Source organism: Oncorhynchus gorbuscha, linkage group LG16 (assembly GCF_021184085.1).
Source record: "Oncorhynchus gorbuscha isolate QuinsamMale2020 ecotype Even-year linkage group LG16, OgorEven_v1.0, whole genome shotgun sequence".
Lineage (NCBI taxonomy): Eukaryota > Metazoa > Chordata > Actinopteri > Salmoniformes > Salmonidae > Oncorhynchus > Oncorhynchus gorbuscha.
The window spans coordinates 81,717,823-81,789,911 of NC_060188.1; the positions used below are offsets into that span (position 1 = coordinate 81,717,823).

The 72,089-nt window shown below is 46.4% G+C and overlaps 1 protein-coding gene across 1 annotated transcript; it reads right to left on the bottom strand.

Moving 5' to 3' along the window:
• Positions 1–4,163: 4,163 nt before the first annotated feature.
• On the bottom strand, positions 4,164–23,432 carry LOC124000732 (LIM/homeobox protein Lhx5-like). The gene is made up of 5 exons (XM_046307313.1): positions 22,776–23,432; positions 20,136–20,359; positions 17,852–18,129; positions 8,240–8,405; positions 4,164–5,152 (listed from the first exon to the last, which is right to left on the bottom strand). Exons 1-5 carry the CDS (start codon positions 22,946–22,948, stop codon positions 4,809–4,811), a joined length of 1,185 nt encoding a protein of 394 aa, XP_046163269.1. The 5' UTR covers positions 22,949–23,432; the 3' UTR covers positions 4,164–4,808.
• Positions 23,433–72,089: the final 48,657 nt, after the last annotated feature.

Below are 72,089 nucleotides of genomic sequence, written 5' to 3' on the forward strand. Positions count from 1 at the left end.
CTGGGTTAACTATCTAATGTTAGCTAAATGTATACATTAATAAATCGGCTACATTCTGCAAACTGTCTTGTGCAAGTTTTACATTGCCACAATAACTGTTATCAAAGGTGTCAGCTAGAGATGACGTGCAGGAGTTTGCAGGAATTTCAAAATCAAATCAAATGTATTTGTCACATACACATGGTTAGCAGATGTTAATGCAAGTGTAGCGAAATGCTTGTGCTTCTAGTTCCGACAATGCAGTAATAACCAAAAACCAAAAAACTGCATAGTTTCCTAGGAACGCGAAGCGAAGCGAAGCGAGGTGGCCATCTCTGTCGGCGCCTGAAGTTATAATTTCTATTTTTGCATGATGTCTACTTTATTTACATGGTTCTGAAAATGCCATGCCAGGCTGAGCCTGTACGAAACACAGACCTTATTTTAAGTGTTTCTAAAAATGGAAAAATTAATTGTGGAAAAACTATTGGAACCGTTTCCTTGTTTGACCGCTAGGTTTTATGGGTATTATGGCACCTCCACTGTGTGGCTCTTTGGCTTGTCTCAGATCTATGCAACGTACAGAATAATAGGAAATGCTCTGAGACCATGTTGCAGCATCTGTAGGTAGCAGGTACAGTTAAAACGGTTCATTGAAGTATATACGGAAGTAGTTTGGTGCTCCATGTATGAATCTGTTATTCAATGTGTTTCTATGGGCTAATAGCAGTAAGGCCAAGTTAAATGTTTCATCAAATCATTTTTTAGGTGTATTTTTTTAAACATACCTAAAATGGGTCTTAAAATTCCAAATCAAATACCCCCCCCCACCAGGCTTAGACTCTTAATGTGTCTTCTTCATAGGGTGAATCGATTTCCCCGCCCCAGCCAGCAATGACGAGGGGGAGTAGGATAGGGGTACATCCATCAGTATGTGATGAAGGGAGGGGGGTTAGGGCCTGGGAACCAACAAAAGGCTGGTGCAGAGGTGGCTTGTGGGAGGAGCTGTAGGAGGAGGGGCTCATTGTAATGGCTGGAATGGAATATTTGGAAAGTTATCAAACACATCAGACATATGGAAACCACATGTTTGACTCATCTATTCCATTCCAGCCATTACAATGAGCCTGTCCTCATGTAGCTCCTCCCACCAGCCTCCACTAGAATGGGGATGGGTGGGATGGAAAGTTGGGGGGGAACAAGCAGGTGATTTATTGCAGTTCCACGAGGGCTCCTCCTCTACTCTGCTCTCTCCCAGAACAGCAAGGAAGCACAGCGCACATGGTAAACAAGAGATGTTTTGGTGAAAAGAAGTTGAAAACTATTTGAGGTGTTTGTTGCCACGCAGCAGCAGGTCAGTCGCTGAGCCCCCGGCCTGTGTGTGTTTATATACAGCACTGTTTGTGTTGGTGCTCCTATAGTATCAGCTGCTTCCTTCTCTTCTTGCTCTCTCTCTCTCTCTCTCTCTCTCTCTCTCTCTCTCTCTCTCTCTCTCTCTCTCTCTCTCTCTCTCTCTCTCTCTCTCTCTCTCTCTCTCTTCTCTAGTTCTCTCTTGCTCTCTCACTCTTTCTCTACCTGACTCTCTCTGAGAGATGGAGTGATACAGGCCTCTGTTCTGGGCGGAGGAGAGGAGAAGCTCAGGGGAGTAAACAGGAGTGAAGGAGGAATAAATAAAGGGGACGGAGGGATGCTGGTAATGACCCAGCGGTGGGTGAGGACCACGTCACCGCTGTGGTGTGTGTGTGCGTGTGCAGACTGCGGCTTGCTCCAGACTCCCGCAGGGGAGGGTGTGTGTGTGCGTGTGCAGACTGCGGCTTGCTCCAGACTCCCGCAGGGGGGAGGTGTGCGTCTGCGTGTGTGCGGAGCCGGTCTCCTCTCACATTACCCCTTACATTAAAACCAGTCGGGGGGAAAATTACTGCAGACCTAAGCCACCCTGAGTCCACCTGGGCCCACGGAGAGAAGGATGCAGCCGGAGGAGGGGATGAAGGGGTAAAAGAGAGGGAGGAGGATAAGGCTGGTGCCCCACTAGGAGAGGGATGGAATAGCCTCTAGATGTTGATGTTAAGTCAAGTTTCTTGTTTTCCCTGTTATGGTTCAGGTTAGGGTAAGCTGATCCAAGACCTGTACCTTAGGGACAAATTCTACCCTGAGCAGGTGGAAGAAACTACCCCCTAGCCCCTACCCCCTAGGCACTAGTGTTGATCTGAAATTATTGGCTAGGTGGTAGTAATAAAGGAAAAGGTTGAACTTTTATTATTGCTATTATTCCTATCAAACATAGGTTTGAGAAAGCCAGACCTAATGTAGAGGAGATGTTTTGTTATCAGTACTATTTACACTGAAACAATACCCCCCATTCTCCTTCAGCTTCTCGAATGCACGAACACACACACACACACACACACACACACACACACACACACACACACACACACACACACACACACACACACACACACACACACACACACACACACACACACACACACACACACACACACACACACACACACACACACACACTCTTTCTCGTTCTCTTTCTCTCTCATTTACATTGTGGAGATATACCTCAATAAATGTGGGCACTGTACTCCTCGTTTTGATCCCATAAAGAGACCAACGATATCATTATTTCAATAATAGGATAGAAATAATAACTCATAGGGAACAGATAGTATGCATGACATTGTTTGAAATCCAAATGCTGTGTATGCAGTTGGAATTTTCTTTGTCGCTTGCCCAGACAGTGTACTTGTCATTTTGTAGCTAATTTGTCATCCTTCACTTTGGATGTGTGTGTGTGTTGTCTGTGTGTGACTGTGTGTGTCCCTGCATTCCTAAATATTCGTCCCTGAAGCCTAGTCCTAAGTCACATACACATCACACACACTCCTTGACTAACCTGTACCCCCGCACATTGACTCAATACCGGTACCCAATTTGTAAGTCGCTCTGGATAAGAGCGTCTGCTAAATGACTTAAATGTAATGTAATGTACCCCCTGTATATAGCCTAATTATTGATATTTTATTGTAGTGCTTTCTTTATTTCTTACGTTTTACTTTAGTTTATTTTGAAAATATTTTTTATACTCTATTTTCTTAAAACTGCAATGTTAGGTAAGGACTTGTAAGCAAGCATTTCCCTGTAAGGTGTACCTGTTGTATTCGGCGCATGTGACAAATACAATTTGATTTGATTTGACACTCGGCTGATGGAAAGCCTTCTCTTTAGTTGTCTTATCTAACCACTAGGTGGCGATAGTTACCAGGCTGCCAGGCAGACAGACGGGCAGCAAGTCACAGATGTTGTCTGGCTCCTCCTTTAGTTTTCTGTCTATTGAAGAAGGAGACCTCAGCTGCTGAAGGACGTTCTCCATTATGGCTTCAATGTTCTTTTGAAAATCATTTCCATTAAAACATGCTTTTTTAAAGGGACACTAACAAAGGGAAGATCAGGAGAAGTGGAGAAGGAGAGGAAAAGAGAGGGACTGACAGGGGTGCCTGGATGGGCATGAGGGATATGTTTGTGGAGGGGACCTTGATTAGAGAGGGGTGTGTGTGTGTGTGTGTGTGTGTGTGTGTGTGTGTGTGTGTGTGTGTGTGTGTGTGTGTGTGTGTGTGTGTGTGTGTGTGTGTGTGTGTGTGTGTGTGTGTGTGTGTGTGTGTGTGTGTGTGTGTGTGTGTGTGTGTGTGTGTGTGTGTGTGTGTGTGTGTGTGTGCGCGGCTTATGCATGTGTGTGTTCTGAATAACCATATAGAGATACCTATACGAGACCAGTGAGACCATCTATCAGGAACACATCACTAGAATTGATGGCCAAAATGGTGAGGAATGTATGTGCGTGTATATTGTATAGAATTCCAGAATAATTCATGTATGTCACTATGGGCCTTTATGAAAGCTGCAGTAGAGTTGTTCAAAAGTTATAAAAGGGATCACATGAGTGTTGTCAATGAGAATGTCTTTGGTATCTAACATGTTTATCTGACTACCGCAAATGACTCTCCTGCCTTCACACTAAACTGACTATTGTCATCTCTGTCATCAAGCAGATATCTGCTCTGCACTACAGCCCCTGAAGGGTTTATCTCGTTGGTGTTGAAGCTAAAATCAAAGGTGGTTGTGCTTAGAAACAGTTAAAACACTGAACAAGTGTATTTGTCTGTATTTGAGCATTGTATTGGAAGCAATATTACAATAGGAGACTGATGTACCAGTAAAACATCTGTTATGCAGAAGAGGAACTGACCAGTTAGACCTACAACACTGTGCCTTTAAGAAACAGTAGGCTAGAATAAAAAACCAAGACAGTTTTGAAACCAAAAAATAAAATACATAAAGCGTTCCTTTTGGCTTGTATTCTTTCTTTATCTCTCTGTAATATCACGTGTCCTTAGTGGGGGGGTGATACTGGGGCAAGAGGAACCGCTGTCTTTCTTTCTCCAATCCCAGTTCATTTTTCACAGAGGTGGGTGGGAGTGTATTTCTACTAACGGGTCCGAATAGGGCAGCGAATAGTACAACAAAGTTCAGATATGTCCAGCAAAGCCACCCCATCTTCCATCCTCAGTCCTTCACGTGAAGGATAAGAGTCAGGGGGAACAACTCCATTTCAACTCCATCAATTCAGCAAGTCAATTCAAAAATACGTGAATCCGTGAATAGAAAAATCCCCATTAACAAATACATAAATGCATTTTTAATTCATAACTACTTATTCATAATGTCTTCAAATTCATCTCCCGTGTAGATTGAATCGAAAATGGGAAGTTCACCCTCCCCCCAACGAAACCCTCATCCCTTTCCCAGACCCAGGCTCTAGTCTACCAGACGGTGGTCTCTCCCATCTCCTGTCCAGGGTGGGACATGGGGGCGCTGTAGCTGGAGTTACTAGCCAGGGAGAATGGTGGGCTGGGCCCCCCTCCGTATGCCTCACCAGGGACAGGATGCAGGGAGCTGGGCAGGCCGGGCTCTGGGCTGGGGGTATCTGCGTGGGAGATCATGTCCGTGAACCTCTGGTCGTCAGAGGGGTGGTGGGCTGACACAGAGCCCTCCATGGCCCCTCCATGGATGTAGGGGGATTCTGCTGGAGACTGAGCCTGAGAGGAGGGAGGGCCGTGGGGGAAGAATTCATAGTTGCCCCCTCCGTAGTAGTCGCCCTGGTACTCTGTAAGGGGAGAGACGATTTGATTAGAAAACAAATCATCTAATGAGGAAATTAATTGTGCAGCACACAGATGAATTAGTTGATATAGCAACATTCAAAATCACTGACATTGAATCTAACAGCCTTCTAAAAATGGACCTACATCAAGATTCAAGATTTTGTAAATAATTGCATTATTTAGTAGCTTAAGTTACATTATAACAAGGAGGGGAAGGGACTGGTATAGCTGAAAAGAAAAAGTGCAAAACATGTCTAAACTTCTTAAATTCACCCCGGTACTAGGTGAAGGGACGAAATGGGTTAGGGAATGGTTTGGTTCACTCTTTCTGTTAAAGTGAAAACACACTTTAAAAAATGTATTTTTATCTCCTATATTTCCAAGATTTTGAGTGCTTCCACTCATCCTTTTGTGAGTTGACTTTAGAATTTTTCTTACTTTATTATTCAAAGCGACTAAACATTAAATAGGAAATTAAAATCACACGCTCTACATTTCAGTTAGGCACCATACTCCTTATATTTTAGTGGGTATTCTTTATGTCAGTATTACAGAGGGAAGGAGCTCAAATAATTAACCAAAACACATCAAATATATGAACATCTTGTTTAATGTACTGTATAGTATATGATGTTGATTTTACTACCTAATCCAACTTAAATCATCAATCTAGCACACACACACACGTTATGTCAAGATCAGTTAAATGTAGTCAGCATTTCATTATGCTTTGTTTCTAACAAGACAGAGAAATGTTTCTCCTTTACATTATGACATCAGCAACACACCTTATGTTACAAACTGTGATAATGAGGGGAAGAATAAATCCACTAGCAATGCAATGATGACCCTGTTTTTCTGCTCCAAACTGAATAAACAAGCTAATTATTGAGTCCCACAAACAGAACCCTGCTAGCTACGTCAGACCTTGAGAATCAACCTGAACCTGGAGCAGCCGTGGGAAGAAAGGGGGAGGGGCAGAGAGAGAGAGAGAGGTGTTAGAATAACACACACACACACATACGGACGCACGCACACACACACACACACGGACGCACGCACGCACGCACGCACCCACACACACACACACACACGCAGCAGCAGTAGAAGACCGGGGGGATGGAGGGAGTAGTGCTGCTAATACAGATGCCACTGCTCCACCAAGGCACAAAAGGGCGTGAAAAGCGGAATGCTGAGAATGGAGGGAGCTAGGAGAGGGGGATAAAGGTTTTGTCTCCTTCCCTTCCTCCCATCTCCCTTCCCTCCCTTCATGTTCCATCCTTCAAGGTTCCCTTGTAATTACAGTGGACGGACGCTGCTCTGTTCCAGTTTAGCAGTGGTTCCCCAACTGTGGGGGCGTGAGAGGTCGGCAGGGGGAGTGCGGGTTTCCCCCAAATTATTATTATTATATACAATATATATAGATATTTAGATATACTATATATATACTCTATATACAGTGCCTTGCAAAAGTATTCGCCCCCCTTGAACTTTGCGACCTTTTGCCACATTTCAGGCTTCAAACATAAAGATATAAAACTGTATTTTTTTGTGAAGAATCAACAACAAGTGGGACACAATCATGAAGTGGAACGACATTTATTGGATATTTCAAACTTTTTTAACAAATCAAAAACTGAAAAATTGGGCGTGCAAAATTATTCAGCCCCCTTAAGTTAATACTTTGTAGCGCCACCTTTTGCTGCGTTTACAGCTGTAAGTCGCTTGGGGTATGTCTCTATCAGTTTTGCACATCAAGAGACTGAAATTTTTTCCCATTCCTCCTTGCAAAACAGCTCGAGCTCAGTGAGGTTGGATGGAGAGCATTTGTGAACAGTAGTTTTCAGTTCTTTCCACAGTTTCTCGATTGGATTCAGGTCTGGACTTTGACTTGGCCATTCTAACACCTGGATATGTTTATTTTTGAACCATTCCATTGTAGATTTTGCTTTATGTTTTGGATCATTGTCTTGTTGGAAGACAAATCTCCGTCCCAGTCTCAGGTCTTTTGCAGACTCCATCAGGTTTTCTTCCAGAATGGTCCTGTATTTGGCTCCATCCATCTTCCCATCAATTTTAACCATCTTCCCTGTCCCCGCTGAAGAAAAGCAGGCCCAAACCATGATGCTGCGGCCACCATGTTTGACAGTGGGGATGGTAGGGTTCAGGGTGATGAGCTGTGTTGCTTTTACGCCAAACATAACGTTTTGCATTGTTGCCAAAAAGTTCAATTTTGGTTTCATCTGACCAGAGCACCACATGTTTGGTGTGTCTCCCAGGTGACTTGTGGCAAACTTTAAACGACACTTTTTATGGATATCTTTAAGAAATGGCTTTCTTCTTGCCACTCTTCCATAAAGGCCAGATTTGTGCAATATACGACTGATTGTTGTCCTATGGACAGAGTCTCCCACCTCAGCTGTAGTTCTCTGCAGTTCATCCAGAGTGATCATGGGCCTCTTGGCTGCATCTCTGATCAGTCTTCTCCTTGTATGAGCTGAAAGTTTAGAGGGACGGCCAGGTCTTGGTAGATTTGCAGTGGTCTGATACTCCTTCCATTTCAATATTATCGCTTGCACGGTGCTCCTTGGGATGTTTAAAGCTTGGGAAATCTTTTTGTATCCAAATCCGGCTTTAAACTTCTTCACAACAGTATCTCGGATCTGCCTGGTGTGTTCCTTGTTCTTCATGATGCTCTCTGCGCTTTTAACGGACCTCTGAGACTATCACAGTGTTATGCCTTAATTTTAACATTCCTTTTCACTTCTAGATTTCAGAATCCTCTACATTGTTCCAGCAGGTCACTTGATGAGCATTCAACACACTTGTCACCCCACAGTTTAGCCAGAGCTGGACAGCACAGAGGTGGGCAATGGCATTCCTGACGAAAACCATGTTGGGGGTAATGTGTGTTGTGTATCACTAAAATCTTCACCAAGGATCACTTGTAAGCTAACAATGAGCATTGTCTTCGAACAGGTGGTACCATTCTTACTCAACGCGCATACCAAACCGACAAAATCGTAATATCTGATGTAATACAATGAACAGTGAGTGTTTTTACCACTCAAACAGGGAGTGTATTTTACCTGTGTAGTATCCGTAGGCCCCAGGCCCCAGTATGTCTGGGTCCTCCAGTCGTCCCCCCATGGACCTCATCCTCCTGGGCCCTCTGAAGAAGGCGTGCCGCCGGGCCCCCAGAGCACTCAGCTGCTTCATTCTCCGCTCCTTAGACCGACGGTTCTGGAACCACACCTAGAGTATGGAGTGGATGAGGTAGTGAGTTATCAAATGACATCACACCTAGAATATGGAGTGGAAGAGGTCGTGAGTTATCAAATGACATCACACCTAGAGTATGGAGTGGAAGAGGTAGTGAGTTATAAAATTACATCACACCTAGAATATGGAGTGGATGAGGTAGTGAGTTATAAAATGACATCACACCTAGAATATGGAGTGGAAGAGGTAGTGAGTTATAAAATGACATCACACCTAGAGTATGGAGTGGAAGAGGTAGTGAATTATAAAATGACATCACACCTAGAATATGGAGTGGAAGAGGTTGTGAGTTATCAAATGACATCACACCTAGAGTATGGAGTGGAAGAGGTAGTGAGTTATAAAATGACATCACACCTAGAATATGGAGTGGAAGAGGTCGTGAGTTATCAAATGACATCACACCTAGAGTATGGAGTGGAAGAGGTAGTGAGTTATAAAATGACATCACACCTAGAGCATGGAGTGGAAGAGGTAGTGAGTTATAAAATGACATCACACCTAGAGCATGGAGTGGAAGAGGTAGTGAGTTATAAAATGACATCACACCTAGAGTATGGAGTGGAAGAGGTAGTGAGTTATCAAATGATATCACACCTAGAGTATGGAGTGGAAGAGGTAGTGAGTTATAAAATGACATCACACCTAGAGCATGGTGTGGAAGAGGTAGTGAGTTATCAAATGACATCACACCTAGAGTATGGAGTGGAAGAGGTAGTGAGTTATCAAATGACATCACAACTATGAGGACTGAGAGGAAGAGACAGTGAGTTATCAAATTACATCACAACTATGAGGACGGAGAGGAAGAGACAGTGAGTTATCAAATGACATCACAACTATGAGGACTGAGAGGAAGAGACAGTGAGTTATCAAATTACATCACAACTATGAGGACGAAGAGGAAGAGACAGTGAGTTATCAAATGATAGCACAACTATGAGGACGAAGAGGAAGAGACAGTGAGTTATCAAATGACAGCACAACTATGAGGACTGAGAGGAAGAGACAGTGAGTTATGAAATGACAGCACAACTATGAGGATGGAGAGGAAGAGACAGTGAGTTATCAAATGACAGCACAACTATGAGGACGAAGAGGAAGAGACAGTGAGTTATCAAATGACATCACAACTATGAGGACGGAGAGGAAAGAGTTACACAACTAGGACCAAGAAAAAGATCAAAGATTGTTATCAGATCAAATTAAGTTAAACTATTTTTCTTTGAGTTTAGATCATTTTCACGGAATGAACAAACTTGATTTATACTGCATTTTAGACAAGCGTGTCAAGCACACAGAATGTCGTAATCAAAGTTGAATCAAATCTAACTTTATTTCTAGTCCATTACTTCACCAGATGTATTCATAATCCCTTTCACATTAGCGTTACAACATACTTTGCAGAGAATTAAAAACTACATACAAGGTAGTTAAAATGACAAGGAAGTTAAAATGACAAGGCCCACTCCTATCATCATCAAATAAAATCACCATCAAATTAAATCCACCTTAATTTCAGACGTTTGTTATTTTGTCCATTTGTACATGGTCCCTTCCACAGACTTGGAGTGCTATTTAACTATGCTTGCTATTCTCACACAGGAATTCTAGTTCTGTAGCATTGCTCATTTTATGTACATTCTGCAATGATCGTTTTTTGTTTTGTTTGCTGTCTTGAGACCAGTGTCAACACAGCAAATAGATTCAAATCCAGAAAATAGCTTTTCTCAGGCACATCACCTATAGAAGTAAAGGGCTCCACTTAGATATAAGTTAGATTACTGGAGAAATGGGAGGAATCGGGACAAAGTGGGATGGAGGCGGTGGAGGTAAACTAACAAACATGGACACTGTCCAACCCAGACACAAGATGAAAATGTGTCTTCTCCAACACTCCTTCCGTGGCCTCCAACTGCTCTTAAATGCTAGTAAAATGAAATGCATGCTCTTTAACCCATCGCTGCCCGCACCCACCCGTCTAGCATCACTACTTTGGACGGTTCTGACTTAGAATATGTGGACAACTATAAATACCTAGGTGTCTGGTTAGACTGTAAACTCTCCTTACAGAGTCATATTAAGCATCTCCAATCAAAAATTAAATCTAGAATCGGCTTCCTATTTCGCAACAAAGCATCCTTCACTCATGCTGCCAAACATACCCTCGTAAAACTGACTTTCCTACCGATCCATGACTTCAGCGATGTCATTTACAAAATAGCCTCAAACACTCTACTCAGCAAATCAGATGCAGTCTATCACAGTGCCATCCGTTTTGTCACCAAAGCCGCATATACTACCCATCACTGCGACCTGTAAGCTCTCGTTGGCTGCTCCTCGCTTCATACTCGTCGCCAAACCCACTGGCTCCAGGTCATCTATAAGTCTTTGCTAGGTGAAGCTCCGCCTTATCTCAGCTCACTGGTCACCAGAGCAACACCCACCTGTAGCATGCGCTCCAGCAGGTATATTTTACTGGTCATCCCCAAATCCAACACCTGCTTTGGTCGCCTTCACTTCCAGTTCTCCGATGCCAATGACTGGAACGAATTGCAAAAATCACTGAAGTTGGAGACTTATATCTCCCTCACTAACTTTAAGCATCAGCTGTCAGAGCAGCTTACCGATCGCTGCAGCTGTACACAGCCCATCTGTAAATAGCCCATCCAACCAAACAACCAACTACCTATCTCATCCCCATATTTGTTTTTGTTTTTCTGCTCTTTTGCACACCAGTATTTCCTCTTGCACCTCCTCATCTGCACATCTATCACTCCAGTGTTAATTGCTGAATTGTAATTACTTCGCCACTATGGCTCATTTATTGACTTACCTCCTTACTTCATCTGCACACACTGTATACTGATTTTTCTATTGTGTTATTGACTGTATGTTTGTTTATCTCAGGTGTAACTCTGTGTTGTTGTTTTTGTCGCACTGCTTTGCTTTTTCTTGGCCAGGTCGCAGTTGTAAATGAGAACTTGTTCTCAACTGGCCTACCTGATTAAATAAGGTGAAATAAATAAATACCATTTTAAAAAGTGCCTAAAAGAAAAATGTTCAGCCTCTCCTCGTTAGGGAATATGGATGTGAGTGAGAAGCAGAGTGTAGGTTCAGTTCCAACAAGGATGCAGGTGTTAAAGAGCCACAGCCACACAGCCACAACACCCAGAAATCACACTGGAGCTGTTTAGTAATCAGTGATATGGCGGTCAGTATATTTTTTAATCATCCAATAAAATCAATGAATCAGTCAATAACACAATGAAACACAACACACACGCTATTTTCTATAGGTTCTCTCCATGTGCCTCAGCAGGTCACTGTACAACAACACAACTCACTGGGCCTCAATACAACACAATTCAGCAGGCCTCAATACAAAAACACAACTCAGCAGGCCTCAATGAAACACAACACAGCAGTCCTCAATCAAACAACACAACTCAGCAGGCCTTAATACAACACAACTCCACCGGCTTCAATACAACAACACAACTCAGCAGGCCTAAATACAACACAACTCAGCAGGCCTCAATGCAACAACACAACTCAGCAGACCTCAATACAACAACACAACTCCACCGGCTTCAATACAACAACACAACTCAGCAGGCCTAAATACAACACAACTCAGCAGGCCTCAATACAACAACACAACTCAGCAGGCCTCAATACAACAACACAACTCCACCGGCTTCAATACAACAACACAACTCAGCAGGCCCCAGTACAACAACACAACTCAGCAGGCCTCAATACAACAACACAACTCCACCGGCTTCAATACAACAACACAACTTAGCAGGACTAAATACAACACAACTCAGCAGGCCTCAATACAACAACACAACTCTGCGGGCCTCAATACAACAACACAACTCAGCAGGCCTCAATACAACAACACAACTCCACCGGCTTCAATACAACAACACAACTCAGCAGGCCTAAATACAACACAACTCAGCAGGCCTCAATGCAACAACACAACTCAGCAGACCTCAATACAACAACACAACTCCACCGGCTTCAATACAACAACACAACTCAGCAGGCCCCAGTACAACAACACAACTCAGCAGGCCTCAATACAACAACACAACTCCACCGGCTTCAATACAACAACACAACTTAGCAGGACTAAATAAAACACAACTCAGCAGGCTTCAATACAACAACACAACTCAGCAGGCCTCAATACAACAACACAACTCAGCAGGCCTCAATACAACAACACAACTCCACCGGCTTCAATACAACGACACAATTTAGCAGGCCTAAATACAACAACACAACTTAGCAGGCCTAAATACAACACAACTCAGCAGGCCTCATTGCAACAACACAACTCAGCAGGCCTCAATACAACACAACTCAGCAGGCCTCAATGCAACAACACAACTCAGCAGACTTCAATACAACAACACAACTCAGCAGGCCTCAGTACAACATCACAACTCAGCAGGCCTCAATGCAACAACATCTCCACCGGCTTCAATACAACAACACAACTTGGCAGGCCTCAATACAACACAATTCAGCAGGCATCAATACAACAACACAACTCAGAAGGCCTCAATACAACAACACAACTCCACCAGCTTCAATACAACAACACAATTTAGCAGGCCTAAATACAACTCAGCAGTCCTCAATACAACAGCACAAATTTGCAGACCTCAATGCAGCGTAGCCCAGTGGTTAGAGCGTTGGACTAGTAACCGGAAGGTTGCGAGTTCAAACCCCCGAGCTGACAAGGTACAAATCTGTCGTTCTGCCCCTGAACAGGCAGTTAACCCACTGTTCCCAGGCCGTTATTGAAAATAAGAATATGTTCTTAACTGACTTGCCTGGTTAAATAAAGGTACAATTTTTAAAAAAATGCAACACCACAACTCAGCAGACCTCAATGCAACAACACAACTCAGCAGGCCTAAATACAACTCAGCAGTCCTCAATACAACAGCACAACTCAGCAGACCTCAATGCAACACCACAACTCAGCAGACCTCAATGCAACAACACAACTCAGCAGGCCTCAATACAACAACACAACTCAGCAGACCTCAATGCAACACCACAACTCAGCAGACCTCAATGCAACAACACAACTCAGCAGGCCTCAATACAACTCAGCAGGCCTCAATACAACAACACAACTCAGCAGGCCTCAATACAACTCAGCAGGCCTCAATACAACAACACAACTCAGCAGGCCTCAATGCAACAACACAACTCAGCAGGCCTCAATACAACTCAGCAGGCCTCAATACAACAACACAACTCAGCAGGCCTCAATACAACAACACAACTCCACCGGCTTCAATACAACAACACAACTCAGCAGGCCTCAATGCAACAACACAACTCAGCAGGCCAAAATACAACAACACAACTTAGCAGGCCTAAATACAACACAACTAAGCAGGCCTCAATACAACAACACAACTCAGCAGGGCTCAGTACAACAACACAACTCAGCAGGCCTCAATGCAACAACACATCTCCACCGGCTTCAATACAACAACACAACTCAGCAGGCCTCAGTACAACAACACAACTCTACCGGCTTAAATACAACAACACAACTGAGCAGGCCTCAATACAACAACACAACTCAGCAGGCCTCAATGCAACAACACAACTCCACCGGCTTCAATACAATAACACAACTCAGCCGGCCAAAATACAACAACACAACTTAGCAGGCCTCAATACAACAACACAACTCAGCAGGCCTCAATGCAACAACACAACTCCACCGGCTTCAATGCAACAACACAACTCAGCAGGCCAAAATACAACAACACAACTTAGCAGGCCTTAATACAACAACACAACTCAGCAGGCCTCAATACAACAACACAACTCAGCAGGGCTCAGTACAACAACACAACTCAGCAGGCCTCAATGCAACAACACAACTCCACCGGCTTCAATACAACAACACAACTCAGCAGGCCTCAGTACAACAACACAACTCTACCGGCTTAAATACAACAACACAACTGAGCAGGCCTCAATACAACAGCACAACTCTACCGGCTTCAATACAACAACACAACTGAGCAGGCCTCAATACAACAGCACAACTCTACCGGCTTCAATACAACAACACAACTGAGCAGGCCTCAATACAACAGCACAACTCCACCGGCTTCAATACAACAACACAGCTCAGCAGGCCTCAATACAACAACACAACTCAGCAGGCCTCAATACAACACAACTCAGCAGGCCATATTACAACAACTCAGCAGGACTCATTACAACAACACAACTCAGCAGGCCTCAATACAACAACACAACTCAGCAGGCCTTATTACAACACAACTCAGCAGGCCTTATTACAACAACACAACTCAGCAGGCCTTATTACAATAACACAACTCAGCAGGCCTAAATACAACAACTCAGCAGGCCTTATTAAAACACAACTCAGCAGGCCTTATTACAACAACACAACTCAGCAGGCCTTATTAAAACACAACTCAGCAGGCCTTATTACAACACAACTCAGCAGGCCTTATTACAACAACACAACTCAGCAGGCCTCAATACAACACAACTCAGCAGGCCTCAACCCAACACAACTCAGCAGGCCTTATTAAAACACAACTCAGCAGGCCTTATTACAACAACACAACTCAGAAGGCCTTATTACAACAACACAACTCAGCAGGCCTTATTTCAACAACACAACTCAGCAGGCCTTATTACAACAACACAACTCAGCAGGCCTCAACCCAACACAACTCAGCAGGCCTTATTACAACACAACTCAGCAGGCCTCAACCCAATACAACTTAGGAAGCAGAGGAATGAAAACAGTCATGAATGGAGTCAAATAAAGTATTTGTACAGGAACAATGGAGAATAGAAAAATGTAAAAATGTCCAACATATGGAGCTTCGCATTCTAAAAACATGACCCATTTCTTGTTGTGCCACTGCATCGGCACGGAATAATAATGCATGTTAACACCAGCTAGGCTACACCAAAGGCACAATCCCACTGTGTTGGAGATTAACAAATAAAACACACACAAAAACACCTAAAACCACTTAGGCATTCCTCTCCATGTTTTTCCCAGCAAAGACGACACCTGCCTACAGAGAACAATTGTCTAACTGTAGGGTACATTTTTATGGAAATGATTTCACTCCCCTTGAGAGAGCATTTCTTAGGGATTACCACACACACACACACACACACACACACACACACACACACACACACACACACACACACACACACACACACACACACACACACACACACACACACACACACACACACACACACACACACACACACACACACACACACACACACACACACACACACACACACAAACACAAACACAAACACACACACACACACCAGAGGGCTCCCTGATCAGGGTGCATCGGCAGTTACTACACAGCAAACGAGGGGGGAGATGATGGCCATGAAACTGGCCACCATCTTGGTTTTATATATCACAGTGCATTATGTTGTTGCTAATCAGAGATGAATGGGATGGATTCAGTGTTGTGGAGACATGAAAGTGGGAAGGTGCTACACTACACTACGCATGGCCTGGTCTAAGAGGAGAGGAGAAGAGAGGAGACTGTCTGGCAGTAAATGAGTGAGGACAGAGAGGAGCGAGGGAGGTGTACGATATGTAAATCTGGGAAATCAGTGATAATTACTGTAAGCGCACAAAAAGCCACATCTCAGCTGGCAGAGACGGTGCTAATCACCCTAACACAGTCTGAACCCAGACACTGACAGAGAGAGAGAGAGAGAGAGAGAGAGAGAGAGAGAGTGTGTGTGAGTGTGTGACCGTGCGTGCGTGTGTGCGTGCGTGCTTGAGAGTGTGTCTGTGCATGAGTTTGTTCATGTGTGTGCGTATGTGTGTCACAAAGAGCAGAGAATTATAGAGGTTAAGACTAAAATCCTGGAGACCTGAGTGTGTTGGGCAGCAGAGATGATAAGTTCCACATTTCCACTTCCAGGACGTAAACAGTAATGTTATGTCCCTCTCACTCACAGTGATCATGATCTCACATCAGCTCTCCCTAACAGAGGTCAATTCAGTTTTCATTTCAGTCAATTCAGGAAGTGAAAAATCCTTATTGAAAATAAAGGAGTATTTTCACTTCCTTGACTGAACTGAACTACTGCTCCCTAAAACGTCTCCATTGTCTTGGTTGGGATGTTAATGAACTGTTTTACTATACCTCTATAACACCTTCCTGCATCACCTGTTCACAATATTTCTGTGCAGTGCTGTGGGCTTTTTTTGTAATGACACTGTTGTTAAATTATTGGCTGTTAAAACCATTAACAGTGCATGATATTTCCAACATTTAAATGCCTATGGCTACAGATACATATTTAAATATGTACATATTGGATTGCCTATGTCTTTTATACAAAGCCTCTTTTCCCACGTTTGACAGTGCATGCTATCTAGTTATTATACTTTCTTTAAGAATAAATAAGAAATCAACAGAAAATAGAATATTCCTGTCATATTATTAAAAAACAAACGTCTTCCATCTTTCATTCATATTAATCCAATCGTAATTGCTGTGTTGTTTTAAAGAACCAAAACTATCAAACAGGAGTCAATATACAATAGAAGATAAATAGCCTAGCCAATTGCCAATGTGTGATTACTAAAAACGTATTTTAAAGAAATAGCAATCTCAATGATGTTATTTTATCGCATGATAGTGTAGCTAAATATTACAAAAATATCACAAAAGCTATAAACATCTCGAATGAATATTGTGGTTTCTAGACCCCATTACTATTTCCCGGGGAGGGATGTTCAATAACTCTGGAGTTGATCTTATGACGATCCTATGGATTTGTCAATCAGCATTTCATTTGAATGTGTCTTGTTTTCAACGTTTTCATTAAAAGGTATTTTTCTCATATTTTATTCCAAATGCGTTTTCCCTCCATAGAAAGGTAGGTCAGTTGTAGGCCTATTTCATTTTACACATAGTTATGGGGATCTGGACTAGATAATAACCTCATAGTAACCTGTTGTGACATTTCTTCTTCTCACTCTCACTTTGTCAATTATGTCTTCAATTAAATCTCGCTCTAATTTCAGGGAAAATTAAAATCCAATCTATTCTAATTCATCAAGAATGTCGAAGACAGCAGACAGGCCCACGTTGCTTACAACACCAGTAGTCTATCAAAACCTAGCGGTGCTCATCAAACACAAATTGAAAAAAACACAAGGTGTTTTCCACTGGACCTGGGAAATCAACAGATCCACCCAGAGCATCCATTCTATTCGATTGTATTCTACAACATATGGGAGTAGAAATTATAACTTGGCCAAATAAAAACCAGCCTCTTTATTAACCAAACATGTATCGTCTCAAGTGAAGTATATAATACCATTCTACCTGTATAACCCGCATGTTGAGTCCCGTCTCCTGGGCCAACTGTTCTCGGATGTGTCGGGTGGGTTTCGGCGTGGCCACGAAGGCAGCCTTCAGCGTTTCCAGCTGCTTGGCTTTGATGGTGGTCCGCGGGCCTCGCCGCTTCGTACCCGAACTCTGCTCCTCATTCTCGTTATTGTTCGTGTCCTTATCTGAGCATGTGGAATTGTCCGTCTCTTTTGTGTCGTCCTGCATCGGGTCCTGGAGGTCCGGCGATAAACTTCTGTCTGTGCATGATGACACTGGGGAACGAGAGAGAATGGAAAGGTCTCAATCGGAGATATCACGAGGCCTTCTGTGTGCTGCTAGATTAATTATGTAGTCTGTCTAATCAGAAATAAACCAGAATACATGGAACAATGACGCCTCACAAAATACAAATAGCCTATGGAAGCCCTTTGAGTGCCTTTTACATGAAAAAATACACTTTACCAAGTCCATATGAAACAGTCTAAATGTCTGGATTTACCCGTTTAAATCTAGTCACAAATAAAACAGGTGTAACCAACTTAACTCAACCGTGCCCGCGTGTGACCTGAAGCGGATCGACGTATGGAAATAGAAATTATGCATGTAACGTGAAACAAAAAAAAATGGAGCTAGGCTGCCTATACAGCGGATCCCCAAGGACCCGCTGCGTCGCGCGATAACAGCATGTCATTGTCCGAGGGGATGGCTGTTTGAGAAATGTATCAAACAGGAAATTATAGCATTGATAAGCCTTAGCTATATGGTCAGATGCATTCAGCGACGCGGAGATGCTTTGTTGGGGAACATCATCAAACACTAGGCTACACATGCTCTATATGCGGCCCATTGAGCCAGCAAGAATGTCAGTCGTCATATGTTGTTCATATTTGAAGCAACAGACACGCAACGAGGGGTTAAAATCAGTGTCACGTCTTTCGATGATACACATGTTATCCGTCACCTTGTTGATCTAAAGACAAAATCGAGTGCCAGTGATGGGAGCCTGACAACTCCTCGAACACAATACGATTTTCCGACAGTTGTTGTTGTTGAGGCCTATCAATTTGGGTTCCAAACACCCAACATATCGGCGTAATCTCTTATCAATATCAACGTCTTTAAATAATTACATTTTAGAGATATTTGTTTTGAGATAATTAGAGGAGAAGTAATTTGCAGACGAATTCTCCATATAGGCCTACACATGTTTGACAATGTGACGTTAGGGTGCTATACGACACTGCAGCTAAAATATGAAAGTAGAGAATAGAATCAAACAGAATAGAATAAAAAATATGTATCCATATATAAGACTACTTCAACAGCGGTGAGATTGGACGCAGGCGACAGCCTACCCCGAATCACGCAGAGCCAGAGCTAACGCTCAGACACCCACCCTGTCCATGGTTCTGAATTTCCTGACGGTAGGGTGTAGACTCAACCTGGCTACCGCGGCCGGTGGCTATATAGGTTATGCCTCTGGATACTTTTCTTTTTTTAAATTTTCGAATTCATACATTTTAGTTTGCAGTGGGATTTGTAAATATGTGATATAGGCTATCCCATTTCAGGATGCCAACAAATACATCCAAGCAGTAGTGGCGTTTCATATCATCAACAAGTCGTTTCATTTCCCACCATAAGCAGTCTATGGTTTGGGTTTGGTTGGATGTGTACCAGTGTATGGTAACGTGAGATCCCACGTTGAAACAATCAGTAAATCAACAAAGAAAAACGGTCCCTTATTTTCAGACATCAGTGGGCCTATAGACATTTTCCAAGACCAACAGAACACTGATATGTTTGTATCCATGTAGTAATATAAGAAGACTCACTTTTGAAACCCTTAAATGTCAAATGCAGCCGTTTTTATCTCAAAATCAAATCATCTCTGGGTAACAAGTACTGTGATTATTGTCAAATAAAATGGTAAAAAAAGAAACAAAAATAGCTTCTTAGCTATTCTTCTCAAGCAGGAATTTTGTTAGGAATGTCTGAGAGTGGTCTGAGTGGGGAGGAGACGATTGAAATAGCTGTTATTGGCAGAGAGGTTTAGAACTCTCTTTCTTATTGGTCTATTAACTCATTTACCACCTGGTGATGTCACCAGGCAGTCCAAAACTCCATCCCACCAAAACAGGCTGAAATGTATTTTCAAACAGCTCTTCCACTAAATGGGCATTATAATCTTTTTCACAAGTTCATAGTATTCCAACTGTATAGTGTGGAACACAGGAAATTACGTTTTTGACTGCACTGGGCCTTTAACAATAATTACCTGAATTCAAGTTGACTTCCTTGATCGCCCCTGAGCTCAGGTAGTCTTCTTTACAAACAAATTTATTTTCGTCGATAACATAGAGTTCCTCGCCCGTGGACAGCTGCTTGTTGCACACCATGCACGTGAAGCAGTTGAGATGGAACACCTTGCTACGCGCCTTGCGCACCAGATCACTGGGAGAGATGCCTTGGAGGCATCCTGCGCACTTCGTCCCAAACCTCCTGAAAAGAAAGCGAGAGGACAGAGACAACAAGCATGTTGATGTAAAATCACTCTGAGACTAAAATAGTTAACAACATCCTGAATTTGAGCGGGAAATTGTACAGTTTTAACTGGAAATAAAGTAGGCGGCGTTCAACCAGCGTGAGTCTTAATAAAGAAAGGACAATTATAGGCCTATAGTGAATTATGCAACTCTGGGCAATGCAGATGTTTTTGTGAATAGCCTGAATTTATAATTGCAACCACGAAATGTAACTAAATCTCTCGTAAAGAGGTTTTACATAACAAGATAAAAGGCCTGTTTCAACAATGACAACAGATAGCCTTTAATAATAATAATATGCCTAATAATAACAATAGTAGTAACAATAACATCACCTTAATAAATCATAAATAACATACTTCATATATTTGTTTTATAGCAGGCTATTACATCTTTGCCATAATTGAAGAAAGGGTAGCCTATTTCGAACAAATTTTCGTTCAAATCTAACATCCTACTTGATACGAAATAGCCTACAATGTGCGCTAGACAGATTTTCAACATTGAATAGAAAAACATGAATTTTTACATTTTTTTATGGAGCTGTTATATTAATAAACCCACGTTAACGCATTAGTGACAGTCAGCACAATGTGACCACGGAGATATCCGAGGATTAAACCGAATAGGACGTTTTTACCGTGAAAATCTCTGTTAATCCACATTCACCCTCTTCACATGCAAAAACCTTGGTGGATAGACTTGTATTATTTAGATAGACAGACGAATACAATAGCATAATTCAACGTCTCAACATTTCCAGGGATAACTCGAGAAGGTAAATGGTTGAAAATGCCTGTGTTGCATTGGAAGAAAAGGTATGCTAATGCGGGCCTACATAAAGTGATGGAGAATTATTTTGTGTTTCTCTCTCGGATGTGAAATAAATAGGTCTAATCCAACTCATCACGAGCCAGAAACCTCGTCATGCGCCTCATGCTGATTTGGTCATCTCTCTCTCATCAATATGGAGTCTCCTCCAGGACGAAAATACATGCAGAAATTGAAAATATTTCAATTATAATACGAGTATTGGAGATAATGTGTGATTGAGGGTGTGAGTGGGGGGGCTGTTGTTTTGGATTTGGGGAAGCGGTTGCACGAGGGCACGACTGAACGAGCGGTTCAGACAAGCCCCCTTTATTTGAACACTAATGTAGTCTACGGAATCTCTCTCGATCCATTTGCAATAGTATCGCTCCACTGTAGCCTTTTACACGCACCGCCCGGGCCAGCCTCCTCCGGTGCGGCGAGTGCAGGCCACCGCTCTACTTACACAACAAATGGCCACGTTAGGGTGATTACTGTTTCTCCTGGCTAATGGTTGGGCCATTTAAATCCACTGCTTGATGGGAGCTGGCTAATATGATGGTCAAGGTCGTTTGGGGGCAACAATGCCGTCACAAAGGCTTAAACACTGGGCCTTACATGTCATTAAACAATTTGTTTGGGGAGACGGGAAAAAGCTGACACAAATAATTGCTATGATGCTACAAACAAGGTCCTATACTTATCACTGAATTACATGGAACTCTTTGAAGAACTGAGCTGATGGTGTAGGCCTAATGAGGAGGTTTTAAAATATATTGGAACAAACAAAAGTGGAAGCAGAGAGTACGAGTTTGAGGAAAATGTAGCTGATTTATAAATAGATTTAAATATATTGAATATTCAAGCCCACATAATATTCAGAATATTCCCATAATATGAATTTATAAATACAAGTGATATTATTTGTGTCATAATAACAATTATTAACTAAGTTAATGCTTCGTATTGTCAGAAAACACACTTTGTTTCTTTAAGAACACACACGTCATGCGGACAAAGAGTGGCCATATTAGGCAATTATTATATGGTTCTTTCAAAATGCTAAATATTATTGTGGTACTCAAAGTGAACCTATAACTATGATGAATTTATTGGCCTAATAATTATATGATTTTTGTTGCAAAACCAATGTGACACTAAATGCCAAGATGCCAATGTGCCATGACTGCAATATTACTTCTATTGACTATAAATAGTATTATTTTGAAGTGACATTCTTAAACATTTCAAGTAACTTAATATAAATATATCCTGTGAAATAGGCCTTGGTAAACCATATACATTTCCACAAAACAATGTGTAGCCCTGCATAATAATATCTGGTTAATTATGTGAGGGACGCTTAAAACGAGAGCTATTTTTAGCATTGTGACATGAAATCCCATTTCAGCATTTGATTTTAAACAAATCCACTGACGAACAAAAAACAAGAAAACATAATCCAGAATGACAATCTTCAGAAGCAGGATGATTATAATTCTCCTTACTGAGTTTTTGGCAAGCCCCGCTTTTACGCCTGAATCCCCAATCTGAATCCTTACCTGAAAAAGTCCATTTTACAATAGAGCTTCCCATCCCGGGAGAAGCACTTCTCTGTCAGATTACAGTTGCACTCGCAGCACTGGACGCATTTGGCGTGCCAGGCTTGGTCCAACACGTTAAGCAGGAACCGGTCCAGGATGGGCCTGTCGCACCCGGCGCAGTGGACCATCATCCCGCCTGTCTGGAGGACACCGAGGACCGACCTTCCCACGCGGGCTCCGGTGCTGGGTCTGGGGCCACACGGCTCTCTGCGCAGCAACGTCTTGGCTCCGGGGTTTGGGACAAAGCAGACGCGAATGTTCCGTCAGGTGGGTGGGCGGTGAGAAGACCCTATCCCCTACCGTTTAAAGGCAGGCTATAGGTGAACACTCCCGAAGTTCCTTTTCGGTACTACTGGTTCTGGACGGCCCTGTCCTGTCCTGGCACTTGTCACAATCCAGAATCCAGAAGATAGAAAGGTGAATTTAAAAAGCACCTATTCCTCTTCATTGAGGGGCTGCGTAAAAATGGTCACCTGAAAAGCCTGTTCTTCCACGCTGTAGAGAATACGTTGCATGGGGCTGTAGCAAAGTTATTATTTTGTTGTTGTTGTAAATATCCCTTTCTTTTATTATTCTGTCATCTTTTGTTTTTAGGTTCCACTTCTTCGCCTTCGCTCACCTCACGTGGACACGTTTCGCATCACTGTGCCCGGCTGTGCTGGCGCGAGGCACGTCCGTATTCAGATTGGGTGACGCTCTCTTTTAATTCCTGTGCCTGGGTGGCCAATCAGGACTCAGTTGTCATGGTTACTCATTTAAATAATGGTCGGTAGCCTACCTTCAGGTCGACCTAAACCTTAAACCATACTAGCATAAATAGGCTAATAAACTTTAATTCTGCTAAGAGGGACACGATTTTTTTTTGAAGACATTGGCAAATGATGGTCACTCTCGTTTTGCTACTGCCTCGTTACAGAATGGACCTAAACGGCATAAACAGGTCTAGAATCTTACCATTTCTATTTTCCTGCTGTTGCTCCCATCAAACTTGTGGGGTGAATGGATTTTAGGGACTATCCCCATGGAACGCTGCCTGGGCTGGGCCTTATAAGAAACCAAACATGCTTTTTGTCTAATATCACCAATCAACAAGATCTTTCTCTGATACAATTATGCCAATTAGACATGTTATTTAGGCGAAATGAAAGCTTTGATTGTTTCAATTTAATCTAAATTAAACTTCTGATGACACCAAGGCACAGAACAAAAAACTGCGGATCATCTTTCATTTGAATTCTTATTTTCACTTCTTCTTCGTCCTCTGTCTGTGACAAGATGACCTAGTGGAGTTGATGCCTACAGCCATTACCTTAAAGCGGCCTACAAAGTGAGGGGGCCGTCTTACATGACATGTACCTGCCTTAAATGACCCTGAATGGGATGCAATAACGGGAGTAGCTGAACAAGAGTTAAGGCTACAAAACCCTTCCTGCATTAGGCTGTCATTTGGCTCTTTACAGTTTGCGTGTGTGTGTGTGGAGTGGAGGGAACGAGAAGGGAGGGGGACCCAGGCATGCCCTTTCTCATACAGAAAGCTATTTACAGGGAAATGCATAGGATTAAGATAGCGGGCCTGATCAATAGGGAGAGCCTGGTCACCCGCCGCTTTAACAGAGTATAGCCACCAATCGAGGGGAATTTCAATATTTACCCAGACCATCATTTAAGTTAGTCGAGGCAGTGCAAACATAATGCAGACACTAATGGTTGTTAGTGGAGAGGCGAGGCTGGTTTAAAACTAAGTTTGAGCAATCGTTTTGTATAATGAGTTGGTTAAGTAGCCCAATGGGTGTTCATTTTGACCCACTGCATATTTTCATTTAAAATAACTTTTAAAATCAGAAGAAGAACAACATTAACAATTACAACAACATTGGCAACTTTATGCATTCATAATAATATCAATTGAATCGCACATTGTTGCTGTATATAAATAACTCGTCTAAGAATTCGTCTGAAGAAATTTGTGAATTATTAAGGTCAATTCAACAATTATTCAAAGAAAAGTAGCTTGTTGTTTAAGATGAATGTGTAAATAGTCTGATTTATGGCAAGAAGCTAACAATATTTATGTTTTTACGCAAAATAAAGGACCATCATCATATTTGTGTGAGATTGTATGAGTTTTATTATTATTATAATTATGTTGATTATGATGATGATGATTATTATGATTATTATTATTATTATATCCTCATCCTCACAATTTTTCAACATCACCACCACTACCATCATCATTATCATCTCCACTACCATCATCATTATCATCTCCACTACCATCATCATTATCATCTCCACTACCATCATCATTATCATCTCCACTACCATCCTCATTATCATCTCCACTACCATCCTCATTATCATCTCATCATCATTATCATCTCCATACCATCATCATTATCATCTCCACTACCATCATCATTATCATCTCCACTACCATCATCATTATCATCTCCACTACCATCATCATTATCATCTCCACTACCATCATCATTATCATCTCCACTACCATCATCATTATCATCTCCACTACCATCATCATTATCATCTCCACTACCATCATCATTATCATCTCCACTACCATCATCATTATCATCTCCACTACCATCATCATTATCATCTCCACTACCATCATCATTATCATCTCCACTACCATCATCATTATCATCTCCACTACCATCATCATTATCATCTCCACTACCATCATCATTATCATCTCCACTACCATCATCATTATCATCTCCACTACCATCATCATTATCATCTCCACTACCATCATCATTATCATCTCCACTACCATCATCCTTATCATCCTCATCATCATCATCAGTACATTTTTTTCAACCAAAAGCATATTACAGTGATAAAAGCGGTCCATAGCATAGTGTCATGTTATTACCTAACCTACAATTGAGCCAACAAAAACAACATGATAGCCAGAGTGAAGTTGTAGCGCGTGCATGCATGATTATCCATCCATCTCCATCTGTAGATTGTAGAATGTGAAATGTTTTCCGTGGTGCTGGTTAGTATTAACTGGTGACTCTACATGATAATAAAGCAGTAATTTCTGTAGTCGGGGGAGGCCGTTCAGCTTGTTGGGAGAGAAAGGGAGAGCCCGGGCCGCGGAGGGGACCCCCGCTGCTCTTGGCAGGCGACAGTGGCACCAAAGCTTGGCCCCGCTCACGGTCTTAATCCCAAAGCTATTGGGGCTTGCTATTTATTTTTCTCACCGAGTCTTGTTTTCTTGACTCTCCGTTTAAAAACTCCTTTACATTTTGTTCGAATGTTACCAACCTATTGGCCGACTCTCCAGTGCCCTGTCAACAACAAACAAATAAGGTGCAAATTGTAGACGTCACAGGCACCTCAATTCACACTTCTGAAAGGGTTAAATTTCTCGTTCAACCTGCCAACTGTTGAGGAGTCAACATGGGTTTATATCTACCTCATATTTTCCTCTATGCCTTTGATGATAGCCTATTTATCCAACCAGGTATTCACGTATATGATAAGGTGTGTGAAGACAGTCGTATGCTATAGGCCTATCCAAATAATAATACAAACGGTGATTTCAGATAATGTCATTTATTTTGGGGACGAACAAAGCAGTTATCACCCTGTACGTGGGAAAAAGAACATATTGAGTAAAGAGAACTCTTGCCACAGCTTCTCTTTCACCTCTTGTTTGCGTCACACAGGTCATTGTATAGGGACACATTTTATTGTGTAGAGAGCTGTGTTCTCTCCTTTATCCCACCACGTACAGTTCTGTCGCTCTCCATCTCTCTCCTCTGCAAGCCAAATAGTCCCGCGCCATACCTAGCCGAGCTATCGCGCTAGGTTTAGGAACTCCTGGAGAGAGAGAGGAAGTGTCCAAGGTGCTGAAACTAGACAACCCGCCAATTTCTTGTTTAGCATTTCTAAAAGTAGTGAGTATTGATTCTGAATAGGTCTGTATAGTCACCTATATGAATCTATGAATTAGTTGTTTGTTTTCTCCATCAATCAAACGCGTTGGAATGCATGATATTATTTTATGACAATATGCAGATTATCAACAAGGGATTAGGTGTTGTAATGTATTGACAGAAGTAAACTATTTACACGGGCGTGCTCTGTTATTATGCGATTCTATTATGATTGTCCAGGTGTGGTATGATGATTCATGGGTTGTACATCTTGTGCAACAGCAGAAACAATTCTTACAACTCTGAATCGGGTGAGGCTTTCAACATTTGTATCTGTTGAGGCGTCATGCACAGCCAGGTCGTTCAAGATTGACATCGAAGTCGGAATCTATGCATGTCCTGAGGACTTCGGGAAATGCTTTCAAAACCGGGCACTAGGGACAACAGTGAGCGCTATTACCATCATGTAGGCTTGTGTTTTGCTAGGGTGTTGTGGGGCGTAACCCCATGACTCTGGCTCAGACGATTGTATGTTGAATCCGAGTAATGGACAATGTTTTTTATATTTGGTTTTAAACCTATCCCAAACCTTAACCCTTAATTTAACCACTCGGAATGAGTGCCTAAACTTAACCATTAAATTCAAAATTTGATGTTTGGAAAAATGGAATGATAGTGCAGCAGGAGCAACAAAAACACTTTGAAATTGGACTTTTGGAGAACATGGATGAAGTCTAATTTTGCAGTGAGACTGTGGGAACTTGTTGGTTATGCTCCCATCAACATAATTCTGCAGTGAGACTGTGATAACTTGTTGGTTATGCTCCCATCAACATAATTCTGCAGTGAGACTGTGAGAACTTGTTGGTTATGCTCCCATCAACATAATTCTGCAGTGAGACTGTGAGAACTTGTTGGTTATGCTCCCATCAACATAATTCTGCAGTGAGACTGTGAGAACTTGTTGGTTATGCTCCCATCAACATAATTCTGCAGTGAGACTGTGAGAACTTGTTGGTTATGCTCCCATCAACATAATTCTGCAGTGAGACTGTGAGAAATTGTTGGTTATGCTCCCATCAACATTTTTGAAGATGCACTGATGCCCAAATGCAATATCTTTCAATGATACATTCGGTTTAAAATAAACCTTATCTATACAAAACAATTGTATACAACTGGGCAGGATGTCATAAGCCCAAAAAAGTATTGGATGTGAGAGAGGAATTGGTTAACAGTCTACTCACTGGACCACATAATGGGAATAAAGCTCTAGAAACATTTTACAATGTGTCTCTAATACCAATGTCTTTCCAGTAAAGGTGGTATACATTGTTACACAGCACAGCAAGCAAAATACTGCACATAAGCAAGTGTGGTAATGGAAGAACACACACACACACACACACACACACACACACACACACACACACACACACACACACACACACACACACACACACACACACACACACACACACACACACACACACACACACACACACACACACACACACACACACACACACACACACACACACAACACACACACGCACGCACGCACGCACGCACGCACGCACGCACGCACGCACGCACGCACGCACGCACACAATTTTCAAGGACTTTCTTGCTCCAGCTGCAGCCTCCCATCCAGGGCGGGTTGAGCAGCCGTCCCCTTTGTCCACGGTGGCCTTGGTCATATACAACACACAACCCAAGCTCTGCTCTGTCTGTGTGTGTCTGTGTTTGTCTGTGAGTGTCTGTCTGTGTCTGTGTGTGTGTGCGAGTGTGTCTGTGTGTGTCTGTGAGTGTCTGTGTGTGTCTGTCTGTGTGACAAAGGAGATGATTGTGGACTACAGGAAAGGGGGACCATTCTCATCGACTGGGCTGTAGTGGAGCAGGTTGAGAGCTTCAAGTTCTTTGGCGTCCACATCATCAACAAATTAACATGGTCCAAGCACACCAAGACAGTCGTGAAGAGGGCACGACAAAATCTACTCCCCCCCAGGAGACTGAAAAGATTTGGCATGGATCCTCAGATCCTCAAAAGGTTCTACAGCTGCACCATCGAGAGCATCCTGACAGGTTGCATAACTTCCTGGTATGGCAACTGCTCGGCCTCTGACAGCAAGGCACTACAGAGGGTAGTGCCTACAGCCCAGTACATCACTGGGGCCAAGCTTCCTGCCATTCAGGACCTCTACACCAGGCGGTGTCAGAGGAAGGCCTTAAAAATGGTCAAAGACTCCAGACACCCTAGTCAGACTGTTCTCTCTGCCACTGCACGGCAAGCGGTACCAGAGCACCAAGTCTAGGTCCAAGAGGCTCCTAAACAGCTTCTACCCCAAGCCATAAGACTCCTGAACATCTAATCGAATGGCTACCCAGACTATTTGCATTGCCCCCCCCCCTTTTACGCTGCTGCCACTCTCTGTTATTATCTATGCACTGTCACTTTAATAACTCCACCTACATGTACATATTGTCTCAGTTACCTCGACTAACCGGTGCCCCTGCACATTGACTCTGTACCAATACCCCCTGTATATAGCCTCACTATTGTTATTTTACTGCTGCTCTTTAGTTATTTGTTACTTGTATTTATTTTACTTTTTAGGTATATTTCTTAAAATTGGTTAAGCGTTTGTAAGTAAGCATTTACACATGTGCCAAATACAATTTGATTGATTTGATTTGATTTGATTTGTGTGTGCGTGTGTGTGTGTCATTGTGTCTGTGTTTGTCTGTGTGTGTATGTCGGTCTTTGTGTGTGTCTGCTCTTCTCGGTTCTGTTGTGTTGTGGGAGCTGGAGGGAAAATGGCATCTCTTTCAGAAACACTCTGCTCCTCCTGACTTCTTTAACTTTCCTCTTTCAGCCCTCCTCCTGCAGCTCAGTACAAGCATTTACAGATGGTAAACAGAGAGAGAGAGAAGAGAGGAGGATGAGTGTTTAAACTGTTTATATTCACTGAACAAAAAACATAAAAGCAACATGCAACAATTTTAAAGATTTTACTGAGTTACAATTCATAAGGAAATCAGTCAATTGAAATAAATAAATTAGGCCCTAATCTATGGGTTTCACATGACTGGGAATACAGATATGCATCTGTTGGTCACAGATACCTTTAAAAAAAGGTAGGGGTATGGATCAGAAAACCAGTCAGTATCTGGTGTGACCTCCATCTGCCCCATTCAGCACAACACATATCGTTTGCATAGAGTTGATCAGGCTGTTGATTATGGCCTGTGGAATGTTGTTCCACTCCTCTTCAATGGCTGTGTGAAGTTGGTGCATATTGTCGGGAACTGGAACACACGTCGTACATGGTGATCCAGAGCAACCCAAACATGCTCAAGGGGTGACATGTCTGAGTATACAGGCCATGGAAGAACTGAGACATTTTCAGCTTCCAGGAATGGTGTACAGATCCTTGTGACATGGGTCCATGCATTATCATGCTGAAACATGAGGTGATGGCAGTGGATGAATGGCACAACAATGGGCCTCAGGATCTCGTCACGGTATCTCTCTGCATTGAACTTGACATCGATAAAATGCAATTGTTTTCATCGTCCGTAGCTTATGCCTGCCTATACCATAACCCACCGCCAACATGGGGCACTCTGTTCACAACGTCTGCCATCTGCCTGGTACATTTGAAATTGGGATATATCCGTGAAAAGCACACTTCTCCAGTGTGCCAGTGGCCATCAAAGGTGAGAATTTGCACACTGAAGTCAGTTACAACGCCGAACTGCAGTCATGTCAGGACCCTGGTCAGGACGAGGAGCACGCAGATGAGCTTCCCTGAGACGGTTTCTGACAGTTTGTGAAGAAATTCTTTGGTTGTGCAAAACCCACAGTTTCATCAGCTGTCCAGGTGGCTGGTCTCATACGATCTCGCAAGTGAAGAAGCCAGGTGTGGAGGTCCTGGGCTGGCGTGGTTACACATGGTCTGTGGTTGTGAGGCCGATTGGACGTGGAGGCCGATTGGACGATGGAGGTAGAGAGAGAAAGCGGTGGAGGGAGAGATGAAGATGGAGGTAGAGAGAGAATAACACTTGGAGGTGAAGGAAGGTCTGATTCAGACGTCTCTCTGTGTCCCGGGGGTCAATACTAAGCAGAGCACCTTCCCTCTCTCCATCCCTCCCCCTTCCTTCTGCTCCCTATACCTCACAGAGGGACAGCCTAGACATCTGAGGGGGAACACACCTCCCCTCCACCCCCAAAGTTCCTACACACGCTGTCACACACACCTAATACACACAGCCCCATACACGCACCCCACCATACACCCTCTCAGCATCCCTCCAGCCCCTGACCCCAGGCAGATTCCCTCTCTGGCAGGTATATGCATGCCCCCAAACCCCCCTCCCCATACACCCACATCTCCTCTGCTCCCCTCCATCCCACCTCTCCAGCCCCCCAGGTCCCCTTTCCATCAGGGCGGCTCCCAGGGGAGAGGTTAGTGTGATTGATGTGTGATTGGTAGGCCTCCCTTAGGGCCTCCCTCTCCGTCACCTCTCCACCTCTCCACGCTCTGAATTAAAAGGCTGTTTGTCACCTGCGAGTCCTCAGCTGCACAGACCAGGCCTGCAATTTCACAGCACTCAGAGAGAGAGAGCGAGAGAGAGGCCATTACTGGGGAGGCTGTCTGGGGAGCCATCACTGCCCGGACACGCCTGGGGGGCTGTCTCTCTCTCTCTCTCTCTCTCTCTCTCTCTCTCTCTCTCTCTCTCTCTCTCTCTCTCTCTCTCTCTCTCTCTCTCTCTCTTTCTCTCTCTCTAAATTCAATTTCAATTCAATTCTCTCTCTCTGTCTCTCTCTCACTGTCTTTGTTTCTCTCTCTCTCTACCTTCCCTTTCCTTCCATTCCCTTACCTCTCGTTCTTCATTCCTTCACTATCTCTCCCTCACTGAGCCTTGTTTTGAATTGCTGAACCCACCACTGGAGCTCTGCAGGGAGCGAGAGAGAGATAAATAAAAAGAGAGAGAATGAGAGAGTAGATAGACTGTCAAACATTATGTACACAAAACATAAACATGCTATCTCTGTAGAAATGGACAGCATTAAAAAAAACATATAAACACACCCACCCACCATAAAAAACAAAACATGCTTTTCTTAACATATTTACACACAAATACTGTATAGGACAACAGACATTTGCCATCTTCATAAACCTACACACAAATGTAGAATACAACAGGTGCAAACCTTACCTTGAAATGCTTACTTACAAGCCCTTAATAGAGATAAGAAAACATTAACTAAACAAACAAAAGTAAAAAATAAATAAGTAACACAATAAAGGTACATAACATTAACGAGGCTATATACAGGGGGTACTGGTACCAAGTACCCCCCTGTATATAATTTGTACATGTAGGTAGGGGTAAAGTGACTATGCGTAGATAATAAACAGCAAGTAGCAGCAGTGTAAAAACAAAGGGGGGTGTCAATGTAAATAGTCCAGGTGGCCTTTGGATTAATTGTTCAGCAGTCTTATGGCTTGGGGGTAGAATCTGTTAAGGAGCCTTTTGGACCTAGACTTGGTGCTCCGGTACCGCTTGCTGTGCAGTAACAGAGAGAACAGTCTATGTGTCATGTTTGTCATTTATTGTCATGTCTTGTCCCTGTGCTCCCCATGCTATTCGTTTCCCTCTGCTGGTCTTGTTTGGTTCTATCCCTCTCTCTCCCCCTCCCTCTCTCACTCTCTCGCTCTCTCTTCTCTCTGTCGTTCCGTTCCTGCTCCCAGCTGTTCCTATTCCCCTAATCATCATTTAGTCTTCCCACACCTGTTCCCGATCCTTTCCCCTGATTAGATTCCCTATTTATTCCTTTGTAATCCGTTCCTGTTCCGTCGGTTCCTTATATTGTATATTCCATGCTGTGATTGCGTTTCGCCCTGTCCTGTCGTGTTTTTGCCGTGATTGTGTATCACCCTGTTCTGTCGTGTTTTGTGCCTTCATCAGACGCTGCGTGTGAGCAGGTGTCTCAGTCGACTACGGCCTGCGCCTACCCGAAGCGACCTGCAGTCTGTGGCCGCTTCTCCAGTTGTTTTCCCCTCTACAAATCTAGAGGATGTCAGTTATTCCGTTTTGAACATTATTAAACTCTGCTTCTGTTAAGTCGCTTTTGGGTCCTCTTTTACCAGCATGACAGAAGGAACCGACCAAGGAATGGACCCAGCGACTTCAGACGCTCGTTACACTGCCGTCGAGTTCCAAGGAGCCATGCTCGGCAGACACGAGCAGGAATTGTCTGCTGCTCGCCATGCCGTGGAGAACCTGGCCGCTCAGGTTTCCGACCTCTCTGGACAGTTCCAGAGTCTACGTCTCGTGCCACCTGTTACTCCCTGGCCTGCCGAGCCTCCAGAACCCAGGGTTAATAACCCACCTTGCTACTCCGGGCAGCCCACTGAGTGCCGCTCCTTTCTCACGCAGTGTGAGATTGTGTTCTCTCTCCAACCCCACACATACTCTAGAGAGAGAGCTCGGGTTGCTTACGTCATTTCACTCCTTACTGGCCGGGCTCGAGAATGGGGCACAGCTATCTGGGAGGCAAGGGCTGATTGCTCTAACAGATTCCAGAACTTTAAAGAGGAGATGATTCGGGTTTTTGACCGTTCAGTTTTTGGTGAGGAGGCTTCTAGGGCCCTGGCTTCCTTATGCCAAGGTGAACGGTCCATAACGGATTATTCCATTGAGGTTCGCACTCTTGCTGCCTCTAGTGAGTGGAACGAGCCGGCGCTGCTCGCTCGTTTTCTGGAGGGACTCCACGCAGCGGTTAAGGATGAGATTCTTTCCCGGGAGGTTCCTTCAGATGTGGACTCTTTGATTGCTCTCGCCATCCGCATAGAACGACGGGTAGATCTTCGTCACCGGGCTCGTGGAAGAGAGCTCGCATCAACGGTGTTTCCCTGCTCCGCATCGCAACCATCTCCCTCCTCTGGCTTTGAGACTGAGCCCATGCAGCTGGGAGGGATTCGCATCTCGAATAAGGAGAGGGAACAGAGGATCACCAACCGCCTGTGCCTCTATTGCGGAGTTGCTGGACATTTTGTTATTTCATGTCCAGTAAGAGGCCAGAGCCCATCAGTAAGCGGAGGGCTACTGGTGAGCGCTACTACTCAGGTCCCTTCATCTAGATCTTGTACTACTATGTCGGTCCATCTACGCTGGACCGGTTCGGGTGCTACATGCAGTGCTTTGATTGACTCTGGGGCTGAGGGTTGTTTCATGGACGAAGCATGGGCTCGGAAACATAACATTCCTTTCAGACCGTTAGACAGGCTACGCCCATGTTTGCCTTAGATGGTAGTCATCTTCCCAGTATCAAGTTTGAGACACTACCTTTAACTCTCACAGTATCTGGTAACCACAGTGAGACTATGTCTTTTTTGATTTTCCGTTCACCGTTTACACCTGTTGTTTTGGGTCACCCCTGGCTTGTATGTCATAATCCTTCTATTAATTGGTCTAGTAATTCTATCCTATCCTGGAACGTTTCTTGTCATGTGAAGTGTTTAATGTCTGCCATCCCTCCCATTTCTTCTGTCCCTACTTCTCAGGAGGAACCTGGCGATTTGACAGGAGTGCCGGAGGAATATCATGATCTGCGCACGGTCTTCAGTCGGTCCCGAGCCAACTCCCTTCCTCCTCACCGGTCGTATGATTGTAGTATTGATCTCCTTCCGGGGACCACTCCTCCTCGAGGTAGACTATACTCTCTGTCGGCTCCCGAACGTAAGGCTCTCGAGGATTATTTGTCTGTGTCTCTTGACGCCGGCACCATAGTGCCTTCTTCCTCTCCGGCCGGGGCGGGGTTCTTTTTGTTAAGAAGAAGGACGGTACTCTGCGCCCCTGCGTGGATTATCGAGGGCTGAATGACATAACGGTTAAGAATCGTTATCCGCTTCCCCTTATGTCATCAGCCTTCGAGATTCTGCAGGGAGCCAGGTGCTTTACTAAGTTGGACCTTCGTAACGCTTACCATCTCGTGCGCATCAGAGAGGGGGACGAGTGGAAAACGGCGTTTAATACTCCGTTAGGGCATTTTGAGTACCGGGTTCTGCCGTTCGGTCTCGCCAATGCGCCAGCTGTTTTTCAGGCATTAGTTAATGATGTTCTGAGAGACATGCTGAACATTTTTGTTTTTGTCTATCTTGACGATATCCTGATTTTTTCTCCGTCACTCGAGATTCATGTTCAGCACGTTCGACGTGTTCTACAGCGCCTTTTAGAGAATTGTCTCTACGTAAAGGCTGAGAAGTGCTCTTTTCATGTCTCCTCCGTTACTTTTCTCGGTTCTGTTATTTCCGCTGAAGGCATTCAGATGGATTCCGCTAAGGTCCAAGCTGTCAGTGATTGGCCCGTTCCAAGGTCACGTGTCGAGTTGCAGCGCTTTTTAGGTTTCGCTAATTTCTATCGGCGTTTCATTCGTAATTTCGGTCAAGTTGCTGCCCTCTCACAGCTCTTACTTCTGTCAAGACGTGTTTTAAGTGGTCCGGTTCCGCCCAGGGAGCTTTTGATCTTCTAAAGGAACGTTTTACGTCCGCTCCTATCCTCGTTACTCCTGACGTCACTAGACAATTCATTGTCGAGGTTGACGCTTCAGAGGTAGGCGTGGGAGCCATTCTATCCCAGCGCTTCCAGTCTGACGATAAGGTTCATCCTTGCGCTTATTTTTCTCATCGCCTGTCGCCATCTGAGCGCAACTATGATGTGGGTAACCGTGAACTGCTCGCCATCCGCTTAGCCCTAGGCGAATGGCGACAGTGGTTGGAGGGGGCGACCGTTCCTTTTGTCGTTTGGACAGACCATAAGAACCTTGAGTACATCCGTTCTGCCAAACGACTTAATGCCCGTCAAGCTCGTTGGGCGTTGTTTTTCGCTCGTTTCGAGTTTGTGATTTCTTACCGTCCGGGTAGCAAGAACACCAAGCCTGATGCCTTATCCCGTCTGTTTAGTTCTTCTGTGGCTTCTACTGATCCCGAGGGGATTCTTCCTTATGGGCGTGTTGTCGGGTTAACAGTCTGGGGAATTGAAAGACAGGTTAAGCAAGCACTCACGCACACTGCGTCGCGCGCGCTTGTCCTAGTAACCTCCTTTTCGTTCCTGTTTCCACTCGTCTGGCTGTTCTTCAGTGGGCTCACTCTGCCAAGTTAGCGGGTCATCCCGGTGTTCGAGGCACTCTTGCGTCTATTCGCCAGCGCTTTTGGTGGCCGACTCAGGAGCGTGACACGCGCCGTTTCGTGGCTGCCTGTTCGGACTGCGCGCAGACTAAGTCGGGTAACTCTCCTCCTGCCGGTCGTCTCAGACCGCTCCCCATTCCTTCTCGACCATGGTCTCACATTGCCTTAGACTTCATTACCGGTCTGCCTTTGTCTGCGGGGAAGACTGTGATTCTGACGGTTGTCGATAGGTTCTCTAAGGCGGCACATTTCATTCCCCTCGCTAAACTTCCTTCCGCTAAGGAGACGGCACAAATCATTATTGAGAATGTATTCAGAATTCATGGCCTCCCGTTAGACGCCGTTTCAGACAGAGGTCCGCAATTCACGTCACAGTTTTGGAGGGAGTTCTGTCGTTTGATTGGTGCGTCCGTCAGTCTCTCTTCCGGGTTTCATCCCCAGTCTAACGGTCAAGCAGAGAGGGCCAATCAGACGATTGGTCGCATACTACGCAGCCTTTCTTTCAGAAACCCTGCGTCTTGGGCAGAACAGCTCCCTGGGCAGAATACGCTCACATTCGCTTCCTTCGTCTGCTACCGGGTTATCTCCGTTTCAGAGTAGTCTGGGTTACCAGCCTCCTCTGTTCTCATCCCAGCTTGCCGAGTCCAGCGTTCCCTCCGCTCAAGCGTTTGTCCAACGTTGTGAGCGCACCTGGAGGAGGGTGAGGTCTGCACTTTGCCGTTACAGGGCACAGACGGTGAGAGCCGCCAATAAACGCAGGATTAAGAGTCCAAGGTATTGTTGCGGCCAGAGAGTGTGGCTTTCCACTCGCAACCTTCCTCTTACGACAGCTTCTCGTAAGTTGACTCCGCGGTTCATTGGTCCGTTCCGTGTCTCCCAGGTCGTCAATCCTGTCGCTGTGCGACTGCTTCTTCCGCGACATCTTCGTCGCGTCCATCCTGTCTTCCATGTCTCCTGTGTTAAGCCCTTTCTTCGCACCCCCGTTCGTCTTCCCTCCCCCCTCCCGTCCTTGTCGAGAGCGCACCTATTTACAAGGTACATAAAATTATGGACATGCGTTCTCGGGGACGGGGTCACCAATACCTAGTGGATTGGGAGGGTTACGGTCCTGAGGAGAGGAGTTGGGTTCCGTCTCGGGACGTGCTGGACCGTTCGCTCATCGATGATTTCCTCCGTTGCCGCCAGGATTCCTCCTCGAGTGCGCCAGGAGGCGCTCGGTGAGTGGGGGTACTGTCATGTTTGTCATTTATTGTCATGTCTTGTCCCTGTGCTCCCCATGCTATTCGTTTCCCTCTGCTGGTCTTGTTTGGTTCTATCCCTCTCTCTCCCCCTCCCTCTCTCACTCTCTCGCTCTCTCTTCTCTCTGTCGTTCCGTTCCTGCTCCCAGCTGTTCCTATTCCCCTAATCATCATTTAGTCTTCCCACACCTGTTCCCGATCCTTTCCCCTGATTAGATTCCCTATTTATTCCTTTGTAATCCGTTCCTGTTCCGTCGGTTCCTTATATTGTATATTCCATGCTGTGATTGCGTTTCGCCCTGTCCTGTCGTGTTTTTGCCGTGATTGTGTATCACCCTGTTCTGTCGTGTTTTGTGCCTTCATCAGACGCTGCGTGTGAGCAGGTGTCTCAGTCGACTACGGCCTGCGCCTACCCGAAGCGACCTGCAGTCTGTGGCCGCTTCTCCAGTTGTTTTCCCCTCTACAAATCTAGAGGATGTCAGTTATTCCGTTTTGAACATTATTAAACTCTGCTTCTGTTAAGTCGCTTTTGGGTCCTCTTTTACCAGCATGACACTATGACCCTCTGTAGCGCTTATGGTTAGATGTTGAGCAGTTGCCATACCAGGTGGAGATGCAACTGGTCAGAATGCTCTCGATGGTGCAGCTGTAGAATTTTCTGAGGATCTAGGGACCCATGCCAAATATTTTCAGTCTCCTGAGGGGCAAAAGGTGTTGTTGTGCCCTCTTCACGACTGTCTTGGTGTGTTTGGACCATGACAGTTCTTTGGTGATTTGGACACCAAGGAACTTGAAACTCTCGACCCACACTGCCAGGTCTCTGGCCTCCTCCCCATAGGCTGTCTCATCGTTGTCGGTGATCAGGCTTAACACTGTTGTGTCGTCAGCAAACTTAATGATGGTGTTGGAGTCGTGCTTGGCCACGCAGTTGTGGGTGAACAGGGAGTACAGGAGGGGACTAAGCACGCACCCCTGTGGGGCCCCAGTGTTGAGGATCAGCGTGACAGATGTGTTGTTGCCTACCCTTACCACCTGGGGGGCGGCACATCAGGAAGTCCAGGATCCAGTTGCAGAGGGAGGTGTTTAGTCCCAGGGTCCTTAGCTGGGTCCTTAGCTTAGTGATGAGCTTTGTGGGCACTATGGTGTTGAATTCTGAGCTGTAGTCAATGAACAGCATTCTCACATAGGTGTTCCTTTTGTCCAGGTGGGAAAGGGCAGTGTGGAGGCAATTGAGATTGTGTCATTTGTTGATCTGTTGGGGCGGTATGTGAGTTGGAGTAGGTCTAGGGTTTCTCGGGATGATGGTGTTAATGTGAGCCATGACCAGCTTTTCAAAGCACTTCATGGCTACCGATGTGAGTGCTACGGGGCTGTAGTCATTTAGGCAGGTTACCTTCTCGTTCTTGGGCAGAAGGACTATGGTGGTCTGCTTGGAACTTGTAGGTATTACAGACTCGTCAGGGAGAGGTTGAAACACTTGCTAGTTGGTCCGCACATGCTCTAACTACACGTCCTGGTAATCCGTCAGCCCCCGTTGCCTTGTGAATGTTGACCTGTTTAAAGGTTTGCTCACTTCTGCTACGGAGAGCGTGATCACACAGTCGTCCAAAACAGCTGGTGTTCTCATGCATGCTTCAGTGTTGCTTAACTCTGTCACGCCTACTTCCGCTCCCCCTTCCCCTATTGGCGCTCGAGGGCACCAGGATACCCTTCATTACACACACCTGTCACCATCATTATGCGCATCAGCACTCATTGGACTTACCTGGACTCCTTCACGTTTTGATTGCCTTCCCTATGCCTTCCCTATGTCTGTCTGTTTCCTCTGTTTCATCCCCAGCATTATAGTAATTTCCGTTTCCCCTGTCCAGATGCTGTCCGTATTCTGTTCCTGTCCGTGGTTATTAAATGTTCACTCCCTGTACCTGCTTCTCGTCACCAGCGTCGATCCTTACAGCCTCGAAGCGAGCATAAAAGGCATTTAGCTCATCTGGTGGGCTCGCGTCACTGGGCAGTTCGTGGCTGTGTTTCCCTTTCTTGTCCGTAATAGTTTTCAAGCCCTGCCACATCCAACAAGTGTCAGAGCCTGTGTGGTAGGATTCAAGCTTAGTCCAGAATTGACGCTTTGCATGTTTGATGGTCGTTCTGAGGGCATAGCGGGATTTCCTATCATTGTCCGGATTAGTGTCCCGCTCCTTGAAAGCGGCAGCTCTAGCATTTAACTTGGTGTGGATTTGACCTGTAATCCAAGACTTCTTGTTGAGATTTGTACGCACGCTCACTGTGGCGACGATGTCGTCGATTAACTTATTAACGAGGCTGGTGACTGAGGTCGTATACTCCTCAATGCCATTGGATGAATCACAGAACATATTCCAGTCTGTGAGTAGAATTCTGATCATTTCCATATTGAGCGAGTCACTGGTACTTCTTGCTTTAGATGTTGCTTGTAAGCAGGAATCAGGAGAATAGAATTATGGTCAGATTTTCCAAATGGAGGGTGAGGGAGAGCTTTGTATGCGTCTCTATGTGTGGAGTAAAGGTAGTGTTGAGTTTTTTGTCTCTGGTTGCAAATGTGACATGCTGGTACAAATGAGGTAAAACAGATTTAAGTTTGCCTGCATTCAAGGCCCCCGGCCACTCGGAGCGCCCGCTTCTGGATGAGCATTTTCTTGTTTTCTTACAGCTCGTTGAGAGCGGTCTTAGTGCCAGCATCGGTTTGTTGTGGTAAATAGACGGCTACGAATAATATAGATGAGAACTCTCTTGGTAGATAGTGTGGTCTACAGCTTATCATGAGGTACTCTACCTCAGGCGTGAAATACCTTGAGAATTCTTTAATGTATCCTCACAAGGCACCCCAACCTTCTCCCTCTGTATCTCTGCCTTTTCCTCACGAGAATTAATGGGCATTTGAGCCTAGAAAGCAGTATATCCTTCGTGTCGGACTCATTAAAGAAGGAATATTTGTCCAGTTCGAGGTGAGTAATTGCTCTTCTGATGTCTAGAAGCTCTTTTCGGTCATTAGAGACGGTAGCAGCAACTTTATTTACAAAATAAGTTACAAACAATGTGAAAAAACATACAAATAGCACAGTTGGTTAGGAGCTCGTAAAATGTCAGCCATCCCCTCCGGCGCCATTATTTGAATACACTCACTCTCTCCATTGATGTACACGCAAATCCTGCCAGGTTAAAAGATACCATGTGAAATTGTGTATACACTCCACTGTCTCTATGTAACACATCCCCTGCTATGTTTTGTGTCTATAGTGTTTCACAATGTCCTGCATTTTCATGTTTTATATTATGCTGCAAAGTGAATTGGCCTTTGGGGACAATAAAGATATATTGAATTAAAAATGTAAACAACATACAGTCGTGGCTAAAAGTTTTGAGAATGACACAAATATTAGTTTTCACAAAGTTTGCTGCTTCAGTGTCTTTAGATATTTTTGTCAGATGTTACTATGGAATACTTAAGTATAATTACAAGCATTTCATAAGTGTCAAAGGCTTTTATTGACAATTACATGAAGTTGAATCAAAGAGTCAATATTTGCAGTGTTGACCCTTCTTTTTCAAGACCTCTGCAATCCGCCCTGGCATGCTGTCATTTAACTTCTGGGCCACATCCTGACTGATGGCAGCCCATTCTTTCATAATCAATGCTTGGAGTTTGTCAGAATTTGTGGGTTTTTGTTTGTCCACCCGCCTCTTGAGGATTGACCACAAGTTCTCAATGGGATTAAGGTCTGGGGAGTTTCCTGGCCATGGACCCAAAATATAGATGTTTTGTTCCCCGAGCCACTTAGTTATCACTTTTGCCTTATGGCAAGGTGCTCTATCATGCTGGAAAAGGCATTGTTCGTCACCAAACTGTTCCTGGATGGTTGGGAGAAGTTGCGCTCGGTGGATGTGTTGGTACCTTTCTTTATTCATGGCTGTGTTCTTAGGCAAAATTGTGAGTGAGCCCATTCCATTGGCTGAGAAGCAACCCCACACATGAATGGTCTCAGGATGCTTTACTGTTGGCATGACACAGGACTGATGGTAGCGCTCACCTTGTCTTCTCCGGACAAGCTTTTTTCCGGATGCCACAAACAATCGGAAAGGGGATTCATCAGAGAAAATGACTTTACCCCAGTCCTCAGCAGTCCAATCCAATTACCTTTTGCAGAATATCAGTCTGTCCCTGATGTTTTTCCTGGAGAGAAGTGGCTTCTTTGCTGCCCTTCTTGACACCAGACTCCAAAAGTCTTTGCCCCACTGTGCGAGCAGATGCACACACACCTGCCTTCTGCCATTCCCGAACAAGCTCTGTACTGGTGGTGCCCCGATCCCACAGCTGAATCAACTTTAGGAGACGGTCCTAGCGCTTGCTGGACTTTCTTGGGCGCCCTGAAGCCTTCTTCACAACAATTGAAACGCTCTCCTTGAAGTTCTTGATGATCCAATAAATGGTTGATTTAGGTGCAATCTTACTGGCAGCAATATCCTTGCCTGTGAAGCCCTTTTGTGCAAAGCAATGATGACGGCACGTGTTTCCTTGCATGTAACTATGGATACCAGAGGAAGAACAATGATTCCAAGCACCACCCTCCTTTTGAAACTTCCAGTCTGTTATTCGAACTCAATCAGCATGACAGAGTGATCTCCAGCCTTGTCCTCGTCAACACTCACACCTGTGTTAACGAGAGAGTCACTGACATGATGTCAGCTGGTCCTTTGTGGCAGGGCTGAAATGCAGTGGATAGCAAAGAGGGACTTTCATCTGATCACTCTTCATAACATTCTGGAGTATATGCAAATTGTCATCATACAAACTGAGGCAGCAGACTTTGTGAAAATTAATATTTTTGTCATTCTCAAAACTTTTGGCCACGACTGTAGATAAAATATATCTACATAAATAAGAGAGCACATTATGTTACCTGCTGAAATAGGCTGTCTGTGTCATGCAGGTGAAAGAGGACCCAAAAGCGACTTGGCGAAAACAGAGTCTTTAATCCAGTAAAGTAAATACAAACAAAAAACACAACTTTCACTCGAAATGACGAGGACAAACTGGAGACTCGATCTTGAACAGCAGGTGAACAGCAGGTTGCCTCGGGAAGGCACTTGAACCAGACAGACTCAGACACCTGCTCACCACGCAGCATCTGAGGAAAACACGACACGACAGGGCGATACACAAACACAGCACGGTGAATTCTAGACAAGGAACCGACAGGACAGGAACGGAACACAAAGGAAGAAATAGGGACTCTAATCAGGGGAAAGGATCGGGAACAGGTGTGGGAAGACTAAATGATTGATTAGGGGAATAGGAACAGCTGGGAGCAGGAACGGAACGATAGAGAGAAGAGAGAGCGAGAGAGTGAGAGAGGGAGGGGGAGAGAGAGGGATAGAAAGAGGGAAAGAACCTAATAAGACCAGCAGAGGGAAACGAATAGAATGGGAAGCACAGGGACAAGACAAGATAATAAATGACAAAACATGACAGTACCCCCCACTCACCGAGCGCCTCCTGGCGCACTCGAGGAGGAATCCTGGCGGCAACGGAGGAAATCATCAATGAGTGAACGGTCCAGCACGTCCCGAGACGGAACCCAACTCCTCTCCTCAGGACCGTAACCCTCCCAATCCACTAAGTATTGGTGACCCCGTCCCCGAGAACGCATGTCCATGATCTTATGTACCTTGTAAATAGGTGCGCTCTCGACAAGGACGGGAGGGGGAGGGAAGACGAACGGGGTGCGAAGAAAGGGCTTAACACAGGAGACATGGAAGACAGGATGGACGCGACGAAGATGTCGCGGAAGAAGCAGTCGCACAGCGACAGGATTGACGACCTGGGAGACACGGAACGGACCAATGAACCGCGGAGTCAACTTACGAGAAGCTGTCGTAAGAGGAAGGTTGCGAGTGGAAAGCCACACTCTCTGGCCGCAACAATACCTTGGACTCTTAATCCTGCGTTTATTGGCGGCTCTCACAGTCTGTGCCCTGTAACGGCAAAGTGCAGACCTCACCCTCCTCCAGGTGCGCTCACAACGTTGGACAAACGCTTGAGCGGAGGGAACGCTGGACTCGGCAAGCTGGGATGAGAACAGAGGAGGCTGGTAACCCAGACTACTCTGAAACGGAGATAACCCGGTAGCAGACGAAGGAAGCGAATTGTGAGCGTATTCTGCCCAGGGGAGCTGTTCTGCCCAAGACGCAGGGTTTCTGAAAGAAAGGCTGCGTAGTATGCGACCAATCGTCTGATTGGCCCTCTCTGCTTGACCGTTAGACTGGGGATGAAACCCGGAAGAGAGACTGACGGACGCACCAATCAAACGACAGAACTCCCTCCAAAACTGTGACGTGAATTGCGGGCCTCTGTCTGAAACGGCGTCTAACGGGAGGCCATGAATTCTGAATACATTCTCGATAATGATTTGTGCCGTCTCCTTAGCGGAAGGAAGTTTAGCGAGGGGAATGAAATGTGCCGCCTTAGAGAACCTATCGACAACCGTAAGAATCACAGTCTTCCCCGCAGACAAAGGCAGACCGGTAATGAAGTCTAGGGCGATGTGAGACCATGGTCGAGAAGGAATGGGGAGCGGTCTGAGACGACCGGCAGGAGGAGAGTTACCCGACTTAGTCTGCGCGCAGTCCGAACAAGCAGCCACGAAACGGCGCGTGTCACGCTCCTGAGTCGGCCACCAAAAGCGCTGGCGAATAGACGCAAGAGTGCCTCGAACACCGGGATGACCAGCTAACTTGGCAGAGTGAGCCCACTGAAGAACAGCCAGACGAGTGGAAACAGGAACGAAAAGGAGGTTACTAGGACAAGCGCGCGGCGACGCAGTGTGCGTGAGTGCTTGCTTAACCTGTCTTTCAATTCCCCAGACTGTTAACCCGACAACACGCCCATAAGGAAGAATCCCCTCGGGATCAGTGGAAGCCACAGAAGAACTAAACAGACGGGATAAGGCATCAGGCTTGGTGTTCTTGCTACCCGGACGGTAAGAAATCACAAACTCGAAACGAGCGAAAAACAACGCCCAACGAGCTTGACGGGCATTAAGTCGTTTGGCAGAACGGATGTACTCAAGGTTCTTATGGTCTGTCCAAACGACAAAAGGAACGGTCGCCCCCTCCAACCACTGTCGCCATTCGCCTAGGGCTAAGCGGATGGCGAGCAGTTCACGGTTACCCACATCATAGTTGCGCTCAGATGGCGACAGGCGATGAGAAAAATAAGCGCAAGGATGAACCTTATCGTCAGACTGGAAGCGCTGGGATAGAATGGCTCCCACGCCTACCTCTGAAGCGTCAACCCCGACAATGAATTGTCTAGTGACGTCAGGAGTAACGAGGATAGGAGCGGACGTAAAACGTTCTTTTAGAAGATCAAAAGCTCCCTGGGCGGAACCGGACCACTTAAAACACGTCTTGACAGAAGTAAGAGCTGTGAGAGGGGCAGCAACTTGACCGAAATTACGAATGAAACGCCGATAGAAATTAGCGAAACCTAAAAAGCGCTGCAACTCGACACGTGACCTTGGAACGGGCCAATCACTGACAGCTTGGACCTTAGCGGAATCCATCTGAATGCCTTCAGCGGAAATAACGGAACAGCTGGGAGCAGGAACGGAACGATAGAGAGAAGAGAGAGCGAGAGAGTGAGAGAGGGAGGGGGAGAGAGAGGGATAGAAAGAGGGAAAGAACCTAATAAGACCAGCAGAGGGAAACGAATAGAATGGGAAGCACAGGGACAAGACAAGATAATAAATGACAAAACATGACAGTCTGAAATACCAAGTAGACAAAATGATAATGTAGTATAGGCTATTCTAAAGCTTGAATGAAAGTCTGAAAAACTTGCTTTCCAAATTCGTTATTTGGCCGTAGTTAGTTCCAGCCTTCAAGAAAATAACAGAGAGGAAAATAACACCGAGGCCTGCACAGTGTGTATGGCCCCTATTAACGCCTTTACGGACAATGTTTCAATCCACAAGGATCTTCTTCAGATCAAATGGACTGAGTGTGTTCCAGCCTTGATCAGAACTTTTATCACGACACACCACAGCTTTGTCTTTTTTCTACTTTAGGAGTCTCGAGTTAGTCGGGAGCATAAACAGTGAGTGGGCCTTTCTGTTCTATTAGATTTGTATTGACATTTTTCATGAAAAAGGCAGAAATTAGAAGGCCCAATTTGTGTGGACATTGGACATGCAAAAAGTCAAGCTTTTTACCAGATACTGTAGTTGATAAACAACCCACATATGAACACACTCTCTAGAGATATTTGCACAAGTCTAAATAAATGTATGCGTCCATAATTTGAAGGCACTGGGACAAACTAATGATGTCTCGTCAGGGGGTGGATCAGGGAAAACACACACGCCTGGAGGAATCTCATCACGCTGATACACACACACACACACACACACACACACACACACACACACACACACACACACACACACACACACACACACACACACACACACACACACACACACACACACACACACACACACACACACACACACACACACACACACACACACACACACACACACACACACACACACAGACATGAATAAAGGTACAGACACACAGGAAGTCAGATCACCACCATGACGATCACATACCAAATCAAATCAAATGTTATTGGATGTGTACACAGATTTACAGATGTTATCTTAGGTGCAGGGAAATGCTTGTGTTTCTAGCTCCAACAGTGCAGTATTATCTAGTATTATTATACAATAACAATACACATATAATCCCCCCCCAAAATAAAATAAATATCACAACAAATAATATCCAGAGTATAAATATATAGAGTACATATAAATATATACAGCATCTCTCTCTCTCTCTCTCTCTCTCTCTCTCTCTCTCTCTCTCTCTCTCTCTCTCTCTCTCTCTCTCTCTCTCTCTCTCTCTCTCTCTCTCTCTCTCTCTCTCTCTCTCTCTCTCTCTCTCTCTCTCTCTCTCTCTCTCACTGTCTCTCTCTCTCTGTCTCTCTCACTGTCTCTCTCTCTCTATATATATATATATGTGGTATATGGCCAGAATACCACGGCTAAGGGCTGTTCTTAGGCACAACGCACAGCCCTTAGACGTGGTATATTGGCCGTATATCACAAACTCCAGAAGTGCCTTATTGCTATTATTAACTGGTTACCGGCGTAATTACAGCAGTAAAACTGACATTTTTGTCATATCCGTGGTATACTGTCTGATATATCACGGCTGTCAGCAAAATCCAGTCTCAACGCCAAAGCGAAGAGGCGACTCCGGGATGCTGGCCTTCTTGCTCAGTTCTGCATCGGGGCCTCACACTACTCTTTCTATTCTGGTTAGAGCCAGTTTGCGCTGTTATGTGAAGGGAGTTGTACACAGCGTTGTACAAGACCTTCAGTTTCTTGGCAATTTCTCGCATGGAATAGCCTTCATTTCTCAAAACAAGTGTTGGGCCAGTAACTGAAAGGTTGCTATTTCAAATCCCTGAGCTGACAAGGTAAAAATCTGGTGTTCTGAACAAGGCAGTTAACCCACTGTTCCTAGGCCATCATTGTAAATAAGAATTTGTTCTTAACTGACTTGTCTAGTTAAAAAAACAATTAACAGTGATAAGTTCAGGGCAGGGTACTATTTAACAGTCTGATGGCCTTGAGATAGAAGCTGTTCTTTATCTGTATCCCCTACAGGTGTACAAACTTGTCTGCCACACCTCTCTGTATGTAACCAAGTTCTTATTGTGAAAGATCACTTGTTCTCAAAAACGTATCTGGGTAAATAAAAATACAATCCTTTATCTTCTCCACCTCTGTAATACCTGCTGTGAGATGAAATTAGAAGAAAATAAAAAGAAAGGGTGGATGAGATGGAGGTGGACGTGAAGAAGGAGGTATAAATTAGGTTGAGATAGAGGTGGTGATAGAGGTGGAGATAGAGATGGACATGGAGGTGGAGATCAGGTGATGGTGGAGATGGAGGAGGAGATAGAGATGAGGTTGAGATAGAGGTGGAGATGGAGGTGGAGATGAGGTAGAGATGGATATAGAGGTGGAGATGGAGGTGGAGATGAGGTAGAGATGGAGTTGGATGGGGAGATGAGGTGGAGATGGAGGTGGATGTGGAGAAGGAGGTAGAAATGAGGTTGAGATAGAGGTGGAGATGAGGTGGAGATTAAGGTGGAGATGAGGTGGAGGTGGGTGGGGGGTGGAGTTAGCGATAGAGGTGGAGATGAGGTGGAGATGTATGTGGAGATGGAGGTAGAGATGGAGGTGAGATGGAGGTAGAGCTGGAGGTGGAGATGGAGGTGGATGTGGAAATGAGGTTGAGATAGAGGTGGTGATAGAGGTGGAGATAGAGGTGGACATGGAGGTGGAGATCAGGTGGAGGTGGAGATGGAGGAGGAGGTAGAGATGAGGTTGAGATAGAGGTGGAGATGAGGTGGAGATGGAGGTGGAGATGAGGTAGAGATGTAGATTGAGGTAGAGATGGAGGTGGATGTGGAGAAGGAGGTAGAAATAAGGTTGAGATAGAGGTGGAGATGAGGTGGAGGTGGGTGGGGGGTGGAGTTAGCGATAGAGGTGGAGATGAGGTGGAGATGAAGGTACAGATTGAGATGGCAATGGAGATAGGTGGGGAGATGGAGTAAGAGATAGAGGTGGTGATGGAGGTGGAGATGGATGTGGAGATGGAGTTAGAGATAGAGGTGGAGATAGAGGTGGAGATGAGGGGGAGATGAGGAGGAGATAGAGGTGGGAATAGAGGTGGGAATAGAGGTGGAGATAGAGGTGGAGATGGAGGTGGAGATAGAGGTGGAGATGGAGATGAGGGGGAGATGAGGAGGAGATAGAGGTGGGAATAGAGGTGGAGATGAAGGTGGAGATAGAGGTGGAGATGGAGGTGGAGATAGAGGTGGAGATAAAGGTGGGAATAGAGGTGGAGATGGAGATAGAGGTAAAGATGAGGGGGAGATGAGGGGGAGATAGAGGTGGGAATAGAGGTGGAGATGGAGGTGTAGATAGAGGTGTGAGAAAGAGTGAACATCAAAGTGTGAGTGGATGTCGCCCTGCGAAGCTCAGAGTTTCAGCCCCTGTTATTGACCCCTAATGAGGAATATCACCTCCCGCCACTGGCCTATACTAATGAGCTAATGAGCGGGGGGTGCCGCACCTCTGGCCGCACCTCTGGCCGCAACTACTCCATTAATCAGACTGGAGAAACAGTCAGCAGCCATCACACAACCTCCCCCATCTGGTGGTGCTAATGGAATGACCGAGGGATCGTGGGTGCTTTTAATTAAAGAGCTCTCTCCTGGTGATTAGTATGGGGAGGAGAGAAGAGAAGAGAAGAGGAGAGGAGAGGAGAAGAGAGAAGCAAAGAGAACATGAGAGGAGAAGAGAGGAGAGATCTCTGCTTAGTCCCAAAGTACCATTTAAGTGGTCCCAGAACTGTAACTATGCTTTTGAGTCCGCCAAAGCGCAACTTTGTAGTGTCCCAGTGCTTGCCGCCCCAACTTTGACAAACCTTTTAAATTGGAGGTAGACGCTAGTATAGTGGGGGTGGGTGCGGTTCTCTTGCAGGTAAATGAAGAGGGGATAGATGTCCCGTAAGTTCAACTCGTGTCAGTCAAAGCACTCCACCATTGAACAAGAGACGCTGGCTTTATTGCTAGACTTACAGTTTGTTGAGGTATATGTGGGCTCCAGTGCCTTGCCTCTACTGGTCTTCACGGACCATAATCCTTTGGTGTTTTTGAAGCAAATGTGTAGTCAGAACCGCCTCCTTATGCGGTGGGATCTGATTGTACAAGGATACAATATACAGATGAACTATGTGAAGGGTTCGGTGAATGTGGTTGCCGACGCTCTATCACAGGTTTAGTATCTGGGGATGCGTGTTGGTTTTTGTTATTGCAAACTGAAGGTTTGCAGGTTTTGAAGTGGGCGTGTTACTTTCCCCAGTTTCTGTGTTATGTGTTTGTATGTGTTTGAATGTGTGTATTTCAGGAAATGGCTTCCTGAAGTCCAAAGCAGCTGATTGGTCAGCCCCATTGCAGATTGGCGCTTTGACCCCACCCTCTCGTCAGGAGATATAGCTGTCTGCAATTACCAACTCCTTCTGCAGCTTGAAAATCCAGTGTTCCTTTGAGTAGAGAGAGCTTCTTGGATGTCATGTGTTGGTTGTTGCTCAGAGACAGTTTTGTTGAAAGTAGTTTGTAGCCACTACTTACATTTACATTTACATTTAAGTCATTTAGCAGACGCTCTTATCCAGAGCGACTTCTGAGGTATGTGTGTGCCAATAGGACTCAGTGTTTTTGATTATTGAAATGGTTCACTTTACGTTAGTAATTATTCTGTTTAATTTGTTCCCAGGGGGGAAGAGGAAGGCAACCAGAGAGATTTTAGGCAAGACGCCCGTGGGCAAACATATACCCCTAGTATGTACTCTGTCTATGCACACTAGATAAGACCTGGGTGGACCACCCCCTGTAGTTTGGTTAGCGTGCCTGGTGGCGTTAAGGTTCGGTAAGTAATGGTAGGCAGGTAAGGTGGGAGAGAGGACTCTTTTTTTAAAACTTTCGTTGCTTTGGTTCCATCCAGCCCTTTTTTTCCCCAAATTACCTTGTTAAGGAAATACATTCCCAGTAAATGGTAATATTCTCTGCCTCTGTCATCCTTACCTGCACCTACAATCACATACCGCTTTCACTCCACGGGGAGTTGTGTAGAGGGTGTAGCGTTCCCTCCTCCAAGAGGTGTGCGTAACAGGTGTCTATATAATATGTGTGTGTGAAGTAAGCCTCCCTCATTTACGATGGTGTATGTCAGGCTGACCTACAATCTCACAGTGACCCTGGAGAGAGGGGTCAGGGTTCAGCTGGTTATCTATAGCTGCCCACGATAGGTTGGGATTGTGACAGGCATATATATAGGCAGTCAGAGTGGAGGACCAAGTGAGAGAGAGAGACAAAGGGGGGGAGAAATAGATTTTGTATAGGAGTGTGTGGGGTTTGAAATACACTGCTTAAAAAATAAAGGGAACACTAAAATAACACATCCTAGATCTGAATGAATGAAATATTCTTATTAAATACTTTTTTCTTTACATAGTTGAATGTGCTGACAAAATAATCACACACATTATCAATGGAAATCAAATTTATCAACCCATGGAGGTCTGGATTTGGAGTCACACTCAAAATTAAAGTGGAAAACCACACTACAGGTTGATCCAACTTTGATGTAATGTCAAGTCAAAATGAGGCCCAGTAGTGTGTGTGTGCCCTCCATGTGCCTGTATAACCTCCCTACAACGCCTGGGCATACTCCTGATGAGGTGGCGGATGGTCTCCTGAGGGATCTCCTCCCAGACCTGGACTAAAGCATCCGCCAAATCCTGGACAGTCTGTGGTGCAAAGTGGCGTTGGTGGATGGAGCGAGACATGATGTCACAGATGTGCTCAATTGGATACACGTCTGGGGAATGGGCGGGCCAGTCCATAGCATCAATGCCTTCCTCTTGCAGGAACTGCTGACACACTAGCAGCCACATGAGGTCTAGCATTGTCTTGCATTAGGAGGAACCCAGGGCCAACCGCACCAGCATATGGTCTCACAAGGTGTCTGAGGATCTCATCTCGGTACCTAATGGCAGTCAGGCTACCTCTGGCGAGCACATGGAGGGCTGTGTGGACCCCCCCAAAGAAATGCCACCCCACACCAAGACTGACCCAGCGCCAAACCGGTCATGCTGGAGGATGTTGCAGGCAGCAGAACGTTCTCCACGGCGTCTCTAGACTGTCACATGTGCTCAGTGTGAACCTGCTTTCATCTGTGAAGAGCACAGGGCACCAGTGGCGAATTTGCCAATCTTGGTGTTCTCTGGCAAATGCCAAACGCCCTGCACGGTGTTGGGCTGTAAGCACAACCCCCACCTGTGGACGTCGGGCCCTCATACCACCCTCATGGAGTCTGTTTCTGACCGTTTGAGCAGACACATGCACATTTGTGGTCTGCTGGAGGTCATTTTGCAGGGCTCTGGCAGTGCTCCTCCTGCTCCTCCTTGCACAAAGGCGGAGATAGCGGTCCTGCTGCTGGGTTGTTGCCCTCCTACGGCCTCCTCCATGTCTCCTGATGTACTGGCCTGTCTCCTGGTAGCGCCTCCATGCTCTGGACACTACGCTGACAGACACAGCAAACATTCTTGCCACAGCTCGCATTGATGTGCCATCCTGGATGAGCTGCACTACCTGAGCCACTTCTGTGGGTTGTAGACTCTGTCTCATGCTACCACTAGAGTGAAAGCACCGCCAGCATTCAAAAGTGACCAAAACATCAGCCAGGAAGCATAGGAACTGAGATGTGGTCTGTGGTCACCACCTGCAGAACCACTCCTTTATTGGGGGTGTCTTGCTAATTGCCTATAATTTCCACCTGTTGTCTATTCCATTTGCAAAACAGCATGTGAAATTTATTGTCAATCAGTGTTGCTTCCTAATTGGACAGTTTGATTTCACAGAAGTGTGATTGACTTGGAGTTACATTGTGTTGTTTAAGTGTTCCCTTTATTTTTTTGAGCAGTGTATATTGTTTTTATGTGAGAGGGTTTGTGTGTGTGTGTGGGTGAGTGATTGCGGGTGGGGGTGTGGGAGAGGGAATGAAAGCGACAGATAGGAGATGGAGAAATAAAGAGAGAGGTCGATTGTCTCTTTCTCACGATTGACATGATTTCATCAGGTCTGTCTGTAACATTCATCCAGATCATTATCCTCCTGCAGTAGTCTCCACCGACGGAGCTGAAAAACCTTCTAACCGGTGTTCACAAAATCATATTACAAAATCTAATCACAATAGTTTCTGATGCACCTCAGGAACCCCATCCTCAGAGTATCAGAGCAGCCTCACACTTCCAGAGAGAGAGAGAGACTTGGTAAAGGAATGGGTTGGGAGGCAGGGTGTGTGTGTGCGCGTGTGTCTATATGTGTGTGTGAGTAGTGGGGTGCCGAATCCCAAACCAGAGTGTGAATAATCTGGGCTGTGTATGTGCCCCAGCTTCCCCTGCTCCCCTGGCTAACCGTTCTGGCGGCCACTTGAATTAGCAGCCAAGGATTATGGGAGAGAGGTTCATTAATCTGAGGGACAAACAACGGCCAGTGTGAATATTTGCACCCAGAAATTGAAAAGATTAAGTCCTATTTGACAATGACTGGCAGGCTCACTGCGCAGACAGAGGCTACTGTTCAATATTCATATCCTGGTGGTGTGAGGGTGTTTGTGATTGTGTGGAGTGTTTGTTTGTTTGTGTGTGTGTGTGTATGTGGGGAGGGGAGGTGCAGTGACTTCTAATATCGCTCTCTCTTTTTCTGTCTCTCTCACTTACTCTCTACCTCTCTCTCCCTCTCCATCAAAATGTAAATGTGGATAATGGATCATTTTCAAATCAAGTCAAATTGTATGTCACATGCGCCGAATACAACAGATGTAGACCTTACTGTGAAATCCTTACTTACAAGTCCTTAACCAACAATGCCGTTTTAAGAAAATATTTACTAAATAAACTAAAGTAAAATAAATAAAATTTGCAAAAAGTACACAAAAAAGAACAATAAAATTAATGAGGCTATATACAGGGGGTACCGGTACCGAGTCAATGTGTGGGGATACAGGTCAGTCAGGGTAATTTTACAAGTAGGTAGGGGTAAAGTGACTATGCATAGATAATAAACTGTGAGTAGCAGCGGTGGAAAAAAACAAAGAGAGGAGGGGGTTGTCAATGCAAATAGTCCAGGTGGCCATTTGATTTTATTGTTCAGCAGTCTTATGGCTCGGGGGTAGAAGCTGTTATGGAGCCTTTTGGACCTAGACTCGGCGCTCCGGTACCGCTTACTGTGCAGTAGAAGAGTGAACAGTCTATGACTTGGGCCTTCCTCTGACACCGCCTAGTATATACAGTGGGGCAAAAAAAGTATTTAGTCAGCCACTAATTGTGCAAGTTCTCCCACTTAAAAAGATAAGAGAGGCCTGTAATTTTCATCATAGGTACACTTCAACTATGACAGACAAAATGAGAAGAAAAAAACCCAGAAAATCACATTGTAGGATTTTTTATGAATTTATTTGCAAATTATGGTGGAAAATAAATATTTGGTCACCTACAAACAAGCAAGATTTCTGGCTCTCACAGACCTGTAACTTCTTGTTTAAGAGGCTCCTCTGTCCTCCACTCGTTACCCGTATTAATGGCACCTGTTTGAACTTGTTATCAGTATAAAAGACACCTGTCCACAACCTCAAACAGTCACACTCCAAACTCCACTATGGACAAGACCAAAGAGCTGTCAAAGGAAACCAGAAACAAAATTGTAGACCTGCACCAGGCTGGGAAGACGGAATCTGCAATAGTTTAGCAGCTTGGTTTGAAGAAATCTACTGTGGGAGCAATTATTAGGAATTGGAAGACATACAACACCACTGATAATCTCCCTCGATCTGGGGCTCCACGCAAGATCTCACCGCGTGGGGTCAAAATGATCACAATGATCACAAAAATCCCAGAACCACACGGGGGGACCTAGTGAATGACCTGCACAGAGCTGGGACCAAAGTAACAAAGCCTACCATCAGTAACACACTACGCTGCCTGGGACTCAAACCCTGCAGTGCCAGATGTGTCCCCCTGCTTAAGCCAGTACATGTCCAGGCCCGTCTGAAGTTTGCTAGAGAGCATTTGGATGATCCAGAAGAAGATTGGGAGAATGTCATATGGTCAGATGAAACCAAAATATAACTTTTTGGTAAAAATTCAACTCATCGTGTTTGGAGGACAAAGAATGCTGAGTTGCATCCAAAGAACACCATACCTACTGTGAAGCATGGGGGTGGAAACATCATGCTTTGGGGCTGTTTTTCTGCAAAGGGACCAGGACGACTGATCCGTGTAAAGGAAAGAATGAATGGGGCCATGTATCGTGGGAGATTTTGAGTGAAAACCTCCTTCCATCAGCAAGGGCATTGAAGATGAAACGTGGCTGGGTCTTTCAGCATGACAATGATCCCAAACACACCGCCCGGGCAACGATGGAGTGGCTTCGTAAGAAGCATTTCAAGGTCCTGGAGTGGCCTAGCCAGTCTCCAGATCTCAAAGCCATAGAAAATCTTTGGAGGGAGTTGAAAGTCCGTGATGCCCAGCAACAGCCCCAAAACATCACTGCTCTAGAGGAGATCTGCATGGAGGAATGGGCCAAAATACCAGCAACAGTGTGTGAAAACCTTGTGAAAACTTACAGAAAACATTTGACCTCTGTCTTGTTTTGCTCACATTGAGGAAGAGGTTGTTGTCCTGGCACCACATTGCCAGGTCTCTGACCACCTCTCTATAGGCTGTCTCATTGTTATCGGTGATCAGGACTATCACCATTGTGTTGTCAGCAAATTTAATGATGGTGTTGGAGTCGTGTTTGGCCACACAGTCGTTGGTGAACAGGGAGTACAGGAGGGGACTAAGCACACACTCCTGAGGGGCCCCGTGTTGAGGATCAGCATGACAGATGTGTTGTTGCCTACCCTTACCACCTGGGGGCGGCATGTCAGTTGCAGAGGGAAGTGTTTAGTCCCAGGGTCCTTAGCTTGGTGATGAGTTTTGTGGGCACTATGGTGTTGAATCCTGAGCTGTAGTCTATCAACAGCATTCTCACATAGGTGTTCCTTTTGTCCAGGTGGGAAAGTGTGGAGTGCGATTGAGATTGCGTCATCTGTTGATCTGTTGGAGCAGTATGCGAATTGGATTGGGTCAAGGGTTTCTGTGATCATGGTGTTAATGTGAGCCATGACCAGCTTTTCAAAGCACTTCATGGCTACCGACGTGAGTGCTACGGGTCAGTAGTCATTTTAGCAGGTTACCTTCTCGTTCTTGGGCACAGGGACTAAGGTGGTCTGCTTGAAACATGTAGGTATTACAGACTCGGTCAGGAAGAGGTTGAAAATGTCGGTGAATACACTTGCTAGTTGGTCCACGCATGCTTGAGAACACATCTTGGTAATTCATCTGTCCCTGCGGCCTGTTTAAAGGTCTTGCTCCAGAGAGCGTGATCACACAGTCGTCCGGAACAGCTGGTGCTCTCATGCATGCTTCAGTGTTGCTTGCTTCAAAGTGTGCATAAAAGGCATTTAGCACATCTGGTAGGCTTGTGTCACTGGGCAGCTCGCGGCTGCGTTTCCATTTGTTGTCCTTTATAGTTTGCAAGCCCTGCGGCAGAGCCGGTGTAGCGTCAGAGCCGGTGTAGTAGGATTTCATCTTAGTCCTGTATTGAGGCTTTGCCTGTTTGATGGTTCATCTAAGGACATGGAGGGATTTCTTATAAGCGTCCAGATTAGTGTCCCGCTCCTTGAAAGCGGCAGCTCTAGCCTTTAGCTCAGTGCGGGTGTTGCCTGTAATCAATGGTTTCTGGTTGGGAGATGTACGTACAATCACTGTGGGGATGACGTTGTCGATGCACTTATTGATGAAGCCGGTGACTGAGGTGGTATACTCCTCATTGCCATTGGATCAATCCCGGAACATATTCCAGTCTGTGCTAGCAAAATCAATCAATCAATAAAATGTATTTATAAAGCCCTTCTTACATCAGCTGATGTCACAAAGCGATGTACAGAAACCCAGCCTAAAACCCCAAACAGCAAGCAATGCAGGTGTAGAAGAGTGGTGCCTAGGAAGAACTCCCTAGAAAGGCCAAAACCTAGGAAGAAACCTAGAGAGGAACCAGGCTATGAGGGGTGGCCAATCCTCTTCTGGCTGTGCCGGGTGGAGATTATAACAGAACATGGCCAAGATGTTCAAATGTTCATAGATGACCAGCAGGGTCAAATAATAATAATCACAGTGGTTGTAGAGGGAACAACAGGTCAGCATCTCAGGAGTAAATGTCAGTTGGCTTTTCATAGCCGATCATTCAGAGTTTCTCTACCGCTCCTGTTGTCTCTAGAGAGTTGAAAACAGGAGGTCTGGGACAAGGTAGCTTATCCGGTGAACAGGTCAGGATTCCATAGCCGCAGGCAGAACAGTTGAAACTGGAGCAGCAGCACGACCAGGAGGACTGGGGAGTCATCAGGCCAGGTAGTCCTGAGGCATGGTCCTAGTGCTCAGGTCTTCCTCCGAGAGAGAAAAAAAAGATAGCGAGAGAGAATTAGAGAGAGACACTGTGGCCCCGTCCGACGATACCCACTTTGCCAAAGCACAGCCCCCACACCCTAGAGGGATATCTTGACCACCAACATACTATCCTGAGACAAGGCTGAGTTTAGCCCACGAAGATCTCCCCCATGGCCAACCCAAGGGGGGGCGCCAACCCGGACAGGAAGATCACGTCAGTGACTCAACCCACTCAAGTGACACACCCCTCCTAGGGAAGGCATGGAAAAGCATCAGTAAGCCAGTGACTCAGCCCCTGTAATAGGATTTGAGGCAGAGAATTCCAGTGGAGAGAGGGGAACCGGCCAGGCAGAGACAGCAAGCGCGGTTTGTTGCTCTAGTGCCTTTGCGTTCACCTTCATACTCCTGGGCCAGACTACACTCAATCATAGGACCTATGATGGAGCTCTATAGGGGAAAGCCCTGCCTCCGGCTGTTTACTTAGAAATTCTAGGGACAGTAAGGAGGCCTGCGTCTTGTGACCATAGTGTAGCCTAAGGCTCTGGAAACCTGACCTGTTCACCGGACGTGCTACCTTGTCTCAGACCTGCTGTTTTCAACTACGACCATACATAGCAAAACAGTCCTGTAGTGTAGCTTCCGCGTCATCTGACCACTTCCGTATTGAGCGAGTCACTGGTACTTCCTGCTTTAGTCTTTTCTAGTAAGCATGAATCAGGAGGATAGAGTTATGGTTAGATTTGCCAAATGGAGGGCGGAGGAGAGCTTTGTACACATCTCTGGTTGAAGTTAAGGTTGTAGAGAGTTTTTATTCTCTGGTTGCACATGTGACATTCTGATAGAAATCAGGTCAAATTTAAGTTTGCCTGCATTAAAGTCCCCGTCCACTAGGAGCACCGCTTGTGGATGAGCATTTTCTTGTTTTCTTATGGCCTTGTACAGCTCATTGAGTGCGGCCTAAGTGCCAGCATTGGTTTGTGGTGGTAAATAGACAGCTACGAAGAATATAGATGAGAACTATTTTGGTAGATAATGTGGTCTACAACTTATCATGAGAACGGAGCTCATCCAGTTTATTCTCCAGTGATTGCACTTTGGCCAATAGAATGGATGGTAGAGGTGGGTTACCCACTCGCCGACAAATTTTCACATGGCACCCTGATCTGTGAATGACAGGGATTTGGGCCTTGCCTGGGAGCAGCATTATATTCTTTGCTTTAGACTAAAGAAAAAAAAAACGTTTTTGGTCAGTTCGAGGTGTGTAATCGTTGTTCTGATATCCAGAATCTCTTTTTGGTCATAAGACGGTAGCATCAACAATGCGAAAAAACAAACCAAACAGCACAATTGGTTAGGAGCCCATAAAACAGCAACCATCCCCTCTGGCGCCATTCTTCAATCAAGAACGCTATGGGTGATTGGCCAACTGAAAGGACTGAAGCAGTTTGGCCTTCTGTTAAAAATAAAAAAAACACACGTTTCTTTTTACCAACTTCCCCACAAACTTCCCACAACACACATCCCCCAACACATATCCCACAGCAGTCCAAATTCTGTTACTTTGAGTTCACATCACAGGCGAGTGGAGTGGGGACAGGCTTCTGGTGTGGGCGTACACGCACACACAGCACATCAGAGTATAGTGAGTGAGGAGGCTGCTGAGAAGTCCTGTGGTTGTGTCTCTCCTGTCAGCCCTGCAGGAGATTAATTCTCTCTCTCTCTCTCTCTCTCTCTCTCTCTCTCTCTCTCTCTCTCTCTCTCTCTCTCTCTCTCTCTCTCTCTCTCTCTCTCTCTCTCTCTCTCTCTCTCTCTCTCTCTCTCTCTCTTCAATTACATTCAATTCAAGGGCATTATTGGCATGGGAAACATGTGTTAACATTGCCAAAGCAAGTGAGGTAGATAATATATAAAGTGAATATATAAAGTGAATATATAAAGTGAAATGAACAATAAAAATTAACAGTAAACATCACACATACAGGAGTTTCAAAACAATAAAGACATTACAAATGTCATGTTATATATATACAGTGTTTTAACAATGTAAAATGGTAAAGGACACAAGATAAAATAAACAAAGCATGGGTTTTATTTACAATGGCGTGTGTTCTTCACTGGTTGCCCTTTTCTCGTGGCAACAGGTCACAAATCTTGCTGCTGTTATGGCACACTGTGGAATTTCACCCAGTAGATATGGGAGTTTTTCAAAATTGGATTTGTTTTCGAATTCTTTGTGGATCTGTGTAATCTGAGGGAAATATGTCTCTCTAATATGGTCATACATTGGGCAGGAGGTTAGGAAGTGCAGCTCAGTTTTCACCTCATTTTGTGGGCAGTGAGCACATAGCCTGTCTTCTCTGGACAGCCATGTCTGCCTACAGCGGCCTTTCTCAATCGCAAGGCTATGCTCACTGAGTCTGTACATAGTCAAAGCTTTCCTTAATGGGTCAGTCACTGGGTCTGTACATAGTCAAAGCTTTCCTTAATGGGTCAGTCACAGTGGTCAGGTATTCTGCCGCTGTGTACTCTCTGTGTAGGGCCAAATAGCATTCTAGTTTGCTCTGTTTTTTGGTTAATTCTTTCCAATGTGTCAAGTAATTATCTTTTTGTTTTCTCATGATTTAGTTGGGTCTAATTGTGCTGCTGTCCTGGGGCTCTGTAGGGTGTGTTTGTGAACAGAGCCCCAGGACCAGCTTGCTTAGGGGACTCTTCTCCAGGTTCATCTCTCTGTAGGTGATGGCTCTGTTATGGAAGGTTTGGGAATTGCTTCCTTTTAGGTGGTTATAGAATTTAAAGGCTCTTTTCTGGATTTTGACAATTAGTGGGTATCGGCCTAATTCTGCTCTGCATGCATTATTTGGTTCCTACGTTGTACACGGAGGATATTTTTGCAGAATTCTGCGTGCAGTGTCTCAATTTGGTGTTTGTCCCATTTTGTGAAGTCTTGGTTGGTGAGCCGACCCCAGACCTCACAACCATAAAGGGCAATGGGCTCTATGACTGATTCAAGTATTTTTAGCCAAATCCTAATTGGTATGTTGAAATTTATGTTCCTTTTGATGGCATAGAATGCCCTTCTTGCCTTGTCTCTCAGATCGTTCACAGCTTTGTGGAAGTTACCTGTGGCGCCGATGTTTAGGCCAAGGTATGTGTGTCTAGATGGAATTTGTATTTGTGGTCTTGGTGACTGGACCTTTTTTGGAACACCATTATTTTGGTCTTACTGAGATTTACTGTCAGGGCCCAGGTCTGACAGAATCTGTGCATAAGATCTAGGTGCTGCTGTAGGCCCTCCTTGGTTGGTGACAGAAGCACCAGATCATCAGCAAACAGCAGACATTTGACTTCGGATTCTAGTAGGGTGAGGCCGGGTGCTGCAGACTTTTCTAGTGCCCGCGCCAATTCGTTGATATATATGTTGAAGAGGGTGGGGCTTAAGCTGCATCCCTGTCTAACCCCACGACCCTGTGTGAAGAAATGAGTGTGTTGTTTTGCCAATTTTAACCGCACACTTGTTGTTTACATGGATTTTATAATGTTGTATGTTTTACCCCCAACACCACTTTCCATCAGTTTGTATAGCAGACCCTCATACCAAACTTTGCCTTTGTTTTGGTTTGTTTGGTGGTCAATTAGGGTGGGCAGGGTGAATACTTGGTCTGTTGTACGGTAATTTGGTAAAAAGCCAATTTGACATTTGCTCAGTACATTGTTTTCATTGAGGAAATGTACGAGTCTGCTGTTAATGATAATGCAGGGGATTTTCCCAAGGTTACTGTTGACGCATATTCCACGGTAGTTATTGGGGTCAAATTTGTCTCCAATTTTGTGGATTGGGGTGATCAGTCCTTGGTTCCAAATTTCGGGGAAGATGCCAGAGCTAAGGATGATGTTAAAGAGTTTTAGTATAGCCAATTGGAATTTGTTGTCTGTATGTTTGATCATTACATTGAGGATACCATCAACACCACAGGCCTTTTTGGGTTGGAGGGTTTTTATTTTGTCCTGTAACTCATTCAATGTAATTGGAGAATCCAGTGGGTTCTGGTAGTCTTTAATAGTTGATTCTAAGATCTGTATTTGATCATGTATATGTTTTTGCTCTTTATTCTTTGTTATAGAGCCAAAACGATTGGAGAAGTGGTTTACCCATACATCTCCATTTTGGATACATAATTCTTTGTGTTGTTGTTTGTTTAGTGTTTTCCAATTTTCCCAGAAGTGGTTAGAGTCTATGGATTCTTCAATTACATTGAGCTGATTTCTGACGTGCTGTTCCTTCTTTTTCCGTAGTGTATTTCTGTATTGTTTTAGTGATTCACCATAGTGAAGGTGTCACTCACTCACTCACTCACTCACTCACTCACTCACTCACTCACTCACTCACTCACTCACTCACTCACTCACTCACTCACTCACTCACTCACTCACTCACTGTCACTCTCTCTCTCTCTCTCTCTCTCTCTCTCTCTCTCTCTCTCTCTCTCTCTCTCTCTCTCTCTCTCTCTCTCTCTCTCTCTCTCTCTCTCTCTCTCTCTCTCTCTCTCTCTCTCTCTCTCTCTCTCTGGAGGTTTGCCTCGCCAGATCTGACAAAGCTATTTACCCACCTTGGATCCGTCCTCCCTTCTCGCCGTGGCAGACACCATAGCTAATGTTTTCCCTTCTGCAGGAGATCAATATGTTTGGAAGCAGACAAACAACCCTCCTTTGCCATCCAGACACTACCCGTTTAGCAGAAGGCTGCTGGGAGACCTGACAGCAGATGTACACAGCAGAATCAACAACTAGCGTTAGCTAGTCATTCACCAGAGTCAACACTACACACTGTACCAGAATCAACAGTACAAATACAGGGCTGAGGAAGAATTAAAACAACCACAGAATCAACAGCTTGTGCTGACGCCACAGTCAACACAATACCAGAATCAACAGCTAGTGCTGCCACCACAGTCAACACAATACCAGAATCAACAGCGAGCAGCTAGTGCTGTCCCTACACTCAACACAGTGCCAGAATAACAGCTCGCAGCTAGCGCTGCCGCCACAATCAACACAATACCAGAATCAACAGCGAGCAGCTAGCGCTGTCCCTACACTCAACACAGTGCCAGAATAACAGCTAGCAGCTAGCGCTGCCGCCACAATCAACACAATACCAGAATCAACACAATGGCCAAGATCTACAGTACAACAGGCCAGAATCGGGTGCTAATAATCATCCTAAACAACAACATCAACAGTACAGCTAGTGGACTGTATTCAGGGCCAATGAATCAATACACAAGCAGAATGATTAGCATTACAGCTTCACTCTGAGAAAATAAGCTGTTATATAGAACCTAAAAGGGATCTTCCGTTGTCCCTGTTTCCAAAGAGGGTTCTACCTAGAAACAAAAATGGTTCTTCCTGGAACCAAAAAGGGTTATCCTATAGGGACAGCAGAAGAACCCTTTTGGAACCCTTTTTTCTAAGAGTGTATATAGAACAGGCCACAACCAACACTAGCCAGTATCTACATATAGGACTTCTAACAATGGACACAAAACCAGAAACACGGCTATTATCAAACAATCAACAGGGATAAAGAATTACATACAGCCAGATAAAATCATGATACAAGCAAGAATTGAATCAAAGATGAAATCAAAACCAGTCAAACGTCCCACCAGACCTAATAATGACAAATGTCTTAATCCTCTGCACACAGCAGAACCAGACTAAACACACAATCTTGGCCGTGTGGATTTTGTGTGTGTGTGTGTGTGTTGGGATGAGTGTCTGCATTGATGCGTGTGTGCGTGTGTGCGTCTCTGTGTGTGTGTGTGTGTTTCTGTATGTGTGTGTCTCTGTATTTCTGTGGGTGTGCGTTGGTGGTGGGTGAGTGTGTTAAACGGCTCTGCTCTTTAGAGATAACAGGGAGGTGTTATCTGTGCATCAGAGGCTGTGGGTCCTGGAGGGCGAGGGAGCAGAGCGGGAAAGGGGGGTGAGTTCTCCTCACTGCTCTCTCTACATATTACAGGATTACACACGGCATCTTTAGACACGCTCTGTCGCCGCATGTCTGTCTCAGCCTGTCTGTCTCAGCCTGTCTGTCGCCGCCTATCTGTCGCCGCCTGTCTGTCTCAGCCTGTCTGTCTCAGCCTGTCTGTCTCAGCCTGTCTGTCGCCGCCTGTCTGTCTCAGTCTGTCTGTCGCCACCTGTCTGTCGCCGCCTGTCTGTCGCCGCCTGTCTGTCGCCGCCTGTCTGTCGCCGCCTGTCTGTCTCCGCCTGTCTGTCGCCACCTGTCTGTCTCAGCCTATCTGTCTCAGCCTGTCTGTCTCAGCCTGTCTGTCTCAGCCTGTCTGTCGCCACCTGTCTGTCTCAGCCTGTCTGTCTCAGCCTGTCTGTCGCCGCCTGTCTGTCGCCACCTGTCTGTCGCCGCCTGTCTGTCTCAGCCTGTCTGTCGCCGCCTGTCTGTCGCCACCTGTCTGTCTCAGCCTGTCTGTCTCAGCCTGTCTGTCTCAGCCTGTCTGTATCAGCCTGTCTGTATCAGCCTGTCTGTCTCAGCCTGTCTGTCGCCGCCTGTCTGTCTCAGCCTGTCTGTCGCCGGCTGTCTGTCGCCGCCTGTCTGTCGCCGCCTGTCTGTCTCAGCCTGTCTGTCTCAGCCTGTCTGTCGCCGCGTGTCTGTCTCAGCCTCTCTGTCTCAGCCTGTCTGTCTCAGCCTGTCTGTTGCCGCCTGTCTGTCTCAGCCTGTCTGTCTCAGCCTGTCTGTATCAGCCTGTCTGTCTCAGCCTGTCTGTCGCCGCCTGTCTGTCGCCGCCTGTCTGTCTCAGCCTGTCTGTCGCCGACCTGTCTGTCGCTGCCTGTCTGTCTCAGCCTGTCTGTCGCCGCCTGTCTGTCTCAGCCTGTCTGTCGCCGCCTGTCTGTCTCAGCCTGTCTGTCTCAGCCTGTCTGTCGCCGCCTGTCTGTCTCAGCCTGTCTGTCTCAGCCTGTCTGTCGCCGCCTGTCTGTCTCAGCCTGTCTGTCTCAGCCTGTCTGTATCAGCCTGTCTGTCGCCGCCTGTCTGTCGCCACCTGTCTGTCGCCGCCTGTCTGTCTCAGCCTGTCTGTCGCCGCCTGTCTGTCGCCACCTGTCTGTCGCCGCCTGTCTGTCGCCGCCTGTCTGTCGCCGCCTGTCTGTCGCCGCCTGTCTGTCTCAGCCTGTCTGTCTCAGCCTGTCTGTCTCAGCCTGTCTGTCGCCGCCTGTCTGTCTCAGCCTGTCTGTCTCAGCCTGTCTGTTGCCGCCTGTCTGTCGCCACCTGTCTGTCGCCGCCTGTCTGTCTCAGCCTGTCTGTCTCAGCCTGTCTCTCGCCGCCTGTCTGTCACCACCTGTCTGTCTCAGCCTGTCTGTCTCAGCCTGTCTGTCTCAGCCTGTCTGTATCAGCCTGTCTGTCTCAGCCTGTCTGTCGCCGCCTGTCTGTCTCAGCCTGTCTGTCTCAGCCTGTCTGTCGCCGCCTGTCTGTCTCAGCCTGTCTGTCGCCGCCTGTCTGTCGCCGCCTGTCTGTCTCAGCCTCTCTGTCTCAGCCTGTCTGTATCAGCCTGTCTGTCTCAGCCTGTCTGTTGCCGCCTGTCTGTCTCAGCCTGTCTGTCTCAGCCTGTCTGTATCAGCCTGTCTGTCTCAGCCTGTCTGTCGCCGCCTGTCTGTCTCAGCCTGTCTGTCTCAGCCTGTCTGTCGCCGACCTGTCTGTCGCCGCCTGTCTGTCTCAGCCTGTCTGTCGCCGCCTGTCTGTCTCAGCCTGTCTGTCTCAGCCTGTCTGTCGCCGCCTGTCTGTCTCAGCCTGTCTGTCTCAGCCTGTCTGTCTCAGCCTGTCTGTATCAGCCTGTCTGTCTCAGCCTGTCTGCTGCCGCTTGTCTGTCTCAGCCTGTCTGTCTCAGCCTGTCTGTATCAGCCTGTCTGTATCAGCCTGTCTGTCGCCGCCTGTCTGTCTCAGCCTGTCTGTCTCAGCCTGTCTGTCACCGACCTGTCTATCGCCGCCTGTCTGTCTCAGCCTGTCTGTCGCCGCCTGTCTGTCTCAGCCTGTCCGTCTCAGCCTGTCTGTCGCCGCCTGTCTGTCGCCGCCTGTCTGTCTCAGTCTGTCTGTCTCAGTCTGTCTGTCTCAGTCTGTCTGTCTCAGCCTGTCTGTCACCGCCTGTCTGTCACCGCCTGTCTGTCTCAGCCTGTCTGTCTCAGCCTGTCTGTTGCCGCCTGTCTGTCTCAGCCTGTCTGTCTCAGCCTGTCTGTATCAGCCTGTCTGTCTCAGCCTGTCTGTCGCCGCCTGTCTGTCGCCGCCTGTCTGTCTCAGCCTGTCTGTCGCCGACCTGTCTGTCTCAGCCTGTCTGTCGCCGCCTGTCTGTCTCAGCCTGTCTGTCTCAGCCTGTCTGTCGCCGCCTGTCTGTCTCAGCCTGTCTGTCTCAGCCTGTCTGTATCAGCCTGTCTGTCGCCGCCTGTCTGTCGCCACCTGTCTGTCGCCGCCTGTCTGTCTCAGCCTGTCTGTCGCCGCCTGTCTGTCGCCACCTGTCTGTCGCCGCCTGTCTGTCGCCGCCTGTCTGTCGCCTCATGTCTGTCGCCGCCTGTCTGTCGCCGCCTGTCTGTCTCAGCCTGTCTGTCTCAGCCTGTCTGTCTCAGCCTGTCTGTCGCCGCCTGTCTGTCTCAGCCTGTCTGTCTCAGCCTGTCTGTTGCCGCCTGTCTGTCGCCACCTGTCTGTCGCCGCCTGTCTGTCTCAGCCTGTCTGTCTCAGCCTGTCTCTCGCCGCCTGTCTGTCACCACCTGTCTGTCTCAGCCTGTCTGTCTCAGCCTGTCTGTCTCAGCCTGTCTGTCTCAGCCTGTCTGTATCAGCCTGTCTGTCGCCGCCTGTCTGTCTCAGCCTGTCTGTCTCAGCCTGTCTGTTGCCGCCTGTCTGTCTCAGCCTGTCTGTCTCAGCCTGTCTGTATCAGCCTGTCTGTCTCAGCCTGTCTGTCGCCGCCTGTCTGTCTCAGCCTGTCTGTCTCAGCCTGTCTGTCGCCGACCTGTCTGTCGCCGCCTGTCTGTCTCAGCCTGTCTGTCGCCGCCTGTCTGTCTCAGCCCGTCTGTCTCAGCCTGTCTGTCGCCGCCTGTCTGTCTCAGCCTGTCTGTCTCAGCCTGTCTGTCTCAGCCTGTCTGTATCAGCCTGTCTGTCTCAGCCTGTCTGCTGCCGCTTGTCTGTCTCAGCCTGTCTGTCTCAGCCTGTCTGTCTCAGCCTGTCTGTATCAGCCTGTCTGTCGCCGCCTGTCTGTCTCAGCCTGTCTGTCTCAGCCTGTCTGTCACCGACCTGTCTATCGCCGCCTGTCTGTCTCAGCCTGTCTGTCGCCGCCTGTCTGTCTCAGCCTGTCCGTCTCAGCCTGTCTGTCGCCGCCTGTCTGTCGCCGCCTGTCTGTCTCAGTCTGTCTGTCTCAGTCTGTCTGTCACCGCCTGTCTGTCACCGCCTGTCTGTCTCAGCCTGTCTGTCTCAGCCTGTCTGTCGCCGCCTGTCTGTCTCAGCCTGTCTGTCTCAGCCTGTCTGTATCAGCCTGTCTGTCTCAGCCTGTCTGTCGCCGCCTGTCTGTCGCCGCCTGTCTGTCTCAGCCTGTCTGTCGCCGACCTGTCTGTCGCCGCCTGTCTGTCTCAGCCTGTCTGTCGCCGCCTGTCTGTCTCAGCCTGTCTGTCTCAGCCTGTCTGTCGCCGCCTGTCTGTCTCAGCCTGTCTGTCTCAGCCTGTCTGTCTCAGCCTGTCTGTCGCCGCCTGTCTGTCTCAGCCTGTCTGTCTCAGCCTGTCTGTCTCAGCCTGTCTGTATCAGCCTGTCTGTCGCCGCCTGTCTGTCGCCACCTGTCTGTCTCAGCCTGTCTGTCTCAGCCTGTCTGTCGCCGCCTGTCTGTCGCCACCTGTCTGTCGCCGCCTGTCTGTCTCAGCCTGTCTGTCTCAGCCTGTCTGTCGCCGCCTGTCTGTCGCCGCCTGTCTGTCGCCACCTGTCTGTCGCCGCCTGTCTGTCTCAGCCTGTCTGTCTCAGCCTGTCTGTCTCAGCCTGTCTGTCTCAGCCTGTCTGTCGCCACCTGTCTGTCTCAGCCTGTCTGTCTCAGCCTGTCTGTCGCCGCCTGTCTGTCTCAGCCTGTCTGTCGCCGCCTGTCTGTCTCAGCCTGTCTGTCTCAGCCTGTCTGTCGCCGCCTGTCTGTCTCAGCCTGTCTGTCTCAGCCTGTCTGTCTCAGCCTGTCTGTCGCCGCCTGTCTGTCTCAGCCTGTCTGTCTCAGCCTGTCTGTCTCAGCCTGTCTGTATCAGCCTGTCTGTCGCCGCCTGTCTGTCGCCACCTGTCTGTCTCAGCCTGTCTGTCTCAGCCTGTCTGTCGCCGCCTGTCTGTCGCCACCTGTCTGTCGCCGCCTGTCTGTCTCAGCCTGTCTGTCTCAGCCTGTCTGTCGCCGCCTGTCTGTCGCCGCCTGTCTGTCGCCACCTGTCTGTCGCCGCCTGTCTGTCTCAGCCTGTCTGTCTCAGCCTGTCTGTCTCAGCCTGTCTGTCTCAGCCTGTCTGTCGCCACCTGTCTGTCTCAGCCTGTCTGTCTCAGCCTGTCTGTTGCCGCCTGTCTGTCGCCACCTGTCTGTCGCCGCCTGTCTGTCTCAGCCTGTCTGTCTCAGCCTGTCTCTCGCCGCCTGTCTGTCGCCACCTGTCTGTCTCAGCCTGTCTGTCTCAGCCTGTCTGTCTCAGCCTGTCTGTATCAGCCTGTCTGTCTCAGCCTGTCTGTCGCCGCCTGTCTGTCTCAGCCTGTCTGTCTCAGCCTGTCTGTCGCCGCCTGTCTGTCTCAGCCTGTCTGTCTCAGCCTGTCTGTCGCCGCCTGTCTGTCTCAGCCTCTCTGTCTCAGCCTGTCTGTATCAGCCTGTCTGTCTCAGCCTGTCTGTTGCCGCCTGTCTGTCTCAGCCTGTCTGTCTCAGCCTGTCTGTATCAGCCTGTCTGTCTCAGCCTGTCTGTCGCCGCCTGTCTGTCTCAGCCTGTCTGTCTCAGCCTGTCTGTCGCCGACCTGTCTGTCGCCGCCTGTCTGTCTCAGCCTGTCTGTCGCCGCCTGTCTGTCTCAGCCTGTCTGTCTCAGCCTGTCTGTCGCCGCCTGTCTGTCTCAGCCTGTCTGTCTCAGCCTGTCTGTCTCAGCCTGTCTGTATCAGCCTGTCTGTCTCAGCCTGTCTGCTGCCGCTTGTCTGTCTCAGCCTGTCTGTCTCAGCCTGTCTGTATCAGCCTGTCTGTCGCCGCCTGTCTGTCTCAGCCTGTCTGTCTCAGCCTGTCTGTCACCGACCTGTCTATCGCCGCCTGTCTGTCTCAGCCTGTCTGTCGCCGCCTGTCTGTCTCAGCCTGTCCGTCTCAGCCTGTCTGTCGCCGCCTGTCTGTCGCCGCCTGTCTGTCTCAGCCTGTCTGTCTCAGTCTGTCTGTCTCAGCCTGTCTGTCTCAGCCTGTCTGTCACCGCCTGTCTGTCTCAGCCTGTCTGTCTCAGCCTGTCTGTCGCCGCCTGTCTGTCTCAGCCTGTCTGTCTCAGCCTGTCTGTCGCCGCCTGTCTGTCGCCGCCTGTCTGTCTCAGCCTGTCTGTCTCAGCCTGTCTGTCGCCGCCTGTCTGTCGCCGCCTGTCTGTCTCAGCCTGTCTGTCGCCGCCTGTCTGTCGCCGCCTGTCTGTCTCAGCCTGTCTGTCGCCGCCTGTCTGTCGCCGCCTGTCTGTCTCAGCCTGTCTGTCGCCGCCTGTCTGTCGCCGCCTGTATGTCACCGCCTGTCTGTCTCAGCCTGTCTGTCGCCGCCTGTCTGTCGCCGCCTGTCTGTCTCAGCCTGTCTGTCTCAGCCTGTCTGTCGCCGCCTGTCTGTCGCCGGCTGTCTTTCTCAGCCTGTCTGTCTCAGCCTGTCTGTCGCCGCCTGTCTGTCTCAGCCTATCTGTCTCAGCCTGTCTGTCGCCGCCTGTCTGTCACCGCCTGTCTGTCGCCGCCTGTCTGTCTGTCTCAGCCAGTCTGTCGCCGCCTGTCTGTCTCAGCCTGTCTGTCGCCGCCTGTCTGTCTCAGCCTGTCTGTCGCCACCTGTCTTTCGCCGCCTGTCTGTCGCCGCCTGTCTGTCTCAGCCTGTCTGTCACCGCCTGTCTGTCTCAGCCTGTCTGTCTCAGCCTGTCTGTCGCTGCCTGTCTGTCGCCGCCTGTCTGTCTCAGCCTGTCTGTCTCAGCTTGTCTGTTGCCGCCTGTCTGTCTCAGCCTGTCTGTCGCCGCCTGTCTGTCGCCACCTGTCTGTCGCCACCTGTCTGTCGCCGCCTGTCTGTCTAAGCCTGTCTGTCGCCGCCTGTCTGTCTCAGCCTGTCTGTCTCAGCCTGTCTGTCGTCGCCTGTCTGTCGCCGCTTGTCTGTCTCAGCCTGTCTGTCTCAGCCTGTCTGTCGCCGCCTGTCTGTCGCTGCCTGTCTGTCTCAGCCTATCTGTCTCAGCCTGTCTGTCGCCGCCTGTCTGTCGCCGCCTGTCTGTCACCGCCTGTCTTTCTCAGCCTGTCTGTCGCCGCCTGTCTGTCGCCACCTGTCTGTCTCAGCCTGTCTGTCGCCGCCTGTCTGTCGCCGCCTGTCTGTCTCAGCCTGTCTGTCGCCATCTGTCTGTCGCCGCCTGTCTGTCTCAGCCTGTCTGTCGCCACCTGTCTGTCGCCGCCTGTCTGTCGCCGCCTGTCTGTCGCCGCCTGTCTGTCTCAGCCTGTCTGTCTCAGCATGTCTGTCGCCGCCTGTCTGTCGCCGCCTGTCTGTCGCCGCCTGTCTGTCTCAGCCTGTCTGTCGCCGCCTGTCTGTCGCCGCCTGTCTGTATCAGCCTGTCTGTCGCCGCCTGTCTGTCGCCGCCTGTCTGTCGCCGCCTGTCTGTCTCAGCCTGTCTGTCGCCGCCTGTCTGTCGCCGCCTGTCTGTCTCAGCCTGTCTGTCTCAGCCTGTCGTCCTGCCTGTCTGTCGCCGCCTGTCTGTCGCCGCCTGTCTGTCTCAGCCTGTCTGTCTCAGCCTGTCTGTCGCCGCCTCACGACTATATATTACGTACCGTCGTAGAATATTGAAATAGAATTTCGAATTGAACTGAGAAGTGAATGTGCATGGGCTGCATTGTGAACCATCAGTTGCCTAATGAATGAACAAATTAAGATAGTGTGTGTGTGTGTGTGTGTGTGTGTGTGTGTGTGTGTGTGTGTGTGTGTGTGTGCGTGCGTGCGTGCGTGCGTGCGTGCGTGCGTGCGTGCGTGCGTGTGTGCGTATGCGTGTGTGTGTGTGCGCGTGTGTGTGTGTGTGTGTGTGTGTGTAAGCATATGTGCAAGGAGCATTTGGGAATTGAATGGGAATGACATGCACAATTTCAAGGATTTACAAATAAACTTGCAGAGTTATCTATTCTAGATGCATAACATTCCAGATGCATAACATTCCAGATGCATAATATTCCAGATACATAACATTCCAGATACATAACAATCCAGATACATAACATTCTAGATGCATAACATTCTAGATGCATAACATTCCAGATGCATAACATTCCAGATACATAACAATCCAGATACATAATAATCCAGATACATAACATTCTAGATGCATAACATTCCAGATGCATAACATTCCAGATGCATAACATTCCAGATGCATAACATTCCAGATACATTACATTCCAGATGCATAACATTCCAGATGCACAACATTCCAGATACATTACATTCCAGATGCATAACATTCCAGATACATTACATTCCAGATGCATAACATTCCAGATGCATAACATTCCAGATACATTACATTCCAGATGCATAACATTCCAGATACATTACATTCCAGATGCATAACATTCCAGATACATTACATTCCAGATACATAACATTCTAGATGCATAACATTCAAGATGCATAACATTCCAGATGCATAACATTCCAGATACATAACATTCTAGATGCATAACATTCTAGATGCATAACATTCCAGATACATAACATTCCAGATGCATAACATTCCAGATACATAACATTCTAGATGCATAACATTCCAGAAACATAACATTCCAGATGCATAACATTCCAGAAACATAACATTCCAGATGCATAACATTCCAGATGCATAACATTGTAGATGCATACCATTCCAGATACATAACATTCTAGATGCATAACATTCTAGATGCATAACATTCCAGATACATAACATTCCAGATGCATAACATTCTAGATGCATAACATTCTAGATGCATAACATTCCAGATACATAACATTCCAGATGCATAACAATCCGGATACATAACATTCTAGATACATAACATTCTAGGTGAATTACATTCCAGATGCATAACATTCCAGATGCATAACATTCTAGATGCATAACATTCCAGATACATAACATTCCAGATACATAACAATCCAGATACATAACATTCTAGATACATAACATTCTAGGTGAATTACATTCCAGATGCATAACATTCCAGATGCATAACATTCCAGATGCATAACATTCCAGATACATAACATTCTAGGTGAATTACATTCATTTAAGACATTACATTACATTTAAGTCATTTAGCAGACGCTCTTATCCAGAGCGACTTACAAATTGGTGCATTCACCTTATGACATCCACCTCCAACATTCCAGATGTTTCATAATCTAGATGCATAAAATTCCAGGTGGAGAACATTGTAGATGCATAACATTCCAGATGCATAACATTGTATATGCATAGCATTCCAGATGCATAACTTTATAGATGCATAATATTGTAGATGCATAACTTTATAGATGCATAATATTGTAGATGCATAACATTCCAGATGCATAACATTCTAGATGCTTAACATTGTATATGCATAGCATTCTAGAAGCATAACATTCCAGATGCATAACATTCTAGATGCATAACATTGTAGATGCATAACATTCTAGATGCATAACATTCTAGAAGCATAACATTCTAGATGTATAACATTGTATGTGCATAATGTTGCATGTGCATACCATTCTAGATGCATAACATTGTATATGCATAGCATTCTAGAAGCATAACATTCTAGATGTATAACATTGTAGATGCATAACATTCCAGATGCATAACATTCTAGATGCATAATATTGTAGATGCATAACATTCTTGATGCATAACATTCTAGAAGCATAACATTGTATATGCATAACATTCTAGATGCATAACATTGTATATGCATAACATTCTAGAAGCATAACATTGTAGATGCTTAACATTGTAATGCATAACATTCTAGAAGCATAACATTCTAGATGCTTAACTTTCTAGATGCTTAACATGTGTATCAGATGATGTTTTATGCTTTGTTCAGCTTGGAGCCTGGCCTCTGGATCTGATGGGGAACAGGAGAGCAGTGTGTGGCAGAGGGCTCTGTCCTCCCTCCTTCCCTCCCCTCCCTCCATCCCTCCCTCCTTCTCTTCCCTCCATCCCTCCCTTTTTTGTAGATGCAAAGCAGCACCAAAAAGTGAGATAATGATTTCTCCACAGCTGCTTAGAGGAGAGGAGGACGAGAGGAGAGAAAGAAAGAAAGCCATGGCAAGAGGAGTGAGCTGGAGAGGAGAGAGTGAACGAAAGAGGTGACTTTCTCCTTTGGCGGACCAGGGTCTTTGAAGTTTGGTGCGAGATGGGGTCTGGAGTCTTGGAGTTGGATAGGGGGTGATGAAAAAAGCAAGGGAAGATCGTGTTAACGAGATGGCCTCTAAAGATGGTGGGAGAAAAGAAACAGGATCAGAGCGAGCCCTACTTATAGACTCCTCACAGACTGCCTCTTTTCAGCACACCTCCCT

What these genes read in the sequence shown, in the direction of transcription:
- LOC124000732 (XM_046307313.1), bottom strand. Translation starts at nt 22,948, where the DNA reads ATGATGGTCCACTGCGCCGGGTGCGACAGGCCCATCCTGGACCGGTTC. An exon ending in TCAACATGCGGGTTATACAG is followed by an intron (nt 8,406 to 17,851) that starts GTAGAATGGTAT and finishes TCCATACTCTAG; the next exon opens with GTGTGGTTCCAGAACCGTCG. An exon ending in GGCCTACGGATACTACACAG is followed by an intron (nt 5,153 to 8,239) that starts GTAAAATACACT and finishes CTCCCCTTACAG; the next exon opens with AGTACCAGGGCGACTACTAC.